Here is a 72,089-nt window from a genome sequence, read left to right as displayed (position 1 = left end):
TGCTCTTTTAGTGTGTCAAAATGTGAATTTCGTGGCACATGCTCATTCTGTATGTCGGAATGTGAATTTCGGCTCATTCTGTGTGTCGGAATGTGAATTTCGGCTCATTCTGTGTGTCGGAATGTGAATTTCGGCTCATTCTGTGTGTCGGAATGTAATTTTTATTTATTTTTGCTCATTTCGTGTCAGAGTTTTCTTCTGCCACTGCCGGTCACACCCCTTAATGGCAATAGTTACGCCCATAAGTGAAATTAGAAACACCCTCTCGGTGGCATGGCGCATTCTACTAGCAGCTAAAATCTCCCTGAAACTAGCTTTCAAAAGTAGGCAAGTATGGCCCGCAGCTGCCCGGATTTTACATTATAAATATGCTCACAGGACCCGGGAGGGCTGCGCGCATGACCGACTGCACGCAGCTCCTCCCATGGTCCTTTGTGGAGCGTGCGCCGCCACGTGACCTTGGGCGGTGCCGTCTTCCTCCTCCTCCGTCCTCCCTCCCTCCTGCATGTGCTGCTGCGGCGGGGGCTAGCGCGTACGTGTGTGTGTGTGGCGCAGCAGCCCGGCCAGCACAGGACGGGAATTGGCAAACTCCCACTGACTCCCATCGTGCAGCAGTGAGAGTGACTCACTGCTGCCTGTGATTTCTATTATGCAATGTGAAACCTCTTGCCCAGCGCCAGCCCAGCAATGGCTTTTATTAAAAAAAAAAAAGTCTGTAATCTTTCCCAGTATAGGGGGGGGGATCTTGCTGGGACTTGTAGTTCTGCAAAGAAAGACATGTTGTGCAGATGCACACTCCATATTATTAATCAAATTCAATCAATAATAGAGGTTCTTGGTATATTCATTGGCCAAGAAATATTTGCCCACCAACCAGCTTCACGGTAACCTCATTTCTGGTGGGTCCCTAATACTAAGAATCTGGGGCGCGGAACCCCAAAAAGGCCAGCATAAGCCAGTCACCCCAGGGCAGCACACAGGTGAAAAACTAAGCTATAATTGTGTGTTAATAAGAAAGAAGCAGGAGCTAGAGGTTAAAAAGTGCAGTGCTAGGAAGTATAATATTAGTGAAAATAAATAGTGCTAAATAAATGTTAGGGTGTGCCACCCCGAAAGCAACTCGGTTACACCAACCCAAGGGGAGCCGCGCCCCAAATCCATCTCCAAGACTAGCAATTAGTGTAAATTTTTAGGTCTTACCTTCATTGTGCCCTCAGTTTGCAGTCTGTGGCTACCAGGGACCAAACTGGTGAACTAATGTTCAGATCAGGTGGGCGGGGTGCTACTCTAAGTTGAAGGAGTCCCAACCTTCAGGTGTACAGGTGTACACTATGTTAGCTTGGGGGGGGGGGGGAGGGATCTTAGAATGCACACCCGATTTACATGAGGTGCTATCATGCTGGGACTTTCCCAGTGCCCAGCAATGGCTTTTATTTAAAAAAAAAATGCTGTAATCTTTCTCAGTGCCCTGCGGCAGGGCACTGGGAAAGATTACAGCGGGGTTTTTTTTTTTTTTTTTTTAAATAAAAGCCATTGCTGGGCACTGGGCATCCCAATGAATCTGTGGACATGGCACATACCCCCATAGCTAGTGCTATCTGTAGAGAGAAGCTTCTATACACACATATAACTAGTAGCAGGTGCTCAATTAGCTTAGTAATACCATTCAGGTGCATGGGAGGAGGGGTAATACTGAGTAAGTAACAATACATGGTTTCTCCCAGCTCACTGAATGGTATTAGTAACCAGTCTAGAACACTACATGATAATAGAATTCAGTGATATTGGTTACATATATTTTGCGCTAAATTATGTGTATGCCCCCAAGCCAATGCCAATCTTCTATACTACGTTAAAAGCATTTAACGATATACTGCCAACAATTGCCCCTAACTACTTGGGGGAGCAGAGTACTATTTCCTCTGAGCATGTTATACCACTGTCCCATGTGGGGAGAAATCGAACAGCTACAGTGAACTAGGAAGACACTTAGTGGACAAAACTGAATATGACCACCGGTGCTCTCATCTCTTAAAAGTTATTGTACTGCAAAGCAGGTAAATAAGTGTTCTAATAACCTTCAGTGCCTAATAAGACATATATGTATGGCTGTGGGTATACGGTATACTGCATGGCTATGGTATGTTGAACTGGGTGGCGTTAGAATAACAACCTATCAATATGAATATATAGACAGTGACTGTCATTGATAATCCAGTACTAATCTTAGAAACAGTGGCGTAACTACAGTGGGTGCAGGGGATGCTGTTGCTATGGGGCCCGGCAGCCTGGGGGGCCCCATGGTTCAGCAAGCTATCCCCTGCACCCTTTAAAACTGTGCTATTTAAAGATAGCATTCGCTATGCAGCCGCGGGTTCAGGTGAGCGTGGGAGGAAGGAAGGGAGGCGTGTAGCACTGCCCGGAAGACGCTGGTGGTGTTAGGGGGAAAGAGGACCCCTCAGGAGCCGCTCTATTGCAGCGGCGAAGAGGTTCCGCTGCTGCTGCTGCCAGAACTGAAGTTGTTCCGGCCCGGGGGAGAGCAGAAGATGACTTGCTGCTGCTGTATGCAGCCGCACCGTGCTGGCAGGGAGGGAGCGAACGAGGACCCGATCTGTGGCAGGAGGTCCCATAGCTGCCCATAGCCGCTCTGTGGAGGAGGATTAGCGGACCCACTGTTGATGTTGATGCCCGGAGCTGGTGGAGGGAGATCTGGGGGAGAGGACCCGCTATGTACCGTGTCCCGCCACCAGACAGATCTGCAGCACTGAGTCCCAGTCCCACTGACTCATCTGGGGACACCTGCAGGTATGGGCAGGGGGGATGTTTTGTTTATGTGTGCGCCCCTGGTACATGTAACCTATATGTGCCAGATCCATGTTCAACAAGTGTGTGTCAGCGTGCCCTGCCCTGGTCCCTGTACAGTGTATGTATATATGTGTTTGTGTATATCAATGTGTGCCTGTACAACATGTGTGTGTGTAAGTGTGCCCCCTGGTCCATGTGTAACGTGTGTGTGTTTGCCCGTGTACCCCGGTTCATGCTTAACATGTATGTGTGTGTGCCCCTGGTCACTCTACAACATTTGTGTGTGACGCAGTGTGGGAGGATGTAGCGGACCCTTCACACTGTGTCAAAGTTTGCCCCAGCTTGGCCAGCTCCCAGCGGTGACACTATTTACCTGTTTTAGGGGACGGGGCCAAATTAAGTGTACGCCACATCAGAGATCTGTGTAGGTGCTTTGTTTCTCTCACATGCAATATTCTCTCTCACTGACACTGTCTCTCTCCCCCGATAACACAATCTCTATCTGTCACTGTCTCTCTCCCTCTCCCTGGCTCTCTTTCACTGATACAGTCTTTCTCTCCCTCTTTCTCCCCTAACCCCGTTCTACCTATCTCTCTGTGTCACAATGGGTAGGGGGCCCTTTCAAGATTTTGCTATGGGGCCCACAAGGCTCTAGTTACGCCCCTGCTTAGAAACAAACACCCTCTCAGTTGTTAATCTAATAACCCTGGTTTACCACTCTTCTGTAGTATCTATTTGGGCATCAGCAGGATTATGAAGACTGAAGGAGAAATTTTACTAAAATGAGAGTTGTATTTCACATTTCCCCCGAGTGTCTTTTTTTGATCAGCTTTGTTTGACAATTACAGTTATGGGTTTTTATTACCATGTCACCCCTCCCAGAGCGGGTTTTTAAATGATGAGTCAATCCTGAAAATTCATCTTACAATAATTTATTTAAGAATACAATAAGTAGTTTTCAGAATATTTTGCCATGAAGGCAGGCTATATAAGCAAAATCACATAAACAAATTCTAATACTTGATTTTGGTGTAATTTTCTGTGGCTGAGTTCTGAAATATATATGTGTTCTATCTATCTATCTATCTATCTATCTATCTATCTATCTATCTATCTGTCTGTCTAACCAGAAATAGATATTATATATAAGGTTATATAGGGTTGTGTGTTTGTGGGGGCACCAATATATATCTTGCCTCCGGGCAACTGGAACAAACTAGTGCAGCCCACACACGCGCCGATGCCGGCGGTGCGATGCTGTACGATGGGGTGCGCACTCCCGCGGCACCTCATCGTACAGTACAAAAAGTATGTGCTGCACATACTTTTTGTACTAGCTTTTTCTAGCACAGTATCGCATCGCATGCACATCGTATGCACAAGGCATACGATGCGATGCTGTGTGTGCTAGTTAAGCCCACAACGCACGCTGGAATCGGTGCGTGTGTGGGCTGCATTACACCACTGAGAGGTAGTCAAGGATATTATAAATGTGCTGGGATTCTAAAAGAAAGAATCCTGTGTGGCATCTGTAGTCTTGCTTAGATTGCTGCTAGGAATGGCTAGGTTTGTTTTAGCTGCTAGCAGCGGTATTTTAGTGACCGATCCCACTCCTTTATCCGCTTGTTAGCGTTATCATCCTTTGTTAATAGTGGTGGGGTTTTGCCGTTAGTCAGGTGGTAGCATCAGGCTGTAACCTCCCGCTGTCCCAGCGCTATGTGCTGGGTGTGCAGTATGTATTTGTTACCCTTCTCGGCTGGGCTGCCGGATGACTGATTTAGGTAACAGGGGTTGCTATCCAGTTCCACAAACTATCTAAATTTTAGATTTATCTATCTCTCTGGAAATCACTTCCCACTTTTTTCTGCCTAGCAAGAGCCATTTTTAGGATACATAAGGCATACCTCCCAACTTCTGTCCGTATGAAATAGGGACACTCGCGCGGCGAAGCCGAGCGAGCGTCCGAAAAGGGGGTGGGGCTTATGCAAATGAGGGCGCGGCTTATGCTAATTAGCCGCAACCTCATTTTCATGCGAGAATAGACACTGTGCGCATGCGCACAGCGTCTATTCTACTAGATTGGGGGTCTCCCAACTGCCACCCCCCGCAGCGGGACAATGCCTGCCGCGGGTGGGACAGCGGGACAGGACCCGAAAATCGGGACTGTCCCTCTAAAATCGTGACAGTTGGGAGGTATGCATAAGGGTATATATTGGACACCTTTATTGTATGCTGATTCTATTGATACGATTAAATAAATAAAAATTCTTAAACAAGAGTTCCCCAGACTTCGCAGGAAGTTTTGACCAAACACTTAGACAAATATATGAAGATCCTGCAGTCAGTTATGCTGCAGGAGGTACATTTAAAAACTCTACATAGAGCCTATATGTCCCAGGCACAGCGCAAGCACTTTGTTCTGAACTGGGCCTATGTTTGAAGTGTAGGGGCTCACAATCTAACTTATTCCACAGTATGTGGGAGTGCAGTAAGATACGTAGATTCTGGGACAAAGTCATGGGTCTAATTAACAGGGTGAGTGGCCTGAACCTAATGAAGGACCCATTAGCCATGTTGATTGCGAATTTTTGTAACTGGAACCTAGAGGGTAGAAAGACAGTATTGTATCCTTTTTTGACTGTGGTGGTGACAGTGGCAAAAAAGGTGGTGTTACGCTCATGGACGTCACCTAGGGCACCAATGTTATCATCAGTCAAGTCTGAATTAACCAATTTGATGTATTATGACAGACGCAATACACTGCCAGATATCGAGAATGGAGTGCAACGCTTCCATAGAAAGTGGGGGGTATATATAGACTCTCTAGACCAGGCTACGAAAACGCATGTTTTCAAGCTATTTGAGGGTACCACATGGTATTTATTGAGAACACTATAAAGGTGCCCATACACTAGTAAGATGTATCTTCAGATCTGGCTGGTTGGAACAAAAACATGGTTATGGATGACAGTTTGTCAGTTTTCCAGCATTTCCAAGCAAATGGTCAACTGTCATTTGCTCTCATCCATAACCAGGTTTTAGTTCCAACCAGACAGATCGGCAGATAAATCTGCGTGTGTATGGCCACCTTAACTTGCTTCACTGGAATTCTTTCTGCAGGGTGGGAGGGAGGGAGGGAATTAAATTAGAGATTAAGTTCACAAATTGTAGTGAGTCAAGAACATAAAGGTTGCAAATAAGAAACTCACACAACTGAATAACTTAAATTGGAATGCCTTTATTGTGTTTATAGTATGTTTTATTGAAATACTCATTACAATTATATTGACTGTGTTTAAAATTAAAATATAAAAATGGACAGATTGTGAAACATGTTAAAATGCCATCTATATATGACAGCTGGACTGTTAATGTTATTGTCATTTCACATCTGCTCAACAAAAAAGAGTACTTTTCTTTCTACCAAATACATCAATACAACTTTCATCTGAAAGACTAAAATCGGTACTTGTGAGTTATCCGGGCGCCCGATTTCAAAATCGGGTCGGATCGGGCACATCGCATCGCATCGCATGCGACCATCGGATGCGATGCGATGCGATGACCCGATTTTTCCATAGGAATCAATGTTAAAATGGACTGAGTCCATTTTAACATGGAATTCAATGGGAAAAAGGGGTCCTTTTCATACCCCTACTATCCAAGTGGGCATGGAGTTGGATATAAACCTGTGGCGAGCGTAGCGAGGCGAGCGGACACGGAATACCGTCCCCTCGCGGGGCTCGCTTCGCTCGCCACGCTTCGGGCTCGGTGGCTCGCTACGCTCGCCACAGGTTTATATCCAACTCCATGCCCACTTGGATAGTAGGGGTATGAAAAGGACCCCTTTTTCCATAGGAATCATTTTAACATTGATTCCTATGGAAAAATCGGGTCATCGCATCCGATGGTCGCATGCGATGCGATGCGATGCGATATCGCATCGCATCGCATCTGATTGTATGCCTTAACTTAAGGCATACAATCAAAAAATCGGGCGTCCAGATAACTCACAAGTACCCTAAAATCATCTACAGACTCCTCTTCTATAAAAGCAAGAATTGCACACATTTTATTTGCTTTTCTTCTGCCCATAATTCAGCTGGATACATTATATTGCCCACACTGCAGGCTGTGGTAATGATAGAATTTAGCTACAGTGCTTGATAATGATACTTTCAGCTTTAATAGGGATGCAGTCAAAATCCCGACGGTCAAAATCCCGACGGTCATAATACCGACAGCAATTGACAGAAAGTCAAAATCCCGACATGGTCAAAATCCCGACATTTAAAATCCCGACATGGTCAAAATACCGACAAGGTCAAAATACCGACATTTAAAATCCCGACAAGTTCAAAATACCGACACATAGAATGTAGACAGGTGAAAAAGTCAACATGACTTTCGGGCGACAGGTCGCGAGGTCGACATGGGTTTTTCACTGTTTCTTGACCCGACATGTGCCGACAGGCGGTATTTCATGCCCTACCATCCACTAGGGCGTGGTGGGAGAATAAAATAGTGTGCCGAGCGTAGCGAGGCACCGTGCCCGAAGCATTGCGAGCGCAGCGAGCTATGCGAGGGGCTGCGGTTGACTTCCAACTGTGTCCATGTCGACTGTGTCGACATTCAGGTAAAAAAACTGTGAAAAGCCCATATCGACCTCGCGAGCTGTCGCCCGAAAGTCATGTTGACTTTTTCACCTGTCTACATTCTATGTGTCGGTATTTTGAACTTGTCGGGATTTTAAATGTCGGTATTTTGACCTTGTCGGTATTTTGACCATGTCGGGATTTTAAATGTCGGGATTTTGACCATGTCGGGATTTTGACTTTCTGTCAATTGCTGTCGGTATTATGACCGTCGGGATTTTGACCGTCGGGATTTCATACCGAATCCCTTTAATAATGGTGCACACTGAGCAATACTGTTGAAAGCCACAAGATGGGATAATAAGCTCATTTATGAGGTTTCCTGCAAAAAGCTCAGTCAGGAGATCAGTGCAAAACACAGCAGGGAGAACTTCCGGGTTTACTGAGGTCAGCATATCTGCTCAGGCTGGAAATTTAATGTGAGTACTACTGAAGTGGTTAAGAGCTGATTTGCTGGTGTGTTATGACCGTCCTCTTTATCATCACTTTATCACTTTACCAGGCGTAATACATCTGACTAACTGTCTCAAGCATTACCACAACACAAACATCCTGGGGGAAATTTAATAGGATGAGTGATTCAGAAAGTGAGAGATTTGGTAAGAAATCTCCAGGTTTTTTTAAAGCGGCAATCATTTACACTGCAAAACCAGTTTGATTTTGCAGTGTAAATGATTTCTTACCAGATCTCTCACTTACTGAATTTCTCATCCTTGTCTCTGAAATTAGAAACTTTTAGTTTTATCATACATGGATAGTAGGGTGCTTGAAAATAAATCATTGTTTGAAAATGACAACCACCAACCCACCAAAATGTGCCATTATATGAAAAAAATATGACAGTCATTTTTAATTTGAAATTAAATTATATATATATATATATATATATATATATATATATATATATATATATATATATATATATATATATATATATATTTAGAACTTGCACAACTCGGTCTTCTGGTGAGCGGTGCATCACAATGGTCACATTTTAATTCACTCTCCATCTTCCTCATCTAAAATCCTCCTCCATCATCATTTCCTCCCCTTCTAAAATAAACAATAGTACCCTCCTTGGATAGAGATTAACCGGTACTTATGAGTTATCCGGGCGCCCGATTTCTAAATCGGGTCGGATCGGGCACATCGCATCGCATCGCATGCGACCATCGGATGCGATGCGATGCGATGCGATGACCCGATTTTTCCATAGGAATCAATGTTAAAATGGACAGAGTCCATTTTAACATGGAATTCAATGGGGAAAAGGGGTCCTTTTCATACCCCTACTATCCAAGTGGGCATGGAGTTGGATATAAACCTGTGGCGAGCGTAGCGAGCCACCGAGCCCGAAGCGTGGCGAGCCCCGCGAGGGGACATAGAATACCGTCCCCTCGCGGGGCTCGCTTCGCTCGCCACGCTTCGGGCTCGGTGGCTCGCTACGCTCGCCACAGGTTTATATCCAACTCCATGCCCACTTGGATAGTAGGGGTATGAAGAGGACCCCTTTTTCCCATTGAATTCCATGTTAAAATGGACTCTGTCCATTTTAACATTGATTTCTATGGAAAAATCGGGTCATCGCATCCGATGGTCGCATGCGATGCGATGCGATATCGCATCGCATCGCATCTGATTGTATGCCTTAACTTAAGGCATACAATCAAAAAATCGGGCGCCCGGATAACTCATAAGTACCGATTAACCTGCTCTTTTTAACGGGGTGCCTGAAGAGAAGATTGGAGTTATATATCCACTGGAGTCCAGCCTATTCCACGGGGGACGAAGGAGATGCCATCACCGATTGAATTCTTTCACGTCCTCCTTCACCCGCGACCAGAGCCAGATTAAGGTCTAAATGGGCCTTGAGCTGAAAACGATCAAGGGCCTATTATGCGCAATAATAGGGGTTGTGGCCAGCACCTAATAATGTGGGGGGCGTGACCAGTGTTCTGGTTGGGTGGTCTGCTCATGGGTGTGTCTCTATTTTTGTAAATACTTTCAAATAATTATATATGCCTGGAAAAAGCAGGGGGCTGACATAGGAAAAATGCAGGGAGATATCCAAAGGTGCACCCGCAGGATGCCGATGTCCTAAGATACTTGCGGGGTGAGGCGGCACTCCAGTCAGAATAAAATAGTGTGCCGAGCGTAGCAAGGCACCGTGCCCTCTGCTTGGCGAGTACAGCGAACCCGAAAGGGGGAGCGATCCACAGCCCCCCCCTTGTCGGCATTGCGGCGGTCGGGAGTCCGGCGTCGGTATTTCGACCGCCAGCATATCATACCGGACCCCATATATCCCTTAGACAAATCATGCAACACAATAATAACCCCTTTATACTGCACACACCCCTTTATACTCTTACACATTATGGCCCTTATTTTGATCTGAGCGGTACGGACCGCGTGCGGCCGTACCGCCGATGTTTACACTCTGCACATGCGCAGAGGTCACTCTGCGCATGTGCAGGGGAATTCGCCGAGTAAAAAATTTAGACGCCGCAAAGGGGGCGTATAGGGGTGTGAGGGCCTTAATAGCCTCATTACCCTATGTATACGCCCAGCGTTTCATGGGCGTTCCCATGCAAACGCGGGGCGTATGCATGGTAATGAGGCTATGACGCCAGTGATGGGGGCGGAAAGCTGACATCGCCGGATGTCAGCTGCCCGCCCCAATACAAGCTTTCACACGGACGATTGTCCGTGTGCTCTAAGCTTGCGTGAGCGGGGGGAGCGTGCGGCCCTGCCTTCGATGGTCATCGACCATCGAATGCAGGGGGCAGCTCCCAACATGGTGGAGGCGTACGCCCCGCCATTTTCATGCGGATCGGCAGCCGTCCGTGTACGGACGGCCGTGCCGATCCGTCTTGTAGGCGGGGATTCGTCTGGTGCGGTCGGAGCCGCATATGCGGCTCGACCGCACCAACCAGAATAAGGGCCAAAGCCACATGGAATGAGAAAAAAATTCACACTGACTGAGCCAAAATTCACACTATGGTTCACGGATTGAGTCAAAATTCACATTATGCCACACAGATTAAGGCAAAAATTCACATTCTGCCACATGGATTGAGCCAAAATACACACTATACCAAACAGATTGAGCAACAATGCACAATATGATTCATAAACGGGCATTGCGCGCCAAAGGTGTGCATTAAAAATTACACCATAATATCCATTACATGTTAAGCCACACACCATAATGTCCATTACGTATTAAGCCAAACACCATAATGCCTATTAAAAATTATGCTACATAAGTGCTGCTTACCTATATGCTCATTGCCAGGGGTTCCATGCTCATTGCCAGAGTTTCCATGCTCATTGCCATGTGAGATTACATGCTCATTGCCAAGGGAGAATACATGCTTGTGGTAACTGAGGGACAGCCACCGCCAGGCAGAAATGACAGCCATTGACAGCCGGACAGAGAGCAGGGGGCTGCCCGGCTGTATTCAGAACAATGTAGGTCCCAGCTATTTGATATAATACCCCTTTCACACCAGTAAATGCAGAGATTTACCCAGGAATATTGACCCAGGATCATGCAGGGACATTCCCGGATTGGCCCCTTTTACACCAGCCTAGTTCCTGCATTTTCTGGCTTGAGGAGGAGAGAAAACTACCCTCCCCCCTTTAAACAAGCAGCTATATCTTCGGAACCAATTGACCCATTTACACGAGGGATTCGAATTATTTTCAAATTAATTTGGTCCTGTGAAACTGGGCCATTTGGTTCCAGAGAAATCTGTCCTCAAACAACATGAACAACCATGAAATTACATTTCAAAAATGGAAAAAAAAAAAATCGGTTTACACGAAATATCTCTAGAACCAATGAACCCATATGGACCAGCCTGGTATCAGATTGAAGGCCAAGCAATTTGGGTTAGACTGAGATCAACCTTGAGCTTCTATGATGCCGTTGGAACCAGATGGGAGTCGGAATTTGTGGGTCTCATGTTATCCTATGGGGGAAACGTTCCAGCTTTGCCTGGCAGTATCTCCGGTTCCCGGGGGGCTAGATACGCGGGGCTGGGCTCGTTGGAAAGCCCTGACCCTCAGCTACAAAATGGGCCTATTTAGAGAGTGGGCCTGGAGCTGTAGCTCCATCAGGCCCATTGTTAATCTGGCTCTGCCCGCGACACATCTTCCCCACCGCCCTCTTTGCTTCTACACATTTTGATAGATATAAGACCCAGAATTTGCCCTCACTGTGCCCGCTGGACTCGCACAGAGGCACACGAATTGAAAGCCGAGACCTGCTGCTCCCTGGGGACATGCCTTTGAAGGTCTCCCTGCTGGATGCCTGCTCTGCCAGAAATCACTCTTCCCACAGGCTGCACTGCTGGAGGTCAATTTGCCCACTGACCGCCTGACATCAGTTGATTAGAACTGCGGCTCTAAATATATAACTGCGAGGGAAACACTGGATCACAATGTTCACCAGGGTGTGGGGGGGGGGGTCTTGCCCCTTGACCACAGTGGAGGCACGGATTAGCTTGGAAAGCTTCCAGTAAGGACCACCTAACCTGCTGTCTGCTGGTCAATTGTCATCTATTGGGAAAAGTGGAGTTGTTTTCAGGAACAACTTGGGGAAAAGCCGGCTCCCTCTGACATCCCATTGTGGCTGAGGTGGGTTTGCCCTCTGTTTGCTGCAGGTATATTGGCAAATAGAGTATGCCAAGTACACCTGCTGTCTGGACCACTTTCCCCTCACTACTCCTTCTGCACCAGGCATGATTCCATGCTTGCCACTGAGGATAAGGATCACTGGTGGCTGACAACAGTCCTACAGTTTGGTGCTCCATTCCCCCGCTGCAATATTACTTCAAGTAGGTCTTAAGAGCATTGTGGGACCTAGACAAAACAATGCACTGGGGCCCCTAAAGTAAAAAAGAAAACAAATCATAATATCTCACGGTGTCTTTCCACCTGATATTAGCCATCCAGCAATTGGCATGTTCAGACCCAGAACTGTTTTGCTGCAGGCCAGTAGAGAATGTTTCCCGGCAGCTCTGACATTGTGTATTTCACAATCAAAGCAGCCGGGCCACCATCTCTACCAGCCTCACAAGAAACTCTGGAGGCACCAGCAAACCCCTGCTCGAAGGCCCCTAGAATTGTGAGGCCCTAGGGCAGCTGCCCAGTAAGCCCATACGTTAAGATGGCCCTGATTTTATTTCCCCACTCCTGACTGTGTTGGATGTTCAGTGTCCTGCCTCATCATAGAAACCCTATCACTAAGTGATGTAAGGACTTATCAGCTTGCTGTGTAACACCCATAAGTTTTGGTCTGCTTATTTATTACACTTTCTCAAACATCATCACTCCTATTCTGCTCTCCACAAAAAAAAATACTGAAATAAGACCTTAATAACTCTGAAGGACAATTGGATCTGCTTTCCCTCATCATGGACTGTTGTTATATATGGACATTATTACAATAGTTTTTACTTCTACCAGTATTTCTCACTGTTGAGTTCTCTAGCATTTTTATGATTCTCTTAACAGTTCTACAACATAATGTTTAGGTATTCTGTTGTATTGTGCAATATAGCCATCTAGTGGTGTCCTCTGGTATTGCACTAACATTGGATTTACAGGTTGGTTCATTATTTATTTATTTATTTATTTATTTATTAACCATTTCTTATATAGCGCACACATATTCCGCTGCGCTTTACAGAGACTATAGGAACATTCACATCAGTTCCTGCCCCAGAGGAGCTTACAATCTATATTCACTACCACATTTACACACACACAGACATTCTAGGGTTAATTTTGTTAGAAGCCATTTAACCTAACAGTATATTTTTAAATTGTGGGAGGAAATCCACGCAAACATGGGGAGAATATACAAGCTCTGCACAGTTAGGGCCATGGTGGGAATCAAACCCATGACCTCAGCGCTGTGAGGCAGTGATGCTATCCATTACACTGTCCATGCTGTTAGTTATTCTTTCTACATTATCTATGTAGGTTGGTATTGCTTTATATTTGTGTTTATTCCTCATTCACATCATTTACTTGTATATCTTGCTGTGGGCGATGCTGGCATTTTTAGCGGCAATTTACGGGATCTCTCACAGCATTTATGGCATGGGTTAAAAATGCCACTACTACAAAATATATCATTGCTACTGTTTAACCCTTTCCCGACGGGGCGTTTTTTGTTAACTTTTTTTTTTTTTTTCTCGCGTTCAAATAAGCGTAACTTTTTTAATTTTCCGGCTATATAGACACATGAGGGCTTTTTTTTTGCAGGACAAGTTGTACTTTTTAATGGTACCATTTACTATACCGTATAATATTCTGGGGAATCAGGAAATAATTCAATGTGGGGTAAAAAGGAAAAAAAACGCAATTCCACAATTTTGCGCTGGTTACGTTTTTTTTGGAGTTCATAGTTCGTTTAAAATGATGGGTTATCTTTATTCTATGGGTCGTTACGATTCCGGTGATACTAAACTTATATAGTTTTCGTTACGTTTTACCACAAAAAAAAAAATAGAAAATTTTACGGTTTTTCTAATTTGCGTCGCGTCGCCATGTTCTGCGGCTTATAACTTTTTTATTTTTCCACCTACGGACCTGAGTGAGGGCTCATTTTTTGCGGGCTGAAGTGTACTTTTTAATTAATACCATTATGGGATATGTGCGACTTTCTGATCTCTTTTATTTAAATTTTTTGTGGTAGGCGATGCGACCAAAAAACGTAGTTTTGGCGTTGGGAATTTTTTCCGTTTACGCCTTTAACCGTGCGGGATAACTAATGTTATATTTTAATAGATCGGACTTTTAGGAACGCGGCGATACCAAATATGTTTATTTTTTAATTTTTAATTTATTTTTATTTGTGAAATGGGGAAAGGGGGGTGATTTGAACTTTTAATATTTTTTTATTTTTTTTTTATTTTTAAACTTTATTTTTTTATTTTTTTTACTTTTACTACAAGGCCCCCTAGTGTACTTGACCACTAGGGGGCGCGATCGCCTGTACTAGGTTCAGCCATAGAGCTCTATGGCTGAACATAGTGATTTTCAGCACTTCCTATTACATCCTGCCTCAGGCAGGATGTAATAGGAATGCTGACATGGCCAGCACAGGGGTCTACATTAGACCCCTGGCTGCCATGGCAACCGATCGGCACCCTCCGATCTCGCCGCGGGGGGCCCCGATCGGCGCCGGAGGGGGCCCCCCCCTCCGATCAGCTATTTAAGCACTGCGGGCGCTTTGCCCGCGGTGCTTAAAGGGTTAAACGGCCACGATCGGCGAACTCGCCGCTCGTGGCCGTGAGAGCAGGTACCTGGCTGTAATATACAGCCATTACCTGCTTGATTCCCCCGCAACCGACATATGACGTACATGTACGTCATATGTCGGGAAGGGGTTAAAATATGCAAACTTATGTGTATAGATAATGATGCTTAGAAGCTATACCCTCCTTCCCTTTAATCTATTATAGTCGGTATATCTCCACTAAAACAGCAACAATCGATTTTCTTAAATACACCCCTGACTGCATTCATACATACAGTATAAATCCAAGTTAAACAATTAATAGCAATATACACATTTATGGTAGGTAAAATATATATTGTGCTGCATTACCCTTTCTATACAGTAGCTAAAAAGTTCCCCTTTATGCTGTACATAGTTCTTATTGCAATGTTGTGGGTAGCAGTGGCGTAAGTTCTTCCCAGTTGCCCGGAGGCAAGATAAATATTGCTGCTCGCCCCAACACACACACCATCTTATATAAATATATGCATGCATATATGTGTGTTTTGATTTATTATGTTTAGAATAAAGAGAGTGTGACATCGATGGTCCTGCTAGGAGGAGAAGACAGCCACAGAAGCGATATCAACATCTTTCAATAAACTGATTCAAATTCACAGGGGAGAAGAGGTGCCCCCTTGGGAGCAGGGGCCCGGCGGCAGATGACTCCATTGCCTCCCAGAGTTCTGCCACTGGTGGGTGGTTTGATGGTGCACTAAGGTTAACAGATCAAATTCTTTAGTCTGACAAGGTGATATTTGTACTTCAAATTGCAATATATAAATCTATTTCTCACTTTGGCAAATTGTTGGTTTAGGTGTTGTAGTAAGGATAGCCTTTAGCCATAAACTGGTGATATTGCTCTTGAATTAGCCTATGAATCAACTTATAATACTAGAGTCACTGTAAAGCATAATTACTACCTTCTTCCTGAGTATAGTGCAGTCTGGCCTTAGCTGTTATCTGTTCTGTAAAGGCCCATACACTCTGGCCAATTTTTACCATTTTGGCGGCTTTTAGCTCAAAAGCCGCCCATTGTGTATGTCACGTCTAGGAGCACTGATGCACTATCCTGCATCATTGCCGGCGGCCGCCACTCATCTGTAGATGCATTGGTTTCCTCTGGGTACTCCGATTTCCTCCCACAATCCAAAAGTATACTGGTAGGCTAATTGGCTCCCAACAAATTAACCCTAATATAATTCACGGTACTTGTGAGTTATCCGGACGCCCGATTTCTAAATCGGGTCGGATCGGGCACATCGCATCGCATCGCATGCGACCATCGGATGCGATGCGATGCGATGCGATGACCCGATTTTTCCATAGGAAACAATGTTAAAATGGACTGAGTCCATTTTAACATGGAATTCAATGGGAAAAAGGGGTCCTTTTCATACCCCTACTATCCAAGTGGGCATGGAGTTGGATATAAACCTGTGGCGAGCGTAGCGAGCCACCGAGCCCCGCGAGGGGACACGGAATACCGTCCCCTCGCGGGGCTCGCTTCGCTCGCCACGCTTCGGGCTCGGTGGCTCGCTACGCTCGCCACAGGTTTATATCCAACTCCATGCCCACTTGGATAGTAGGGGTATGAAAAGGACCCCTTTTTCCATAGGAATCATTTTAACATTGATTCCTATGGAAAAATCGGGTCATCGCATCCGATGGTCGCATGCGATGCGATGCGATATCGCATCGCATCGCATCTGATTGTATGCCTTAACTTAAGGCATACAATCAAAAAATCGGGCGTCCAGATAACTCACAAGTACCTAATTCACCTACAGCCGTGTCATTCTCAGTAATGGTTGGCTTGGTCTTGGATTTCTTCTTTTGTGTTTCTGTGAAAAACCATAAATAACAATTAATATAAAGTAAAACATGTTCACAAAATCCATGTCTGCTAGACGAGATTGGTACTAAATCCTGGCGGTCGAAATCCCGGCGTCCAAAATCCCGACTGCCGAAATCCCGACAAGGGGGGGACGTGGATCGCCCCCCCTTGCGGGCTCGCTGTGCTCGCCACGCAGCGGGTTCGGTGCCTCGCTACGCTCGGCACACTAGTTTATTCTCCCTCCTATGGGTGTCGTGGACACCCATAGAGGGAGAAAGTTTTGGGATTCCGGCGGTCGGGATTTTGAACGCCGGGATTCTGACCACCGGGATTCTAACTGCATCCCTGCTAGACAACTGCATTACTTCCATAAGTGCAGGTATTGCGGCTACTATGGGCCCACCATGGAGATATTTAGCAGTTAGTTATAATTGAACACAATTAAGTGTACCCCATGGATCTGACCCTTGGTACGGGTCACACAGTGCACCCCTGTGCATCATGCAGTCCGACTAATTTATTTCATATATGGGGTAGCTATATTTTATTACCAGTTCTATATATATAGTGCAGCATATTTCATTGCTCTTTACAACTGAAACAACAGTAATATAACAGACAGATTCTGAGGTAGGAAGGCCTTGCGCCAAAGTCTATAAATAATCTATAGGGAACTAGGCGTTGATACACAATGATAGGTGATAACTATTGCATAATGTTGCATAAGGGTCCAGCCAGTTTGTAAAGGTTCTTAATGGGCTGTATGATATAGCTATAATGGTTTCTACTCAGAATTGTCATCACATGAGGCTGATAGATGTTGCATTTTTTTGTTAGACTTAAGGGACATACACATGGGGGGATTTCAGCCCTATTTCTAAGCAAACTGACCAGATCACTTAGAAATTAAGTACTTGTGTGTCCAGACACCACCTAATGACCAGAACCCCTAATGACTGGCTCCCTGCTCACTCACTCTGACAGGCAGTGGTGGAGCTGGCAACACAGTCTGTTGGTGGTGGCCACTCTAAAAATTGCTGCTGCCTTGGAGGAGACACACACTAGAGGTTGGCAAGACCTCTAGTGTCTATCAGAGGAGAGCAGAATGCCCAGCACATTGCTACCTTTGAAGAGCAGATTCAGGTAGCACGAGGGCTCTGTAAAAGGACTCCCCTGGGCAACTAGCAGTCCCTTTGGCAATGAGCATGTAAGTTCCCCCTAGCAATGAGCATATAAGTCCCCTGGACAAGGAGAAGTCTCCATGGCAACAAACAAGTAAGTCCACTCTAGCAATGAGCATGTAAGTCCCCTTGGCAACGAGCATGTAACTCCCCCTGGGCAATGAGCAGTCCTCTTGGCAATGAGCATGTAGTTCCCCTTGACAACAAGCATGTAAGTTCTCCTAGCAATGAACATGTAAGTCCCCTTGGCAACGAGCGTGGAAATCCCCTTGGCAGCGAGAATTAAACCCTTGACAAGAAGCATGAAACCCCTGGCATTAAGCAAGAAACCTCTAGCGATGAGCATGTAATCCCTGACAACTACCATGTACTGTAGGTAAGCAGCACGTATGTGACATAATATGTAATAGGCATTACGTTATGTGATCTAAACTGTAATGGGCATTACGGTGTGGGATAATGTGTAATGGACATTACAGTATGTGGCATAAAATCTATTGAGCATTATGGTGTATTGCATAATCCCTGTAGATTGTAAATTTGTGAGCAGGCCCTCCTATCTCTGTGTCGGTTTGTTACTACCCAGTTTGTTTTATCACTGTTTCCTTTTTTAACAGAATTTGCTGCGCTATATAACAAACTGTAAATAAATAAATAACAACATGTAATGGGTATTACGGTGTTTGGTATAATGTGTAATAGGCATTACGGAGTGTGGCATAATGTTTAATGGGCATTGCGGAATGTGACCTAGTGTGTAATGGGCATTACGGAGTGTCGAATAATGTGTAATTGGCATTATGGTGTAAATTTTTTACGCTTGGCTATGGCGCGCACTGTCCCTGTCAAGGGAGAATGATTCATTCTGAAGCACATATACATAAATAAGTCACCATCTTTTTAGTTTGTATTGATGCCCATTAGGTAGTGATAGACACACCCAGAAGGCGGTGATAGACAGGACCCTCCAATGGTGCACCCCTTAATTAAATGGGCTGTGAATGCCTATGGGGGCCGCTCAGGGGCGGATCCAGGATAAAATGACAGGGGGGGCACCATGATAAAAGAGGGTTTAGGTGGGGAAGGGGCGGTGTTAGTAATGCCAGTGTATATGCTAAGAGAGCGGCTGAGAGAGGGTGGGAATGGGATTAAAAATAGGCCCTGACATTTAAAGTACGCAGGCTCACCATGACGACAAAAGCGAAAGATGCTCCGGAAAAAGGGGTGTGGCCACTCAACAAGGGGCATGTCCTTGAGTGTAGTGTACAACACTATATACAACTTCTACGCATTATGCAACAAAATACTAGACCCCACTATACTTGCCCCTACACATGATGACAAATGGAATGAGCCAAAATTCACATAATGCCACACGGATTGAGACAAAATTCACATAATAACACCTGGATTAAGCCAAAATTCACATAATGCCAAATGGATTGAGCCAAAATTCACATAATGCCACATGGATTGTGTCAAAATTCACATAATGCCACACAGATTGAGCCAAATTCAAAAAATGACACACGGATTGAGCCAAAATTCACATAACGCCACTAGGATTGAGCCAAAATTCACACAATGCCACACGCATTGAGCCAGACTTCACATAATGCCACACAGATTAAGCCAAAATTCCCAATACGCTTCATAAACAGGGACATTGTCCACCAAAGGCACGCATTAAACATTTACCCCATAATGTCCATTACACGTTAAGTTACATGCCATTATGTCCATTATGTATTATACCAAACACCATAATGCCTATTAAAAATTATGCTACATAAGTGCTGCTTATCTACATGCTCATTGCCAAGGGTTCCATGCTCATTGCCAAAGGTTCCATGCTCATTGCCATGTGGGATTACATGCTCATTGCCAAGGGAGAATACATGCTCGCGGTAAATGGGGGACAGCCGCCGCCAGGCAGAAGTGATAGCCACTGATAGTGACAGAGCCTGGCTGTATTCAGAGCACTGCAGGTCCCGGCTATTTGAAATAATACCCCTTTCACACCAGAAAATGCATTCCCAGGTTGGCCCCCTTTACACCAGCCTAGTCCCTGCATTTTCTGGTGTGAGGGGGAGAGAAAACCACCCCTCCCCCTCTTTAACCAGTTATCTCATTTAACCGGCTATATCTTCGGAACCAACTGACCCATTTACATGAGACAAGTATCATATTGATTTGAGTGGGCTTTGAATGATTTTGGTCCAGTGAAACTGAAACGTTTGGTTCCAGAGTAATATGCCATCAAAGAATATGAACAGCCATGAAATTACATTTCAAAAATAAAAAAATCGGTTTACATGCAATATCTCTGGAACCGATTGACCGATATGGACCAGCCTGGTATCATATTGAAGGCCCAGCGATTTGGAATTGAATGAGATCAAGCTTCTGTGATGCCAGGGAGGGAACTGGCAGCCGTCGGAACTAGGTGGGGATCGGAATTGCCGGGTCCCATATTATCCTATGGGGAAAAAAACGTTACAGCTTTGCCAGGCGATATCTTTGGTTCCCGGGGGGCTAGAGACACGGGGCTGGGCTCGTTGGAAAGCCCTGGTCCTCAGCTACAAAATAAATTGACCAGGTGCCACCCTCCCTGAATCCGCCACTGGGGCCGCTGGTTGGCTGGGAGAGCTCACATCAATTGCAAATCATATGTGAGCCTTCCCAGGGAGAGCTGCTGGGGGAAAACGGGTCTGACTTGTCCATAGGATAAACTCATCTGGACCTTTTCATGTGTCTACCTTTTTAATGTCAAAATTTTGCCCCTGACAATCTTTTGACCTTGTTGCATGTACCTTTTGCATGTCGACCTTTAGGGGTAGACCTTTTGACTATCTAGACCAGGGGTAGCCAACTCCAGTCCTCGAGAGCTACCAACAGTTCAGGTTTTCCAGATCTCTTCACAGAATCACAAGTGAAGTAATTAGCTCCACCTGTGGGTCTGTTAAAATGTCAGTGAGTATTAGTATACCTCTGCAGCAGCTAGGTCGAATGGAAAATGTGAACTGTTGGTAGCTCTCGAGGACTGGAGTTGGCTACCCCTGACCTAGACACTGTCTATCTAGTAATCCACCCCCGTACAGGGTCCATTGATACAGAATGACACTTATCCTGCATACTGTAAAAATGTGCTGATTTTGCCTTAAACTATTCTAGAATGCTGCCAATTATGTCAATGGTGTGTATTAAAACCATGATCTGTTAATATGTGAAGTTGTCTGTGCAGCGGCAGCCATGTCGCTCACAATTACTAGAAATGCTAACAGCCTGAGCCACGCCTGAAGCCTGGAAGTCATTACACCAATGGGAGCTCCAAAAATGAAAGTAAACATTAACTTTCGCCAGCTGCTGCTGATTTATCACCCAATGAGATCCTTGGGAAGTGAAATTCAGGAAGAGGCTGAGCGAAGAACCGAGAAGCTGTGCAAGTCTACAAGGTACATACAGTGTCCTATATAGCTCAAATATCCATAGCAGTAACAGCATCCTGTGTCCTTTATTAGCATGGCAGCTGTATTAAGGCTATATTTCTCTATAGATTCATTATCTCTAGATTCAGCATCCAGTTACTTACTGTGTATTTGTCCCACACGTTTAAAATTACACTTGAAAACTAAAGTAACTGTAGCAAGAAATGCCTGTTTTGCTTTTTTAAGCATGTAAAACACTAAAGTCTGCACGTCCCATTACATAACTGAAATAAGCACATAGAAAAACATTTACAGTACATGCCTGAGGGGAGTTGCAACAACCGGTTATACAAATTTGATCCTGAAAATTGTTCTTGGTCGATTCGATACTGGCTAGACAGAATATTAGGGTCCTATCTTTTCTTAATACTAAAAAAAAATTAGAATGTGTTCTGCTGGACACAAAGCCCCTCCTTGTTTTCTCAGCAGCTGCAGAATACTTTCTCCTTTTTTTCCCATTTTATACTTTGGTAGAATACTTTCTCATAACTTTTTGTTTTCTCTCTTCAACACAATGAATAAAATGTCCACCCCCATACCTTCTCCAACATGATTGCATCTAATGCAGGGTTGCCTACCTGACCCTCTCCATGAGGGAGAAAATGCTCTGTTCCTGGTCTTCCCTGGTCATGTATGATTGCCATCACCTGTGGGGAGCTAGGTAATTGATAAGAAGGGTGTTTTACCACAGGCAATGGCAATCATACACTACCATGAAAGTCCAGGAACAGAGCATTTTCTCCCTGAAGGAGAGGGTCAGGTAGGCAACCATGATCTAATGTAGTGTACACACGGTGTGATTAGGACTAAGGACCTTATTCTGGTTCACTCTCAGATGCAAATTCCTTCTCAAATGGACAAAATCATGACCCTTATTCAGATCTGATCGCAGTACAAATTTGTTCTCAAAATGGGCAAAACAATGTGCACTGCATCTGAATAAGGGCCCATGTGCACTGCAGGTGGGGCAGATGTAACATGTGCAGAGAGAATTACATTTGACTGACTTATTTTGTTACTGTGCAGGGAAAATACTGGCTGCTTTATTTTTACACAGCAATATAGATCTCACTTTGAAGTAACCCCACCAAAATCTAATTCTCTCTGCACACATTACATCTGCCCCACCTGCACTGCACATGGTTTTGTCCATTTGAGAAGGAATTTGCCTCTGAGAGGTGCCAATCCTGGGGCATTGTTTCAATCCTGGATTTTGGGATGGAAAAATGCCTAATCACGGGATTCCCTAATTTAAAAAAAAAGAACAGACACACACACACACACCCCAACCATAATCACATGGTGGAGCCGGGGGTCGGACTGTGGGAACGGCATCCGATCAGAGTGGCGGACATAGGGTGTTCTTCTGTGCGGGCCCGGAGTTGCTTCCTAAGGCGGGTGGCAGGGCCGGAGGTGCGGGCCCGGGGTTGCTGCCAGAAGCAGGCGGGTGCAGGGGTTATGCCACAAGTGGGTCGGGCGGAAGTGGTGCAGCTGCACAGTGTAACCTCTGACCGTGACGCTGCACAGCCATAGATTGCGAACAGCCGGGAAGCATTTGAGTTGGTGCTCAGACGCTGCCCAGCATTGGAAACGCATATCCCGGGATTGAAATCCAAGCTATTTGGGGGCTAAATTCGGCCGATCCTAATCTCAGGATTGGCCACCCTAGTTTCAAGGAATCATCTGTCTAATATATTATATAAGACAGGGCCGGTGCTAGGGTGTCCGGCGCCCACCCTCCCCCATTTTGCACCCTTTCACATTGCCATTGCAACAAGCTGCAGCCCGATTGTGGGAGTGTATGCAACATCCTATGGAGGATCTCGGGTGCATGTACATGTATGTATACACCATCTCAGTGCTGTGTCCGCAAAATGTTGCAGGCACTAGAGGTGCCCATACACGCTGCCAGAACCGCATACGTTATGGGCTAGATCACATCGCACGGCATGCATGCAATGTGTGTGCGATGCGATCCGAAAGCAGTACAAAAAGTATGTGCAGCACTCGTGACTGAGGGGGAAAGGAGGGGAGAGAAGGAGGAGATGGAAGAAGAGGAGAGGAAATAGAGGGGGCAGAGTGTTGAGGACTGGCAATGGCACTGGCACAGCACACTGAGAAAAGGGAAGGAAGGGGAGGCGGCGCTGCTGCCTGAACGCCATTTGAGTGACAGCTGACAGGCGCAGGGAGCAGTGGGTAGGGGGCGGATCTGGACATGACATGTTATCCAGGCATTCACAGACAGCGCTACATGCATCAGTGCAAGTGTCCGTGAGGAAAAGGGGGCCAGTCGCAGGAGGAGGACAGTGTGTGCGCGGTGCAGGGAGATGCTCAGCCTCCCCGTCTGCCGCCCGCTGTCAGACAGGCACGGCGGCGTGCAGACTGTGTGCACTCGCGGTGCAGGGAGCAGCTCTTTATACTGCCGCCTGCCAGCTGACAGACAAGCACTGCGGCCGGCGTGCAGGCTGTTTGCAGTGCAGGGAGCAGCTCTTTATACTGCCGCCCGCCCGCTGCCAGACAGGTGCTGTGGGCGGCATGCAGGAGGCAATGACAGTGAGGGCTGAGGCAGCTTTAGCAGAGCAGGGAGGGAGACAGCGCCTTTTCAGCATGGCGCCTCCCTGTTTTGCAGGAGCCCTGATATAAGAAGATGAGTGGGTGCTGCTATGGGCTATATTCTCTGAAGTTCTTTTTTATGTTGGCGCAGTCAATTAGCCTGGATTACATCAGCGCCTATATGTTGCATGCATGTATGCTAAAGATGAGATCCAACACAAAAAAAGACAAATACAGTATTTGCCTGGCAGCATACCTCTCAACATTACCCTCTCCAGGAGGGACACAATGCTCTGTTCCTGGACTTCTCTCTTAATTCATGATTGCCATCACCTGTGGTGAACAGGTAAAGTAATAAGAAAGGTGTTTCCATACAGGTGATGGCAATCATAAATGAAGAGAAAAGTCCAGAAACAGAGCATGGTGTCCCTCCTGGAGAGGGTCATGTTGTGAGGTATGGTCTGGTTTTAAGACGAATTGGGTAAAAAAAAAAAAAAAAAATCAAACTTTATAATTGTTTAGTATTTTTCTAAATCATAGTGCACATAATCTACTTGTATTTCAGAATAAAGAATGAGACTAACTACAAAGCTGGGGTAAGTACATTTCACATAGAGAACTACTAAGTAAATGCATACAGTATATTATTTTTTTAAGATACTGGGGGAGATTCTCTAAGCTAAAAATGCGGTAAAAACCCCGTTATCGGGTTTTTACAGCATTTTGGGATGCTGTAAGAATCCCCCGCCGGGTTACAGCGGCGGGGGGCATCGCCAGAAAAATCTGGCGATGCCCCATAGAAGCCTGTGGGCTTCTACCGCAACCCTCTGCCGCCCCGCACCAACCCACCGCAGCCCCGCACCGACCCCCGCCGCCCCGCATCCCCCCCCCCCCTCTCACCTGTGTCCGGGCAGCACAGAGCTGTGCTGCCCGGACCTGTGTCCTCTTCCTCCCTGCACTGATCCTCTTCCGGGTGCAGGGAGGAGGAGAGCCCGGTGCAGCAGCTGCAGCGCCAGGTAAGGGAGGGGAGAGGCGCCGGGTCCCCATGGACGGGACCCGCTGACTCTATCGCAAAGTAAAGCTCTTAACGCAAGAGCTGTCCTTTGCCATAATTATAGCATATGTTACTGCATATGCGATAATTATGAATGTGAAGTGCGCAGGAGCTTGGGAACGGATGTTAGAGCATCCCCCCCCCTCTGTCTGAACCTATAAGTACAGTAAGAGATACATCTAAACTGTGTCCGGATGATAGAACGACCCTAAAGGTCACACACAGGGGAGATATATTTCTCAGCAATATATGGCTAGCAATACATTGCTGAGCAATATATTGCTCAGTGTCTCCTTTTCATCAGCGACCAGAGATGGTCGCTGATGAAGGGGAACCTCTGCCGGCGGTCCCACAGAGATAATCAGCTGGTCGCAGGAGCAGGCTCCTGTGACCAGCGATTAGAATGGGGCTGAAAATGGGAGCGCACACCCGGCGATTTATCGCCGGGACACACTCCCATTACTGGCAATGTGGTCGCCAGCGACCATATTCCCAGCGATTTCAGCCCCTATTGCCCCCATGTGTACACAGCTTAAGTAGGATGACAGGCAAAAAATCAAACTCATATGGTTGATATGCATTAGGCTGTTATGGTCGTCGTTAGGTCGACATGTCAAAGGTGTACAATGCTTAATGGTCGACGTGACAATAGTTGACACACATATGGTCAATGAGTTTTTCAACTGTTTATTCTTTGCCATATACATGGACTATGATTGGGACCTTTTGACTGTGTTGACTGTTTATACCTGTCGGTAATTTCACCTGTCTATATTTTCCAGGTTACTCTAATAAACTTGTCGACTTTTTGACCCATCTGACTTAGTGAATGTTAACCCAGTGATCCATACCCCATGTAAACATAGAAATAAAGAAAAATCTGCTCTTCTTTGCAGTCATGCTTTTATGTTGTCACTTATACCTGCACACATTTATTCACTGTTTATACATATACTGTAGGCAGGGCCGGCTCTACCACTAGGCAGCTTTAGGCAGCTAAGAGAAAGAAGGGGTGTGGTTGCACTAATAATTAAATAATAAATTTATATAAAATAAAAGGTGTGCATTTATTAATACATATAATAAAAACAATTTCATACCTATAAAATTGGTACCATTAAGATACCTTGAAAAAGCTGCTGCCTGCAGCGAAACGCGTCGGCCAGAGGCTCTTTAATCCCAGGCTGCTATCCTGATTTTATTTCACCATTACTACTCAAACCCTTCTGCAAAATTATTTGGTCTAGAAAGGAACGTGGACTCTGCCAGGCACCGTTTAAACTACATTGTGGAGGAACGCCACCTCTCTAAAGGTAGCCAACCGTGGGAGACGCAAACCCTTCAGCTTCAGATATTCCAGCGACTGGAGGTACGCCTCCCCTGTATAAATTGGAGGAAGCAAAAAGTAAGGGACAACACAAGAACTGAGGTGATATTAAAACCTTAACCATCATAATTATTCTTCGGGTGCAGCCTGTTCTTTTTCAAAAATCAGGTTCCCATTTGTTTTGGAACCCCCCCACCCCCATTTCTTAATGGTACCCATTTTATATGTATGAAATTGTTTTTATTATATGTATTAATAAATGCACACCTTTTATGTTCTATAAATTTATTATTTAATTATTAGCGCAACCACACCCCTTCTTTCTCTTTGTTGCAAAATTAGGGGCCGACATCCCCTTCTTCTGGTTGCAGCTTGACAGGGCAACTTAGTTTTGGCACCCCTAGAGATACAATTGTATCTTTTTTCCAACCCAGCTTTAGGCAGCTGCCTAGGGCGCCGGGATCTAGGGCGGCGCCACCAAGTCTACCTATCAAAAAAATCAAGGATGTCTATAGATCCTTGTTGTACTTAATGCAGGTGGTTGCTGTGGAACCTCTACGACCTCACCTCCATACTTTGTCTTGAGGCATACTTCCCTATGTTGCTGCCCTCTCTTCCTGTACTCTGTTGTGGGTGGCAAAGGGGAGGGTGCTGGGGGCCTCCAGAGAAAGCAGGGGTCTTGCCCACCTACCTGAGGGGCTGGGAGGACAACTCAATTTTGGGAGGCTCCCTGCCATTCCAGAATGTTAGGCAAGTATGCATTAAGGGATTGGAAAATGGTTATTGGTAGCAGTATGGGGGGGGGGCGGCGGCAGTAGGTTGAAGTTTTGCCTAGGGTGCTGAGAAGCATTACACCGGCCTTGACTGTAGGTGGCGAGATGAAATGAGCACATATTGACCTGTTTGGTACCCAAATTAACATTACTTTGGTCAGTTCAGCAGCTTTTTGCTGCTAAATCTGACCTCGCTGGTTGTGATATGCGAGATAAAAAAAGCACAATTAAATATCGCCCCTCCCCCCCCCCCCATCTCTGTCACTTTAGGTAGGATGTGATTTGAACAATTGAATTCCACCCTTTAAGTCCATGTTGAAAGTGATTTGAATAACAAATATTTTAGAGATATTTTCACATTTGCACGTGTGTAAGAGCCACACTGTGCATTTGCAGTTCTGGTCCTGCGACATTGGTTGAAGCGCCCCAAAAGCTGCAGCATGATTGGCATGATGTTGGCATTTGGGGTGCTGCGACTGAGAGCATTCCAGAAAATGGGATAAAGTCATCAGCCTCATTTTCTAGGTGCAATGAAGCCAGTGGCTGTGTCATTTGAAACTGCTTTACTGGTCCAGGCAGCATGATTTCACCTGAGGGTTACTCAGATGGTCGATGTTCACACAGTGAACATAGTAGGCTGCAGACCGGTTGGGGGTACATTAAAGTAATATTGGTAATGGCTTAAGAAGAGGAAGAAGTCTTCCAATGGTGGTGGAAGAAGACTTAAATTGCCGTGGAGATGAACCGTGTTCCAATTACTTCTACAGTGCCATCAGCGTCTCCTCATGCTTTTGCCCAATCAGCAATCCACTGGGAGCTGCCAGCCTTGCCCTCAGATATCAGCATCCATCTGCCCTGCAGTGACATGGGTGGAGGAAGCAGCATCATTAATCCTACTGCCATTAGCAGGAACCCCAGAGACTATGCTCAGCCAGACACAGAGACCTGATTACCGACAGAACACTACTCTTCAGCTATTTCTTCAGAGCCGGCCTAAGGCATAGGCAAACTAGGCAATTGCCTAGGGCATTTGGAATGTCTAGGGGCATCAGCAGCTTCTGCTGATTAAAATGATATGTAGCATGCCTATATTCTGTGTGTGAGTGAGGCTGTTTCTGCATATGAAATAGTGTATTCATGGAAATCACTGTAACGTAGCATTCTGTATGCAGGTACAGCCATAGTCGCACACAGAATATATTTATGCCACATATCATTTTAATCATCAGAAGCTCCTTGTGTGTGCTGGTCATAACAATACAAATAAGATGAAGTTTCAGCGAAAAAGGCACCCAACGTTAGCAGAACTGGGCAGGCGCTGCATGGCCTAATGAGGCAAGATGTATGAGGAAACAACTGTATCCAAGCAGAGGTCACAGTGTTAGCGGCTGTGTGAGTGCTGTCTGCGGGTGGGTTGGTTGTGCAATAGTGTGCGACATATGAGTAACAGGCATTATGTGTGTCATGTGTATACGGCTATTAATAATGTGCAACATATGTGTAAGGGGTATTATGTGTATGAAGGACATTAATAATGTGTGTCATGTGTAAGGGCATTACTGTGTGGTATTATAAGGGGTGCCGAGAGAAAGGGGTAGGGGGTACAAATTACCCAGGCCAAAGTCTGATGGAAGGGCCCAGTGGGGGCCCCGGGCCCCCTCCCCTTAAGTGACAGCAGAAGCTGCAGCTCTTCTCCTCTGCCCAGCGCACACTGCTTTGTGCTGGGTTGCATGGCCATGGAGGTGCTTAAAATACAATATTTTCTCAGGATTTTTTTCTAAGGGTATAATGTGAATAATGTGAGGAGTAATGTACATAAGGTAAAGTGGTACTACTGTGAGATGTAACGTGAATAAGGGACACCATCACATGATATAATGTGAATAAAGTTGCACTACTGTGTGGCATAATTTGAATTGGGGGTACTATTGTGTGGCCATGCCCCTTTCCAGCAAGAACACACCCCTGTTTGGGCTGCGCACCGAATGTGTGCACTGTTTCTATTTAAATATTACGGGTAGGAGCACCAAAATGATGACTGCTATAATGAGGGTTGATGGTTCTGGGAAAGGGGAGCCGGGTCAGAGGCGGAACTAGTGGCGGTGCTAGGGGGCACCAGCCAAAATCTTGCCTAGGGCGTCATTTAGGCTAGGTCTGGCTCTGTATTTCTTAATATAAGAACACTCATAAGGATATGCATAGAGCTCACTTACACTTCACTATTAAGTACTGTAGATGTTTAAAATTGAAAGCATGGGGAACTCCTAAATGAAAAGCGTAAACAAGGCGTACGGGAGAGAAAAAAGGTTGGGAACTGCTGCCTTAGCTTATAACCAGTGATATAACTCACGGACACAGTCACTTTCTCTACCTGACACTTCTCTGACACGGTCTCCCTCTATTTTCCCTCTCCCTGACATCCTCCCTCTCTTTTGTGCTATCTTTCTCCCTGACTCTCCCCCTTTCTCTCCCTGACACACTCTTGCTCGCCTCTTTCTCTCTCCCTACCTTTCTTACTCCTCACCCTCTTTCTGACACTCTCTCTCCTGTTTCTCTCATTCCCTCTTTTTCCTTGTGTTTCTCTTTACCCTGACACCCTCTTTGTGCATCTCTCTCTTTCCCCTGACACCCTTACTCCACTTTCTCTCCCGCCCTCCAAAGGGCCCACAATGTTCTAGTTACTGTACATCCCTGCTTATAATCTTAAAAAAATGTTTTACTAATACATATTTAAACAAACTTGTAGTGGCAGAATAGGTGTTTACAAATTTGTGCATGCGCAATGCTTCTGTGTGGGCGCCTTCGGCAACTTGCATAGGTGTGGTGCTCACACAGGGGGTGGGGTGGAAGTCGGCCAGGGGGAGTTTGCATATTAACACCCTATGTTTCCTGGGCGTACCCAATAAGACTGTAAATAGGTTCCACTTCCATTCATCAGCAAATTTAATGCAACCATTCCAAGCACACACAAAGTGACCATTTGGCATGCTTAAAGTATTGGATATTAAAATTGAAATTCCCAGGGTAATATGGACATTTGATTTCCTAAAGGTGTAATCCACAGAATCCCGGCTTCTTTAGGGTCAGGTATATAAAGCTTCAAAAAGTGATAAACTAAAGGAGCTGATTGGCTGGCTGCTTCTCACTCTAACTGCCATGTTACTGGCTGGGTTTGAAAATTGACAGGTAGGAGCTGAATGGCTGGCTGTTGATCACTCTCCACTTTATCACTTTTTGAATCTTGAAACATCTGGCCCTTAATGAGATGTAGAATCTGCTAAAGAATTAATTCTACCAGGGATAAATATATTTTTTCAATGGCTTTGGGCTAAAGAAACTCAAGGAACACATATAAAGTTTCAAGAATCAATCCATTCTTTCTGTTTGTCTGCATTATCAAGCAGCCATTGATTCATTGTGTTTATCCCTACTGGCATTACAATCTCTAAAAGGTTGTCTAATGACTGTCCAAAACATGTAGTCTACAAAAACATTAAATATATGGATTATTTTATTTGTGCAAAACAGTTACAACAGTCAAAAAATTCAAAGTCCCCCAAAAGACGGGTGTGGTATAGGGGTCCGACAGTCATTATCCCAATGTCGGGATCCCGACTGGCCACTCCGAGGCAGCATGGGGAGCGCAACAAAGCACCTTGAAATAATACCACAGTGAAAATACATATACTGTATGATCAACAAAATTGTATTAATGTGAATTTTTTTCCCCAGGATTTGTCTGATTATCTTAAATGTAATCAATGCCTTATTATCTGCAAATTCTAAGCCTAACTTCGTGTTGATGTTGGCTGATGATCTTGGTATTGGAGATATTGGTTGCTATGGTAACGACACAATAAGGTAAGCCACTAATTCCAGCAGAAACAATAACACAATAAAAACCTGTATGAAACTTTGGACACCAATCTAAAGATTTAGTGAATCATAAATCATGAATACTCAATAAACATTTCAAATCAATTGATTTCTAGACTGTAATGGAAGTGAAGTTAAAGAGGAAAATTTTACGCATCTACATCGGCGTTTAATGCAACATATTTTAAAAATAATATTTTTATTATCACTTGTTACTAATCTTAAATGGTGGTCCAATCAATATGCCCCTAGCTGTCAAGTTTTTTTAAATGGCAGTTAGGTCCTGATGTTTGGGGCACTATTTAAGATTAGTAATGAGTTACAAGAATATCACCTGTTATTACACATGTCCCTATATTTGATTTTACATACAGAATTTCTGATTGGTTATGAGCTACATTTTTCTTAACCTTACAAAGGGCGGGATGCTATATAGCAGAAATGCGGTAAAAACCCCGTTTTCGGGGTTTCTACCGCATTTCTATATGCTATATGGCGCCTCCGCAGTGTCAGCGCTGCGGAGGGAATCGCCAGCTAAAGCTGGCGAATCCCTGCAGAAGCCTATGGGCTTCTTACCGCAGCGCTGTTTGAGGGATCCGTCACGGATCCCTCCCAGCGTGCCCTGCGGCCGGCGCCGGGGTCTGCGCATGCGCAGATGGACTCCCGGGTCACAGACCCGGAAGTCCAGCGCCGGCACCGCATCGCAAGGGACAGCTCTTACCGCAAGAGCTGTCCCTTGCATGAATAACGGCATATGTTATAGCATATGCCGTTACTAATAATGCGGTAGCCGGCGATAATGGGCGCGGATGTTACAACATCCCGCCCAAAATCTGTAATAGTCTAAGTGCATGGACATACCTATCCTGCATTACTAGGAGATGCATATACTATGGTATACCAATCTTCAAGCTGCTGCTTAGCATTTTCTTTGTAGACCCTCTAGTGTTAAGTCTACATAACTACATCCACAATTTCCTGTACTTGCCCCCACTTATGATGATACTATATACAGTATGTATAGCATACAGTATTTGCAAATCTATACACTACTGTATGTCCCAGAATTTAAAATAATATTGCTATGCATTGAATGCCATTTTTGTTCATTGTATTGTTGTACAGTATGTACATATCAGCCACACAAAATGCACCTGGCTTGCTTAATAGTGAAATACTGAAGTTATAACCCTCAGCCTAATATGCCTAACTAGTAAGCCCGCTCAAAGCAAATGCATCGAAAGCTAGTCTGCTACCTTGTGATTGCCTCTGTACAGTGGCGTAACTACATTTTGGGCGCCCCCCCGCCGTTAAAGGGAGGGCGCCCAGCCACTCACCCGCCGCTCCCCCAGGTAGCCGTCAATGCAGGTGGGGGGGACGGACGCTGCGGGGGACACAGAGGCGGCAATTACTTACAGCTGAGCCGGGCAGGGGGAGCTGGGAGCTGTCACTGTCAGCACGGAAGGAAAAAAAAAAAGCCCATACAATGAATGGGCAGCCTGTGATTGGCTGAGCGCTCTCTCAGCCAGTCAGCAATTGGCTGAGAGAGTGCTCAGCAGCCAATCACAGGCTGCCCATTCATTGTATGGGCTTTTTTTTTTCTTCTTCAGTACAGACAGCTCCCGGCTCCCCCTGCCCGGCTCAGCTGTAAGTAATTGCCGCAGCTGTGTCCCCCGCAGCGTCCGTCCCCCCAGCCGCCTCGCAGCGTCCCCCCCACCTGCACAGGTAAAGACTGGGGATGGTGCGGCGGGGTGTAACGTAACTATAGCACTGCAGCCCCCGGCGCCCGCACATGCATAGCGCCCCCCCCCCGCGGTCGCGGGGGCTGCGGTGCTATAGTTACGCCCCTGCCTCTGTATTTGTGCATGTGTGAGAGAGAAAGAGATGTAGTTTCACTCGCTGCCAACAGATGGCAGTGTTTCGGAGACACACAATCGGACACTAGACTATATAGAGGATCTTAAAGATCACGACTCTGCCGTGCTCCTAAAGGTGCCCATATACGTTACAATTATTGTATACAATATTGTATACAATATCGCATCTCATCCGATCTCGGTTTTGCGATGACATCAGATGAGATGAGATCTAGTACAAAAAGTATGTGCTGCACATACTTTTTGTACTAGATCTCATCTCATCTGATGTCATCGCAAAACCGAGATCGGATGAGATGCGATATTGTATACAATATTGTATACAATAATTGTAACGTGTATGGATCAGAGACCTGCACACCTATTTAGGGTTACAGGACAAACTGAGTCAGTGAATACAGTTTCCTATTGCAGCCTTGGCTGATGCTCATCTGATGCTCTCTGATCCAAGGCTGCAATAGGAAACTGTATTCACTGACTCAGTTTGTCCTGTAACCCTAAATAGGTGCGCAGGTGTTCCTGTTATTTCAGCCCAAAGTACATATTTTCCGGTGCATATTCAGCTGTTTGGAAAAGCAAGCATTATAACAGGCCTATTGGTGATCACCTTGCTTGTGAGGGGTTGAAGGGGTGTGGTATGGGACTCCGACAGTCGGGATCCCAACAGTCATTATCCCGACGTCAAGATCCCGACTGGCCGGAGTCAGACAGCATGGTGAGCACAAAAAAAGCCCCTTGCGGGCACAGTGGCTTGCTACGCGGGAACCCGTCCGGCACCCGTGTTGAAGGACCAGTTTGGCTTATATTAGACATTAGTAGGGCAGTACACATTTGTGTGCTTACTTTCTTCAGTCAACTGACATCATATTGAGGGACAGGGATGCAGTCAAAATCCCGACAGGGTCAAAATCCCGACAGGATCAAAATCCCGAATGGGTCAAAATACCGACAAGGACAAAATCCCGACATTTAAAATCCCGACATGGTCAAAATCCCGACATTTAAAATCCCGACAGGGTCAAAATCCCGACATATAGAATGTACAGGTGAAACAGTCTACATGACTTTCGGTCGACAGGTGCGAGGTCGACATGGGTTTTTTCACTGTTTTTTGAACCGACATGTGCCGACAGGCGGTATTTCATGCCCTACCATCCACTACAGCGTGGTGGGAGAATAAAATAGTGTGCCGAGCGCAGCGAGGCACCGTGCCCGAAGCATTGTGAGCGAATATGGGGGTTTCATAATGCTGTTGAGCTTCAATATGTTTTGTGTGTGTTACATGCTGCCATTTTTTTGTTGTTGCCCAATCAGCATAATTCATCCCATAGATGCTGTCTTTCTTGGCACACATTTATTTATTTATTAACAGTTTCTTATATAGCGCATACATATTCCGCAGCGCTTTACAGACTATAGTTGAACATTCACATCAGTCCCTGCCCCAGTGGAGCTTACAATCTATGTTCCCTACCACATGTACACGCACACACAGACAATATAGGGTTAATTTTGTTGGAAGCCAATTGACCTACCAGTATATTTATTGGATTGTGGGAGGAAACCAGAGTACCCAGAGGAAACCCACGCAAGTACAGGGAGAATATACAAAGGCCACACAGTTAGGGCCACAGTCGAACCCATGACCTCAGTGCTGTGAGGCAGTAATGCTAACCATTACACCATCCGTGATGCCACATAATTATAGTTGTTATTATTATCACCTCAGTGTTAGTTAAGCAGAACTTGGTTATGGTTTATATTCAGAGAGAATGTAAACAATAAAAATAAATTATTATTCTGTATATTTTTTTAAAGGACACCAAACATTGACCAACTTGCAAAAGAAGGTGTTAAATTAACCCAACACATAGCAGCTGCAGCAATATGTACACCAAGCAGAGCTGCATTTATGACAGGAAGATATGCTTTGAGGTCTGGTAAGTACTATTTGAAATGTACATTATCATAGGTTTTTTTTTTTTTTAATCGGTTCAGTAGATGATTTAACAGACCTGTCCCACACATCCAGTAATGATATATTAACTCATCTAACAATATATTTAACTGTTTTTCTTCTCAAACCAAAATATACAATATTGCAGGCTTCCATTTGCTAATATGCATATTGGTCCATTTCAGGGTTGTCTACTCTCCCTTCCCTCTTCCATAGTTTAAGAAAGGCATCTCATTCCCAAAATTTCCACTGGCAAATGGCACCCATCTAGGCTGTCCATTATCTCGCTACTCATCGTCATATGTATTGAGTCTCTCGCAGCTCGTATTAAAATAGAATAGAATCAAATTTATTGGCCATGTTTGCTTGTGCACACTAGGATTTTTTTGCGGATTACAGTGCAGCATCAACCAGGGAGGGGGGGGGGACATTACATACATTGCATTAAGACATTACATATGGGGAACACATACCCGCTGTGCTTCACAGTGCCTAGGCAGCCATCAGTGGCGCCACTGGTCACTGCAAGAGCCAGGTAGGTAACAATACAAATAGAGACAGTAGTTTTCACACAGGGGGCACATACCCACCGAGCTGCACAGTGCCTAGGCAGCCATCAGCGGCGCCAGTGGTCATTGCAGCAGCCAGGTAGGTAACAGTTATAGCAGAGACGCTACAGTTATCACACGGGAGACACAGGGTTACATATGGCTGAGTGCACAGTTCCTAGGCAGCCATTTGCGGCGCCATCTTCCTGTACGGAGGGCCAGCGTGGGGTCAGGGCGGGTTGCAGGGGGGGAGAGAGTCAATGAGGCTGCAGAAGAGTCAATGAGGCCAGGAGAGTGTCTCTGCCGCTGAGCTGGTGCGGCCCGCTGGGGCCTGCAGGGGGGAAATCCTGACCACGGTCGGGAGGGGGGGGGAGTGATCCTGCCGGCCTCTGGATGTCATGCCGGGGCCCCCATGGTCAATGTGCCCCCTGACCTGGCCGGATGATAGCTGGTGTGATGCAGGTCCTGCCCTTCCCCCACCTGCATTTCCCCAAATGCAGTGTGCAGGATGATCGTCTGATGGTGGGAGGCCACAGTGCTGCCCGATGGTGCTGCCAGGGGGGGGGGCCGCAGTGCTGCCCGATGGTGCTGCCGGGGGGCCCCGAAGTGCTGCCCGATGGTTCTGCGGGGGGGAGCACAGCGACGCCCTCCTCTGGCTGGGTGTCGCAGCATCCTGCGCTAAGGACACAGCGCTCGCTTCCTCACCGACATCTCCCTCAGATTGCCTCCTCCGTTCTGCTCCCTCCGACCGCCTCCTCTACCCACCGCCGCTGCTTCCTCCACCACGCTGCTCCGGAGGCCGGGGATGATGGAGCTCCGTGGATGGGAGATCGGAGCTCCACGTGATGCGACCATCCCCGGCCCCACCGGGGATAGGCAGGGCATCAGAATGGGCATCAAACAATATAAATCATAGCTTTATGTGGACAATTTCCTGACACTTTCCAACCCCTTGATATCTTTTGCTAAATCTATATAGCTCCCTCTTGGGATATAAAATAAATTACTCAAAATTGGAAGCTCTTTCCCTGCATGATTCTTCTCTATTGCAGTAAACATGAACCTCCATGTTCCCATTCCTTTGGAGGCCCTCTGCTGTTAAATACTGTATCTTGGGAATACAGAGACCTACTCCTCCATTTATCATGCCAATTTTGATCCTCGGTTTAAGGCGCTAACACAAAATCTTTTGTGTGGATACAATATAAAAATCTCCTGGATTGGAAGGGTAAATACTCTCAACTCCATTTCCTCCCCCCTTTCATTATACTTCTTTCAAACTCTACCAGGGCCAGATGTACTAAGCCAATCAGCTTCTAACTGCCATGTTACAGGCTGAGTTTGAAAAATGGTACTTAGGAACTAATTGGCTGGTTTGTCACTCTGGATTATATCATTTTTCAAGGTTTAGTACATTTCACCCTCAAACCCAGTTTCTCTTTGGCTTCTATAAAAAAAAAAATTAAATCACTTTATATGGATAGGGTACAAACCTCACATTAGATGTTCAATTCTCAGTTAAGGAACATTCTCAGGGGGTCTTATTTTGCACTCCAACTATACCACATGTAATCCTTATCAAATGTTATCTTGGCATTCTTTTCCAGTATTAAAAAAAATGGAATGACATTGAGGATTTTTTGTTTCAAGATGATGCAATTAGCTCATGGGTATGGCTTACTCAGGACTGCAGACCAGCCCATAACAATTCACCCAAATCTAACTCTCCTCTGCATGGTACATTAGGCCCACCTGCAGGGCAGCTGGATTTTGACCCTTAGGGAAAGATTTTGTTTTGCGATCAATCCTGAATTACTAGGTTCTATTTTTCCTACAACATCTGTTACAGGTTGGATGCTGTATGGAGAGGAGGGCTCGTTTTACCATACTTGGTGGTCCTGTTTCTAATGTGAGCTCATTCTGGAACATTTTTCACCAAGAGATTTATCAGGCCCTTGTCCAGGGGCATAACTAGAACTTTGCGGGCCCCATAGCAAAATCTCCAAACCCTCCCCCATCCTTATTATCACAGAGAGGTTAATAAAAATGGTCACCACATGAAAAAAAATCATAACCAGAACTGTAGATTGCAGACACCATGGTGCGGTGACCAGTATAGTAATACTCGGGCCCCATAGCACCGCACCCATGCTAGTCACTCCACTGCCATTGGCATTGAAATAACATTGGAGTCAACCATGGCATTACCAAATGCACCTCACTCGTGTCTCTAAACCCCAGGATAACCTGATCACTTATATTGCAATGCCACTGAGATTCTTTTGGTTAAGCATTGGAAATATCACTGCCCATCCACATGGGCAGCCCTAGTGGCTAACATCAACTTTGATGCCTCCATGGAATATAACCAGATTACAAAAAAAACAACTGCTAAATACAGTACCACACAATCTGAGGTCTGATTCAGATCTGAAAATCCGATAGTCACCAAATAGACACCCTGTGCAAGTCTGCAAATGGCTTGCAAAAATATCACAGATGACAGCCAACTGCAAATCCATACGCAATTCACTCACTTGATTTTCCCAATCTGAGCAAGTGAGCGTAACTCTGACCCTTCCACAACTCTGTGACAGAGACAGGCTGGTCGAGGCCAGCACTGACAACACACACCCTGCCTGAAAACACCTCGGCACCCCTGCATTTTTCCTAACACTCCGAAAAAATGTCAGCGCATCTGTAGAAATACGCCCCGGTGCTATTGCACCGGGACGAAAGGGGCAGTGCCGCCGCCGGGTGGTGCCGCCCCCTGCAGCCAGGGCCAGTGTACTAGTGCGGTCACTGGCCCTGCTGCTGGCTGGCGCCTGCTTCCTGGCCTGGGGTGGCCTGGCGCCACCCCGGGGAGCCGGAAGCAGACCCTCCAGTGACGCCAGGCGTGGGGGCAGCGGCGAGCCTTCGCCGCTGATCCCCACGAACAAAGGGGATTTGAATACGGCGCCAAAGGAGAGCCAATCATGGCTCTCGCTCTGGCGCCCAATGGGAAGTGGCGGCGGCGAGCCAATCCTGGCTCGCCACGTCACGAGCCCCGCCCCCGGGTGCTGGTTTGAACTAACCAGCGCCGGGGGCGGGAACGGGAGTGCGGCGACGGAGGAAGACGAGAGCGGAGAGCGCTGGACGGAGCAGAAGCAGCCGCCGGAAGCCCCGGGAGGCGGCAGCTGTGTGCGCAGGACTGCTACACGCTGCCGCCCGCCGGGCGAAGGACACAGTGCCGGGGACAGCCGGCGAAGACGGAGGAAGCCCGGGTGCGGCGGGGTGCAACGCAAAAGAGCTTGCCCCGGCCCCCGCTGCCCCGGTGAAGACTGCAGGAAGCCCGGAGGTGGTGGGAAGCATCCCACCTCCGGTGAAGACGGACCACCCTCGTGGCTGGACCAGGCTTGGTCCAGCGGAAGGCCCTAGGACGGGTAAGTCCACAGTGTGGGTCCCCTCCCTAGACCACCAGGCGTGCGGGCATTAGGTCCGTGGGCCAATTCAGGCACCAGGCCTGTGTGCATTGTAGTCGGGCTCTAGGCCCGTGGGGACCCAAGGTTTGGTATTGTTGGGCCTTAGGCCCCTTGTGTACTGTTGGGCATTAGGCCCCTTGTGTACTGTTGGGCATTAGGCCCCTTTCATGTCGTTGGGCATTAGGCCCCTTTTGGGTTATTGGGCATCAGCCCTTTGTGTGTGGGTGGGCATTAGGCCCAGTGGTGTTCTGGGCTTTAGGCCCCTACATAGTAGGCCCCATTGAGTTATTGGGTCACTGGACACCAGGTCCAGCTGTTTGTGGGGCGCAAGGCCCGTTCGTGTACGAGGCTCAGACCCCGCCAGGGCTGAGGCCTCTCAGTAGGAGGAACAGGCCTGTATCGACAGGCCTCGGGTGCAGTTATCGCCGCAAGGGGTATCGCGGCAAGGCTAGGAACAGCCAGAGGGAGGTAGGCCCTCGCTAGGTGTTGGTGCAGTGTGGTCTCTTAACATTGTACTGTTTTACTTGACACCGTGTACTGTATGCTGTACTGGGGTTCACCAATCGTGGCCCTGTGCAGATTGTGTTCCTTTTCAGGTTGCGTGACGCTAGGCCGTGGCATCGGAAGATCCGGCGCTAGGTCACAGGTTGCGCGGGCGTTAGGCGCCAGGTTGCGTGACGCTAGGCCGTGGCATCGGAAGATCCGGCGCTAGGTCACAGGTTGCGCGGGCGTTAGGCGCCAGGTTGCAGGACGCTAGGCCGTGGCATCGGAAGATCCGGCGTTAGGTCCTAGGTTGCGCGACGCTAGGCTGTGGCATCTAAGGATCCAGCGCTAGGTCGCGAGTTACGTAAGCCGGCTTCAGGCCGCAGGGTGCGCAGGAGGTAAGTCGCAGGCGCGTTGGTGTTTTGCCCTGCCTTAGGGAGCAGGAGGTTACGTGAGTTCCTTTTCAGGTGGCGGTGTCCGCACTGGAAGTGTAACGGTGGACCAGTGAACGACTGGTGAGTAGAAATTGTATTGAATCTGTTGTCTTGTTGTTTGTGCTCCTCCCCCTCCCCGGAGCGTTCCCCCACCTCAGTTACGCCTGCCGTGTTCCACAAGCGGGCGTAACCACTCTGAGGCCAATAGTGCCTGTGATGAGCATCCCCTCCCCCCCTTAGGGGTTTTCCCCCTGGTTTCCCCTACAGGTGCAGTCGCTTCTGGAGATCAGTGCAGCAAGAGGAAGGTACCGGGACCGTCACAGGCCCGAAGGTAGGAGGCGGAGCGCAGCGAGGTGAGTACGCGCAGCGAGTGGTGCGCGCCAGGCCCCGCCCCGGGGCCTCCTACATTTTGGCGTAGTCGGCAGGATCTGAATCCACAGTTGCGATGTGGGCCACCCCCAGGGAGACCCGCCGGAGGGACCTTCCGGAAGCACCTTACCCCTGTGTGGATGAAGACGGTTGGGTGACGGTGACAGGAGCGGACCTGATGAGGATTGTAGAGAGGTCCATCCAGCGCGACAAGGACCAGCGACGGGAGGAGAGGCTCGCGAAGGCTCTGGTGACCCCTTGCCGGACGTGTCAGCAGATGGGACACTTTACCAGCGACTGTCCCCAACGCCATGCTGCAATGGGAACAATCAGATCGACGGAGTGGAAGGGGCCAAGCCATCCAGACCCCTTGATGACGGAGGAGGCCGTGATATCCCCCTTCTGGATCGCGGAAATGTCCCCATGTTGGACAGGGCAGAAAGGCACAACAGGGAACCCTCGCCACTCCCCATGCCGGACCAGTCTCCAACTCGAACGGTTGGGACCAGAAGCTTCGGAAGACAGGGACGTGCCGATAGGAGGAAGGAACTCCGCGGAGGCAGAGGACGTCCTGGAGCGAGACGTCTCGCCGATGGCACAGTGGCTAGCAGAAACCAGCGAGAGAGACGAAGGCTACACAGCAAGAGAGGATACCGAATGGGACGAACCCTGGTGCGAACTCTGTGACGAGGTGGACCACGAACCGCCGGATTGCCCCTACGTCTCCGCCCAGACGATTAAGAATTGGTGCCAAGGGTATGTCGACCACCCTGCCCCCACCAACTGGTCCTCAGAGGACGACTGGAGCGAAGAGGAATCTGAGAGGTGCACGGGCTGCGGCGACCTCGACCACATGCGCCCTGAATGCCCCTGGCCTATGGACTACGATTCGCGGGAAGAAACTGACCCTGGAGGATCTGAGGACGACGGTTGGGAGACTATGGAAGAGGAGGACGACCCTCCTCCCTCAAGGGCGGCTGCCCGAGAGGTAGGAAGTGCCCCAGGGGGAACAACCGGTGGCCAGAGGGCAACCCCTCAACAGGAAAACCAGATGGAGGCCCCCTGCCGGATGGGAGAAGAATGGGTAGAGGTGATGCCCTTGGAAGGGGAATCTCCCTGTTGGCCTATGGCGGGTGACCCCGGCAACCGACCCCTCCCTCGGAGGAGTCGGCGAAGGAGGGCGGAAGCCAAACGCAGGAGTCCACTGCCCACAGAGGACCAGGACCAGTCCCTGGGGGCAAACACCCGCGACACAGGTGACCTACACCTGGAAGCCACACCCCCAGACGAGAAGGTGGAGGTGAGTTTTCCTTCCGCAGATGCTGGCCCAGGCACCCCATATGGGACACCCAGACCAGGACCGACCTCCCGAGAGGACCAGGGTGACACTGACGCCGGAACGCAGGTAATGGCTCACTTTGTGGGGACCACAAAGGAAAAGGGGGGGGCAAGTGTAGAAATACGCCCCGGTGCTATTGCACCGGGACGAAAGGGGCAGTGCCGCCGCCGGGTGGTGCCGCCCCCTGCAGCCAGGGCCAGTGTACTAGTGCGGTCACTGGCCCTGCTGCTGGCTGGCGCCTGCTTCCTGGCCTGGGGTGGCCTGGCGCCACCCCGGGGAGCCGGAAGCAGACCCTCCAGTGACGCCAGGCGTGGGGGCAGCGGCGAGCCTTCGCCGCTGATCCCCACGAACAAAGGGGATTTGAATACGGCGCCAAAGGAGAGCCAATCATGGCTCTCGCTCTGGCGCCCAATGGGAAGTGGCGGCGGCGAGCCAATCCTGGCTCGCCACGTCACGAGCCCCGCCCCCGGGTGCTGGTTTGAACTAACCAGCGCCGGGGGCGGGAACGGGAGTGCGGCGACGGAGGAAGACGAGAGCGGAGAGCGCTGGACGGAGCAGAAGCAGCCGCCGGAAGCCCCGGGAGGCGGCAGCTGTGTGCGCAGGACTGCTACACGCTGCCGCCCGCCGGGCGAAGGACACAGTGCCGGGGACAGCCGGCGAAGACGGAGGAAGCCCGGGTGCGGCGGGGTGCAACGCAAAAGAGCTTGCCCCGGCCCCCGCTGCCCCGGTGAAGACTGCAGGAAGCCCGGAGGTGGTGGGAAGCATCCCACCTCCGGTGAAGACGGACCACCCTCGTGGCTGGACCAGGCTTGGTCCAGCGGAAGGCCCTAGGACGGGTAAGTCCACAGTGTGGGTCCCCTCCCTAGACCACCAGGCGTGCGGGCATTAGGTCCGTGGGCCAATTCAGGCACCAGGCCTGTGTGCATTGTAGTCGGGCTCTAGGCCCGTGGGGACCCAAGGTTTGGTATTGTTGGGCCTTAGGCCCCTTGTGTACTGTTGGGCATTAGGCCCCTTGTGTACTGTTGGGCATTAGGCCCCTTTCATGTCGTTGGGCATTAGGCCCCTTTTGGGTTATTGGGCATCAGCCCTTTGTGTGTGGGTGGGCATTAGGCCCAGTGGTGTTCTGGGCTTTAGGCCCCTACATAGTAGGCCCCATTGAGTTATTGGGTCACTGGACACCAGGTCCAGCTGTTTGTGGGGCGCAAGGCCCGTTCGTGTACGAGGCTCAGACCCCGCCAGGGCTGAGGCCTCTCAGTAGGAGGAACAGGCCTGTATCGACAGGCCTCGGGTGCAGTTATCGCCGCAAGGGGTATCGCGGCAAGGCTAGGAACAGCCAGAGGGAGGTAGGCCCTCGCTAGGTGTTGGTGCAGTGTGGTCTCTTAACATTGTACTGTTTTACTTGACACCGTGTACTGTATGCTGTACTGGGGTTCACCAATCGTGGCCCTGTGCAGATTGTGTTCCTTTTCAGGTTGCGTGACGCTAGGCCGTGGCATCGGAAGATCCGGCGCTAGGTCACAGGTTGCGCGGGCGTTAGGCGCCAGGTTGCGTGACGCTAGGCCGTGGCATCGGAAGATCCGGCGCTAGGTCACAGGTTGCGCGGGCGTTAGGCGCCAGGTTGCAGGACGCTAGGCCGTGGCATCGGAAGATCCGGCGTTAGGTCCTAGGTTGCGCGACGCTAGGCTGTGGCATCTAAGGATCCAGCGCTAGGTCGCGAGTTACGTAAGCCGGCTTCAGGCCGCAGGGTGCGCAGGAGGTAAGTCGCAGGCGCGTTGGTGTTTTGCCCTGCCTTAGGGAGCAGGAGGTTACGTGAGTTCCTTTTCAGGTGGCGGTGTCCGCACTGGAAGTGTAACGGTGGACCAGTGAACGACTGGTGAGTAGAAATTGTATTGAATCTGTTGTCTTGTTGTTTGTGCTCCTCCCCCTCCCCGGAGCGTTCCCCCACCTCAGTTACGCCTGCCGTGTTCCACAAGCGGGCGTAACCACTCTGAGGCCAATAGTGCCTGTGATGAGCATCCCCTCCCCCCCTTAGGGGTTTTCCCCCTGGTTTCCCCTACAGGTGCAGTCGCTTCTGGAGATCAGTGCAGCAAGAGGAAGGTACCGGGACCGTCACAGGCCCGAAGGTAGGAGGCGGAGCGCAGCGAGGTGAGTACGCGCAGCGAGTGGTGCGCGCCAGGCCCCGCCCCGGGGCCTCCTACACATCAACCACAAACGGTGGCTTCCTGTCAGAAAATAAGCAAAGAGATTGTGAGAAAACATAATGGCTGATTTTTGTCGCTGTTTGGCCTAGCACATGCGTGCAATGATCCGTACACATGCGCAGAATTTCAGTAATCAATTGCCATGTGGAATCGACAACAATGCTTCCATGCTCATGCTTCCAATCACTCTTCCTATTCCTGGACTCTCTTGATTTTCGTATTCCCACCAAAGCACCCCTCCTCCCTTTTTCTGTATTAGTTTACTCTTCCATTATAAATTGAATGTTGATCTTTCTTTCTCCTTTCTTCTTTCTACTTAATTCTGGAAAACCCTGGGGTGAACACTGAAGTAGAAAGTTCCAGAATATTCTATATATTGTTTAGTGTAGATGCATTAAGCAAGCAGGTTGACAACATAACAATTATATTTTAGCTTTGCTTATAATAGATCTGGGGTCCTCAAACTATTTACCTCTGTGACCCCATCAGACAACAGAAATACTTACAGGACCCCAGTAAGTTACTGCAGAAGATAGTCACATCACATGTGTAGTCAGCAACAACACATGCATGGCAGCATTGTGAAGGCACAAAATTATGGGAGGAGTCTGGAAAATCAGTTGAATTGTCTGTTATATCAGACTCCTTGATTCACTGACTGAGATAAGAAAAGTCATCAGCCTGAGGGTTAGAAACATGGAATTGCGACCCCATGCTGAGAAGGTCAGGACCCACAGTTTGAGAACCGCTGTAATAGATTGTACTACATGATTATATTTTGAAACGATTTGTACTTGTTTTTATACTGTATTTGTACTACAGTATTTGATTTGGTTTTCAGCAATAAAAGTCTCTGGTTTTCAAAATAAAGAGACATATTTTACTGAGCGTTATTATGAACAGTACATCTGTATCTAAAACATTCTGTACTTTTTTCTTTGTGTATTTTTCACTCACTGAATCAAAATGTAAATGGTAAATTTCTGCCAGTGAAGCCACATTTCATCATTTGGATTATTTTACTAGGAATGGATACATGTGGTGGACGTCGGGCTTTAATGTGGACCAGTGTGTCTGGCGGACTTCCCCCCAATGAGACTACATTTGCCTCAATACTCCAAAAGAATGGATATTCTACAGGGATTATAGGTACAGTTTATCATAGATGGTGTTATTGTTTAAAATTGATATTCTCTAAAAAGAGTTTCATAAAAAATTAAATTACTATCTGGTCCCTATCCATAAAGTAACAGTACTGTGGTCTCTTCAGCAGCCAATTGTAAATGTTACTGCTGTTATACAGTACTCTGCACAGTTATCAGGGGAAGATGTATGAAGCAGTGATAATGGAAAAGTGAGCCAGACGTTTTATTTCATTATTTTTATTTACCTCATATTCTACTTTTTTATGATGATTTATTAAAGTATTTTTTACTCCGACGTGGACTTCTGAAAAAAAAAAGGAACCTTGATGTTTTTTTTAGTCACTTTTATAAATTGTGAGTTGGGTATGCATTATTCAATATAAAACAGAAAGTTACAGTACATGCTTTATCTCCTCCCACTTGAACTGAGAGAGAAGTACATCAGCTAATTATTTCACTGGGTGAACCTGGTGAAGGTCACAATTAAAAAGGTACCTTTATGGACTAGACTTCTTATACACTCCATGTGAGTATGGTACATACATACTGGCCAATTTTAACCAGCATGTATGGAAAGCGATGATGGGGAAAATGGCTGGGTTGAAATAGCTCCATGCTTACACACTGAGCAATTATCGCCTATCCAAGCGATTTTCCATGAGGTGGACAACTTTTCATTGCAGGACGCTATGGAAAGCCGTCCACGCCGTCGCTCATCTGCTGGTAATACCAGCAGATGGACGGCGGTAGCCAGTGATGACATGGGAGCACGAATTAGTGGTCATCGCAGGCCCGTACACTCTGGGTGGCTTTGGAGCTGACAGCAGCTAAAAATACAAAATTGAGCTGCTTTCAGCTCAAAATCACCCAGTGAGGATGGGTCTTTAGTATGATTACTTAAAATAGACTGTTTATTCATCAAAAAATATTTAATGTATTGAAACAATCCTACAAATGTTTGTTTTTTTCCTTTTTTGCATAAAAATTGTGTGAGGAGAAATTGGGTGGATATGGGGGATGAACTTGATGGATATGGGGGATGAACAATTTAGAGGAGAGCAAGAAACTAGGGTACTCTTTACCTAGAAGGGCGCCCGTCGCGGGCATCGCGGGTACATTTATGTGTGGCCGCGACGCGACCGACGCGATGCCCGCGATTTCCCATTGAAACCCATGTTAAACATGGAAATCGTGTCGGTCGCGTCGCGGCCGGCCATAAATGTACCCGCGATGCCCGCGACGCGATGCTCACGATTTCCCATAGGAATCAATGTTAAAAGGCGCGATGGACCCGATTTTACTGTTAAATAGCTCAATTGACCCGATTTGGCCATAGAAATCAATGTTAAATGGGCCACAGAGCCCATTAACCCTTAAATGTCACCCCCAATTTTTAACGCCACCCCACGATCCACGCGAACCCGAAGCGTGGCGAGCGCAGCGAGCCCGCGAGGGGCGGCGGTACGCGTCCTCCGACCTTTTCATGCCCTACTATCCACTAGGGCGTGGAGTGAGAATATAATAGTGTGGCGAGCGCAGCGAGCCACCGAGCCCGAAGCGTGGCGAGCGCAGCGAGCCCCGCGAGGGGACGCGGATACCTTCACAGTTATACGCGTCCCCTCGCAGGCTTCACAGGTGTCCGTGGCGACGCCGACACCTGTGAAGCCCGCGAGGGGACGCGTCTACCTGTGAAGGTATCCGCGTCCCCTCGCGGGGCTCGCCACGCTTCGGGCTCGGTGGCTCGCTGCGCTCGCCACACTATTATATTCTCACTCCACGCCCTAGTGGATAGTAGGGCATGAAAAGGTCGGAGGACGCGTACCGCCGCCCCTCGCGGGCTCGCTGCGCTCGCCACGCTTCGGGTTCGCGTGGATCGTGGGGTGGCGTTAAAAATTGGGGGGACATTTAAGGGTTAATTGTGGTTATTTGGGCTCTGTGGCCCATTTAACATTGATTCCTAGGGCCAAATCGGGTCCATTGAGGCATTTAACAGTGAAATCGCGGTCAATCAGCCTTTTTAACATTGTTCCCTATGGGAAAATCGCGGTCATCGCGGGCATCGCGGCCATCCCGATTTACCCGCGATGCCCGCGATGACCGCGATTTTTACCCCCGATGACCGCGATTTCAATCGCTGGCGCCCTTCTAGGTAAAGAGTACCGAAACTAGTACTGCAGCTGCTGCCACCAGTCATGATCCATGATACAAGTCCATCAGCGTCCTCTACCAAGGCAGTTGCCCAAGAGCATAGAGGGCTTAAATCTGGGCATGTAAAATCGAAAAAGCTTAATATTTCAGTGGTAAAGAAAAAAAAACCAAAAGTATATCTAGCTACTTAGAAACATAAAATGGGTATGGATCATTGGATAGACAGACATTAGGTCTACAAGCATGAAGGTCGACATGACTGAAGGTCAACATGACTGAAGGTCGACATGGGTAAGGTCAACAGGGTCATAAGGTCGACAGCCAAAATGTTGTCTTGGGGTTTTTCACTTTTTTGTCCCAAATGTTGACATGGACCCTTGCATGGCTCACTGCGCTATTTTATTCTGACACCACGCCCTAGTGATGGTAGGGCATGAAATACCGCCTTTTGGCACATGTTGGCTCAAAAAAGTGAAAAACCACATGTCGTCCTAATGTCCCTGTCGAACTAACCCATGTCCACCTTCAGTGGTCGACCTAATGCTTTTCGACCTAGTGACCCTATCCCCATAAAATTGGAAGTAAGCCATTCACCACTCAAAGTGTCAAAAAAAGTCTAAGGCATTGGCCTTTATTTAAGACTGTTGGTTGTGCCTCTTATTATGAAGTAAGCCATCCCTATATTGTCAGACCAGGGATACATTGAATTGTAGTTGCTCAAATCAACTTATTGGTCAATTACAGGGGCATGCAAGTGTGCTGACTGGTTTGCCGGTCCAAGGTAAAATTGCAGCAAAAAAAACCTGCAAATTTTTGCTGGAATGAAGTAACAGAACACACGCCACGCATGGGGTGTCAGTGTCTAATCCGGCAGGTTGCAGGGAGGGAAAGGACAGGCTCTGCTGCAGCTGCCTCTCTCCCCAGTTCAGCACATGACACTGAGCAGTGTGTTCTGGGCAGGTGGGAGAGGCTTCTGCAGCAGCAGTTAGTTCTTTCTTCCTCTCCTTGATTGGCTCTCAGGAACGAGGTTAGGGTAGTGGCAGCTGAGACCCCATTGGTCCTCTCCATAAGGCCCCCAACCTATCGGCGCCACTGGGTTCATGTAAGGGTGGGGTTACTGTAGACTAGAACACAAATCAATTGGCAGCAACATAATGACTCAGCAAAAGAGACCTACATGATAATAGTAATGTGCGAATCTCAGTTATAGACGTTTGCAGTCTTTTCATAAAATGTAACACTATTTAGGCCAGGCATGTCCAAACTATGGCCCTCCAGCTGTTGTGAAACTACAAGTCCCATCATGTCTTGCCACAGTTTTGCTAGTAGTGAATGCTAAAACTATGGCAAGGCATGATAGGAAAAGTAAATTCTCAGGATTAGAGTGCATGATGTATTTTTGTTTAATGGGCCATCAAACAATTTTATTTAAGGTCTGCCATTGTATATAATGTCAAAGTGTATTATTTATTTGAATTTACTTTGTTGGTAAATATAATAGCACCTAAGCATGTCCGCTTTTATGCACTAAAGTGCACATTGGCTTAAAACATTGTTTTATAATAGTAGGAAATAGCACACTCCCAAAACGTGTGACAATTGTGTTTCATTCAGTTTTAACTGAAAAAAAAAAATGTTTTTCTTTCAGGAAAATGGCACCTGGGTATGAATTGTGAATCACTCGGTGATTATTGTCATCATCCCCTAAGCCATGGTTTTGATTATTTCTATGGTATGCCCCTTTCCCTTATCCATGAGTGCATACCTGGAGGACCGCAAGATCTTGATGTGCCATTTCGAGCCCAATTGAAAGTTATTACTCAGCTCATCGCTTTTGCTGTGATCACATTAGTAATTGTTAGATATACCAACATGTTTTCCATCAGTGGCAAAGTAATCCTCTTCTGCGCATTGTTTGGCCTCTTATTTTTCATTTCATGGTACCTAATATATGGTTTCATGCACTACTGGAGTTGTATAGTCATGAGGAACCATGAAATTGTGGAGCAACCAATGAATGTAGAAAGGAGTGCATCGCTGATTGTGAGAGAGGTGCAGCAGTTCATTGAAAGGTAAGTGAACGCTGTTGGAAAAAGGTCTTTAGATCTACATACATTAAATATATGTGCTGATGGCCACCTACTGTATGTGACAATATGAGTAGAACATTCGATCATTAGTGGCTCCTTTCTTTTTTGTATGAATTCAACTTGCACAAATAGATTTTATGTTGACTTGTGAATATCATATCCATCTCCATTCAGTGGAATCTGTTCTCTTGTGGAATCTGTATTTGTTGTCAATATTTAACACCTTATGGATAAGATTCTGGCCATCAAATAAGGTGTCTCCTCCCCAAGGCTAGTGGCGGCTGATCAGAAGTAGCATTTTCTGGGTGCACCCACCGTTTTTGTGTCCCCATGCGCCAGCCCTCTGTCCGCCCTGATTTCTGCGAACGCCTCGACGACTGTGATAGTCGCAAAAGGTGTTTGCACAGTAGCCCTGCACATGCGTATAATCACCCATACACATACGCAGAGCCGCACCTCCTTTGTACAATATCTTCTATCTCGGTATTGCCTATTCCACCCAGACACACCTACATAGTATGCCCAAAATTTCCTGGTCTGGTACCTTACGCTGGTGAGTTTTGTAACCTGTGGAACTTCTATACCAAAATGCGTGCAATAATCCTGCATCAATCTCATTGTGAACATTTATAGTATATTCATTGGTTTTGGTTTGTTTTCTTGCTGTAATACTCAACCTCTGGCCAAGCACATCCACCATGGGCAGTGAACCAACCCCATTATAAACAATGATTTAATCGGGTGCAAACCAATTGAATTCCTAATACAAAGAGCAATGCATTTAAAAATATAGCGCTGTATAGTGTGTATATATAGGACACTATTATTTCCAAAACGTATGGGTAAGCATAAAGCTTGTATGTATTTCAGCTCCCAAGAGGTAATCTGAATACTTTATGAAAATAGCAGCTACAGAGAGCACTGCATACAAGTATTACTTAATTTATTGATATAAAAATACATATAAAACACAATATGTATATAAATTTAAATATAAACACATACACCACAAAAGATATGCTTCCATTCAAATTTTGAACAAACGGGAAATGTATATAATTGGCACTTCCTTGTGCTTATGTATATAGCATATTGTTGTTTTAAATGCAAAAAGTCTCTTGGGGCAATCCTGTATAGATGGTCACCACTATGCTCTACCTCCTTCTAAATAAAGCTGTGTACACATGGTACACTTATCGCTGGCAATATGGTCGCTGAGCGACCATATTGCCAGTGATTGGAATGTGCACCGGCTATAAATCGCCAGGTGCGCGCTCCCATTTTCAGCCCCTAATGGTCGCTGGTCAAAGTAGCATGCTCCTCCGACCAGCGACTTCCCCTGCCTCTTCTCCTGGCAGTGTCATTTTCATCAGTGACCCATAGACACATTGAATACCCTCCATAATTTTGTTTCCTTACTTATTGAACCAAATATTTACATGTGCTTACAATCCTGTTTTTGTTCAGTATATCCCAAATACTATTGGTTTGCATATCTTGTGGTACGACAAAAGTATTAAATAATTGATGCACGGTTGTATTTTAATTAATGCTCAAAATTAATTCAGAACAAATTTTGGACTATGTTGATACTAGATGGTTCTGAGAACGACCAAATGGTATTTATGGATTGAGTCAGGGACTGTAAGGATTTACATAATTTTTTAAAAACATAATCCTAATTAGGAAGATGTTGTTTGAAAAGGCTGGGGCAGTAAAGGTAAACTTAACACTGACCAGGTACACATGTGCCAGCTAAAATATAAGATGGCATAAAATATAGATACACATGCCATACATGAGCAGGGAAAATAATAATGGTATGTGAATCAAGGATAGACCATTCTCATATTAAGGGGGGTATTCAATGTCAGGGGAACGGCTGTCGAGCAAGCTCGACAGCCGTGCCCCTGTCCCGTTCTCGCTTTGCTCGACTGGAGCTCGGCGGTCAGGATTCAATGTCACGGCCGCCGAGCGGGGAGAAGAGGGCGTGGCCGCGAGTTGAGGACGGAAATAGACGAGCTCCGGCCGGGAGCTCGCCTATTTCCGGCTTTTCTCGGCAGAACGAGCCCGACAGCTTGTGATGTCGGGCTCATTCTGCGGAGAACCCCTGTTCAATGCTGTCAGGGAAGACAGCATTGAATAGGGCCCCGCAGCCATCTCCCCCGTCGGTCGGGAGATGGCTGCAGGAGCACGACAAGGAATGAATACCCCCCTATATATTGTACATGATCACAAGTAACTGCAGTGGTGTGGCTTATTTGTGTTCTTAATCATTTACAATTATTTTGTTTTCATAAATTTTCCAAAAATTTCCAATCACATTCACTGTAATTCTTGTGTCTCAACCTGTTGTGCCAAATGACACTTACTGTATCACATATTTCCTTTCCATATATAAAATAAGAAAAAATGGATAATGTTTTTATATTTAGGGAACACAATCTTTACTTTATGTTCTTCTTGATCTTCTTTGGTTTTTTTTTCAGAAATAAAAATGTCCCTTTTCTGTTGGTCGTGTCTTTTCTCCACGTTCACACACCATTGGTTTCAACTAAAGCATTCTCTGGGAAGAGCAAACATGGAATTTATGGGGATAATGTTGAAGAAATGGACTTTATGGTTGGTAAGTAATAATGGGGCAGATGTATTAAGCCTTAACAAGAGATTAATGCAAGAGTGATAAGGAGAGATAAAGTCCAGCCAATCACCTGCCAACTGCCATGCTACAGGCTGTGTTTGAAAAAAGTCAGTAAGGAGCTGATTGGCTGGCCATTTATCTCTCCTTATCACACTTGAATTTATCTATTGTTAAGGCTTAATACATCTGCCCCAATGCTATTATGCATGCAGTATTTAACTGCATGTATAAAGGTATATGCATATTATAATGATTGTTTCTCAGACAACTACAGTAACTAATTGATTTTAAATTTTGTAAGTTTTCTAGCTCCTATAATTCTCGGTTCTGGAGATGTAACCCAGAGTTGAAATGCAGCAAAGTGGTCTCCATGCAGTTCATGGTACTGGTGATACATCCTGCACACCTAAATCTGGGACAAAGGCAGGAAGGCTATCTGATATAAAGGAAGCTGGTCTAGGAAGCAGCATAGAATCATTGTGTCATTTGAAAATTGTACTCAATGTTGATAGGGATGAGCCGAGATCTTACTCCTAGGGCCAGCAATGGAAATTGTTGATGCCAAGTACATGTTTTTTGGGTCCCCTCATCCCTCCCCAGTAGGTACATGATGCATTGACAATGGGCACAGTCGTTACTAGTGGTCTTTTCTGATTATTTATTTTAGTACTCAAACATACATGCAAAACAATATTAGGGAAATGTAAGAGCAAGCCAAAGCATTAATAAAACAGGGCTAAATACACCCAGTTGTGGATAGGACATTTTGATCACAAATGTCTGTAAGCATCCCCTGGGAGTATTTTTATACCTATACTCTGTGGAGCAGGAAACCTCTGAAGAAATTAAATGTCCTCAGGCAAACAGTGACTTGAGTCTGTATGTATTTATGTAGGATATTACATAATCTGGAAAATACCAATTTGTGCAGGAATATAATAGTGTCATCACCATACAGATGAAACAAAATAGCAGAGCAAATTCTTGACTTTCCTGATCAAAGAATTGCAAATAATGACATTGTATTTGCTACAGTAATTTGGTATAATTTCTGACAGAAATATAACTTCTAAATTGGTGCCTTAATAAAGATTAAGGTCTGACAGGCTTTAACTTCTAATCCTGACAGTTTTGATTGCAACTGTATCTCTCCAGGCTCACTTCTACCATCAATTTCTCCACAGCACTTACCCCCATTTATTTTTTACCCACATCCCCCTTTCTCCAGCACCTCGCACCCCGTGTCTCTCCAATACCTCCCCCTGTGTCTCTCAAGTACCTCCCCCTGTGTCTCTCAAGTACCTCCCCCTGTGTCTCTCCAGTACCTCCCCCTGTGTCTCTCCAGTACCTCCCCCTGTGTCTCTCCAGTACCTCCCCCTGTGACTTTTCAGCATCATTGCCTCCTCAATTTCTCTTCAGTCTTCTTTGTTTATCTCCAGCTCTACCACAGCTGTTTGATCTTGACCCTCACCTTGCCTTCCCTGTTTTCTACCTGCTCTTTGTGTTCCCATAATGTACAGGTATAGGTTATAGTTCTAACCCTGTTACCACAATATGAATGGGTGATACAACAGCATTATGCATTCAATTGTTCATTTGATTAACAGATATTTTCTCTTACAGGTTCTGTACTTAATGCTATTGAAAATGCTGAAATAAAAAACAACACATTGGTGTATTTTGCCTCAGACCATGGGGGGCACTTGGAGATAAGTGTTGGGGACGTTCAAACTGGGGGATGGAATGGAATTTACAGAGGTAAGTACATTTCCTAATCATTATCTGAGCTTGAAGTCATTTTGCATATGACTATAGATTTTTACATTGTAAAAAAAATAGGTTGGTCAGTCTTGCTTCATAAAAGTCTGACCGGGGAGCTCCACTTTTTGGTGCTCTGCTTGTTTGGCATGTGGAGAGACAGATCATGCTGCCTATGGCAAGTTTAAGGGGGGGCATGCTCAACATGTACAAATATATCAAGGGCCAATATAAAGAACTGTCAAGCACCCTTTTTACTGCAAGAAAGGAATCTAGGACACGAGGGCACGAGTTTAGATTAGAAGAAAAAAGATTTCGTTCCCTCAAAAGAAAAAATTATTTACGGTCAGAGCAGTCGAACTGTGGAACTCTCTTCCTGGAGAGTTGGTGACGGCAGACACAATAAATACTTTTAAAATTTATTGGATAAAAACATCCAAGGGTACTAATAAGAATCCATATTCTGTCTTTAAAAATGAATCATACTCTGTCATTTACAATGGATAAGCTATTAAAACCCAGGTTGAACTCGATGGACGCAAGTCTTTATTCATCCTTATCTACTATGTAACAAAGTCTGCTTTGAAAATGCCATGGCTAATTCTTGGCCCCAGTCAGCGTCTCTGAGTGCCTGCAACTCACAGGCTATTATATAAGAAACTATAAATAAATAAATATTACATTTACCCTGTGACATAGGGGACAATTATACATTGCTTTGGGCAACCAATCAGAATCTAATTCTTATTTTTTTAGAACCTTCTAGAAGATAATAGATAGTAACTAACATCCCATGGGAAATAGAACTCCGATCTTAATAAATTTCCCCCATAGAAATTGATGGCAGATTTGATGCATCTATTCATCTAGTCTTCCCTAACAAACTATCATCAGCCCTTTGGAGGCAGTAATATATGTATAAGATATATGTGTATGTATGTACTAGGTGATTCATCGCGCCCTACGGGCGCTCTTCACACCGGCGTAAGGGGCTACGCCCCTTAATTTGTGAACATTTGTATTGTGAGAAATATGGTTAGAATTGTATGAAAGATGCCCTGTATTGCAGCTTCTGGCAGTGGGTGAGGGTCCAGCGTGGCAGCACAGGAGTACCGGACGGTGGCCATGAGTCAGTGTCTCCTCCTACTGGGTGGGAGTTAGGGTGCATGAGAGCAGGAGGCTAGGATATGAGGCATGATAGGGGTATGTGGGCAACACAGCGTCAGCGATTACCCAGTGGTGGAAGTTACGGTTCAGGAGAGCAGGAAGCTGGGTAGTGATAGGGGTGTGTGAGCATACGGGGGACTAAAGAGGGTGGTGGACACTGTGCAGCTTCTGCCAGTGGGTGAGGGTCCAGCGTGGCAGCACAGAAATACAGGAGTCAGTGTCTCCTCCGACTGGGTGGGAGTTAGGGTGCATGAGAGCAGGAGGCTGGGCGGTAAAGCATGATAGGGGAATGTGGGCAACACAGGGTGAGCGGGTCTCCACTGGCGGAAGTTATGGGGCAGGAGAACAGGAGGCAGGGCAGTGTCCTCCCACATTGATGGCAAAAGTATTCAACATCGGCCATAAACCATCGATTATTTGAAAATCATTGATGGTCGATGGGCATCCCTAGAACTGGAGGAGTATGGGGGACAGTATGCAGCTCCCGGCAGTGGGTGAGCGTCTCCTCCCACTGGGAGGGAGTGAGCGTGCATGAGAGCAGGAGGCTGTATAATAGTGGTATGTGGGCAAGACATTGATAAAAGTTGTGGCGCTGGTGCAGAGGGCAGTGGGGAAACCTGCAGTGCGGCAGCCAGGGCCGGATTTCCCACCTAGGGGCGGTACCTGCTTGTGGTGGTACAGGATCCCCCATTGTCACTGGGGTTCGTGAAATGCGGGAGCGGGGGCCACGGTGGTCCGCTGGGGGGTGGAATTGCCGGAAGGGGGTCTGCAAATTGCGGGAGGGGGGGTGGTGTGTTGGGATCCACGGTTAGCGGGAGGGGGGGGGTCCGCAAATCATGGGCGGGGGCGCGGGGGGGCTTGAATCGTGGGAAGGGGGGTCCGCAAATTGCGGGAGGAGGGTTGTCGGGGTTAGTGAATTGCGGGAGGGGGGGTTGCGGAGGTCCGTGAATTGCGGGAGGGGCGCGTGGGGTGCCGTGAGTCAAGGGGGGGTGGTGCGGGGGTCCGTGAATCACGGGAGGGGTCATGAATCGCAGGAGGGGGGGGTCGTGGGGGGGCTGCGAATCGCAGGAGGGGGGGTGTGGGGGGTTGCCGTGAATGACATGAGGGGGGCGTGAATCAAGGGAGGGTGGGCGCAGGGGGGTGGTGCGGGGGTCCGTGAATCGCGGGAGGGGGCATGAATCGCGGGAGGGGGGGTCGTGGGGGGGTTCCGAATCGCAGGAAGGGGGGTATGGGGGGTGCCGTGAATTGCGTGAGGGGGGCATGAATCGCGGGAGGGGGGGTCCCCGAATGTGTAAATTACGGGGCGGTCGCAAATCGCGAGAGGTGCCGAGGGGGCCCGCAAATCGTGGGAGGGGGGCGCTACGGGGGGTTTCGTGAAACGCGGGAGGGGGGGTCGTGGGGGGTTGCGAATCGCAGGACGGGGGGTGTGGGGGGTGCCGTGAATTGCATGAGGGGGGCATGAATCGCGGGAGGTGGGGTCCCCGAATGTGTGAATTAGGGGGCGGTCGCAAATCGCGAAAAGTGCCGAGGGGGCCCGCAAATCGCGGGAGGGGGGCGCTACGGGGGGTTCCGTGAATCGCGGGAGGGGGCGGCGTGAATTGCGGGAGGGGGGTCGCAAATCACAGTAGGGGGGGGGGTGCCGTGAATCGCGGGAGGGGGGGTCGTGGGAGGCCCTTTTAATGCCGGGAGGGGGGGTCGCAGGGGTCCCGCGAATCGCGGGAGGGGAGGATGCAGGGGTCCTGCGAATCGCGGGAGGGGGCTCGCGGGAGGGAGGGGTCGCTGGGGTCCCGCGATTTTCGGGAGGGTCGCGGGGGTCCCGTGTTTCGCGAGAGGGGGTGGTCGCGGAGGTCCAGCGAATCGCGGGAGGGGGTGGTCGGGTCTGGGACGGATATTAGACAGCACTTACATCGACAGCCATTACATCGACACCATTAGTTCGACAGCTCAATAGGTCGACATGGTTTTAGGTCGACATACCATTAGGTCGACATGTCATTATGTCGACAGCTCATTAGGTCGACATGTTTTTAGGTCGACACTGCCATTAGGTCGACAGAGTCTGTCGACAGTCAAAAGGTCGACATGGGATTTTTCACTGTTTTTTGGCCGAAATGTCGACACAGTCGACATGGACACAGTTTGAAGTGTACCGCAGCTGCTCGCTATGCTTCGGGCACGGTGCCTCCCTGCGCTCGGCACACTATTTTATTCTCCCACCACGCCCTAGTGGATAGTAGGGCATGAAATACCGCCTTTCGGCACATGTCGGCTCAATAAACAGTGAAAAAACCCATGTCGACCTTTTGACTGTCGACATAGACACTGTCGACCTAATGGCAGTGTCGACCTAAAAACATGTCGACCTAATGAGCTGTCGACCTAATGAGCTGTCGACCTAATGAGCTGTCGACATAATGACATGTCGACCTAATGGTATGTCGACCTAAAACCATGTCGACCTTTTGAGCTGTCGAACTAATGGTGTCGATGTAATGGCTGTCGATGTAAGTGCTGTCTAACAATAGTCCGGATACCGGGGTGGTCGCGGGGGTCCCGCGAATCGCGGGGGTCCCGCGAATCGCGGGAGGGGGGTCGCGGGGGTCCTGCGAATCGCGGGAGGGGGGGTTCACGGGGGTCCCGCGAATCGCGGGAGGGGGGGTCGCGGGGGTCCCGAGACTCGCGGGAGGGTGGAATGCGGGGGTCCCGCGAATCGCGGGAGGGGGGGTGCGGGGTCCCGCGAATGGTGGGAGGGGGGGTCACGGGGGTTCCGCAAATCGCGGGAGGGGGGGTAGCGGGGGTCCCGCGAATCGCGGGAGGGGGGTCGCGGGGGGGGCGGGGGTCCCGCGATTCGCGGGAGGGGGGGTCGCAGGGGTTCCCACGAATCGCGGGAGGGGGGTCGCGGGGGGGTCCCGCAAATCGCGGGAGGGGGGGTCGCGGGGGGTCCCGCGAATCGCGGGAGGGGGGTCGCGGGGGTCATGGCAGAGGGTAGGGATGTGCAGGAGTAATGGTGGATGGTGGGCGTGTACTGTAGCCCTGGCTGGGCGGGGGGAGGTGATGTCAAGGGGGTGGAACGTCAGACACATGAAAGTAAAACTGTTCTACACAGGAACGTTCTCCACAGGGGTTGAGTGACAGATCTGGCTAAATATATAAGAGATGTAAGATATATTTCTGCAGCCAGAGGTCTGACATTGGTCTATCCTTTTGGACGAGTACTAGACAAAGGCTATGACTGGCCCAGAGTACTTTCATTCCTGTGAATTGCCAGTAATTTACTTCCTTTGAAGATTTAAATTTGTGGCTGTTTCATTTTACCAATTCTAGCTGGTGAAATGCGTAGGTTTTGGTGCTGTATTTTTGGGCCACCAGTGAGGTCCCAGCCATCTGAGCTTACACCAATAAGGACGCATGGCAGGAAACAGCAACATCTTCCCTCTAGTCTTGAGCGATACTATGACACCTTTTTTATTGTAAAATGGAAGCAAATGTTACACTTGTATACAATTTTATCAAAAATATATATTTTTTTTATATGTACTAATAAATTAAATGGCCATTGGGCCTTTTTCTGTCTCGGTGGATTGGTGAGAGGGTGTGTTTCCAGTATCTTATGGACATTCCAGTCACCATATTGGATAACTTTGGTAATTTCAAGTTGAAAGAACTAATCAACCACACAGAGACGACACATTCATTATTTAAAATGTATCAACATTCATGGATACATGAAATCTATAATGATCATTATACAGTATGTATGCGCTGTTAGCACCCTCTGGTTTTTATATCTTTGTATCTTCCTACTAATGGAATCTACTGTGATGTGAAGCTTTATCAATTTTTTTTAATAGTACGAGTTTAACTCTTTGAGTGCCATGTGAATTTGTCAAAATTGGCAAGCAAACATTTTTATTCATCATAATGACCTGTAATGCTTGCCTTATATAGGAAATATAATTATTATTTTTTGTTACACATCATTTTTCATTTTTTACATTTATAGAACAAATGTGAGGGACACTGGCATTTTTAGCAGATATTTTGCACATCGCTTACTGTGATGTTGACACTCAAAGGGTTAAGGCATATTTGTAACTATAAGACAATATATATATATCTGTAGATCTGCCGTAGAAGTAGGTGCGTCACTCGGAGTATTTCAAATAAAGGCCCTTATTCTAATCTGTGCGGTACGGCCCGCGTGCGGCCGTACCGCCGATGTTTTCACTCTGCACATGCGCAGAGGTCACTCTGCGCATGTGCAGGCGAAATCGCCGCACACAAAAATTATACGCCGCAAAGGGGGCGTATAGGGGCGTGAGGGGCTTGATAGCCTCATTTACCTATGTATACGCCCAGCGTTTCATGGGCGTTCCCATGCAAACGCGGGGCGTATGCATGGTAATGAGGCTATGACGCCAGTGATGGGGGCGGAAAGCTGACATCGCCGGATGTCAGCTCTCCGCCCCCAAACAAGCTTTCACACGGACAAGTGTCCGTGTGGTCTCAGCTTGCGTGAGCTGGTGGAGCGTGCGGCCCTGCCTTCGATGGTCGTCGACCATCGAATGCAGGGGGCAGCTCCCACCATGGTGGAGGCGTACGCCCCACCATTTTTCATGCGGATTGCCAGCCGTCCGCGTACGGACGGCCGTGGCGATCCGTCTTGTAGGCGGGGATTGGTTTGTGCGGCCGGAGCAACGTATGCGGCTCCGGCCGCACAGATCAGAATAAGGGCCAAAGTGCTTTATTTAAGAAGAGGGTACAATCCAACAATTGTTTCGAGCCGTGTGCTCGTCCTCAGGGCTCATACCCCTAGGAAGGCACCGGAATGAGTAACGCAGTACTTGTGTGGAATGACGGATTTTGAGTAATGAGTAAGTAATACTCGGTACAGAGTCTGGGATTTTTCAGAGTACAATTCTCGCCTTCTGGAGATCTGCACACTGGGAAGGCTCTGTAGTCAATACTACAGAGCCTTCCCAGTGTGCAGATCTCCAGAAGGCGAGAATTGTACTCTGAAAAATCCCAGACTCTGTACCGAGTATTACTTACTCATTTTTCTAGCAGTGTTTTTATCAGACATAGCGGTCAATATAGAACACCGTCAGATCTTTGAAAAACGGTCCAATGGGTTAGTCGAAATATTATGGAGCTATTACAAAATTCCCTAACTCTATAGAGGAGCAACTGTTTGTGATAATTGAGAGACATCTACGCTAAACTTCATAGCCGAACTATACTATCAAGTAATTAAGCAGCCCTGAATGTTCAAAAGGACCCAATAATTCATTCCAATGTAGGCATTGTCCTCCTACAAAAACCGTTGGAATTTATTATAGTGATTTCCGCGAACCCCTGGTGAAGTCCTGTGTTGGGATGAAACGCGTTGGGAACGTTTGTTTGCTATCCTGAAATACAACAAAGATACTATTGAACCTTTTAATAGTCTGGAAAAGATACCAATATAGCGTGGAAAAAGACTTTTTAATAAACATTTATAAATTTTGGACTTTACTTTGCTTGTATATGGCCAGATGTACTAAACTTGAAAAGTGATAAAATGGAGAGTGATAAACCACCAACCAATCAGCTCCTACCTGCCATGTTACAGGCTGGGTTTGAAAAAAGACAGGTAGGAGCTGATTGGCTGGCTGTTTATCACTCTCCATTTTATCACTTTTCAAGGCTTAGTACATCTCACCCTTTGAGATTGTTTATAAGGCTGTACTGATCTAATTACTAAGATCATCAAGGGGGCACCATCTTACAACTGCTACCCATACTTTTCCTTCCTTCCCCATCCAACAGGGGAGCTTGTAAGTCAGGAAGCCCAGACATAGTAATTATAAAATCCGTGGCGCGAAGCAGGAGTCTGATATAGAGATTCACCTGTTTGTATAGGGAGGCTCACTAATCAGGGAACTTGGCAATAGAATTTGAGCAAGGCCAGATGTTCATCCAGGACAGGAAGTTGAATGGTATTGTGTAATAACAAACTACGCTGATCATGTCCTGTTTTCTGTGCGGAAGAGGAAACCTAGCTTTAAGCTTATAAATACATGAAGTGATGCATTGATTGAATTCTCCTAGTTTATCCTGTCCAGTTCTAGCTCTGCAAGGATTTAATTTGTTGCTTTTGGGTATATAACTTTTTTGCACCATTCGTTTTCCACCGAGGGTCTGTGAAACTGATACAACATGTAGTTAAATAAATTCAGCAAATACTTGAATCTCAACTAGGCACAATAGATAATAAAATTTTAAATTGTAATGTAACATGACTTTAAATTGAAAGACAAGAGCAATAATTCCTACTTTAGTTACAGTGCTTCCGTATTAACACAGGTGGTTATTTTATCAAATAAGATCAGCAGGTGCATTGCGCTGTATAGATAATTTAAACTGTACTGGTGCATTGTGCTCCAGGTTGGTTTTGCTAAACAATAATTGCCGCTTTAAATCTATAGGCATAACTGCCCAAATTAGACCAGTTCCCGCAAATTACCCTTTATTCTATTTGATTTTAATTATGGGGAGCAGTACAGATGGTAATGGTTAGCATTACTGCCTCACAGCACTGAGGTCATGGGTTCAATTCCCACCACGACCATAACTGTGCGGAGTTTATATATTCTCCCCGTACCTGCGTGGGTTTCCTCCAGGTATTCCGGTTTCCTCCCACATTACAAAAATATACTGGTAGGTTAATTGGCTCTCAACAAATTAACCCTATCATGTCTTTGTGTGTACTTGTGGTAGGGAATATAGATTGTAAGCTCCACTTGGGCAGGGACTGATGTGAATGTTCAAATATTCTCTGTAAAGTGCTGCGGAATATGTGTGCGCTATATAAGAAACTGGTAATAAATAATAATAAATACATACAGTATGTGTCCAGCTTTTTCCCATAATGCCACTGACAAAAGCAAGTTGAACTTGCTGTATGTATCCATAATAAAACTTTGTTCAAATGTTTTCATGCAATTCATATAATGTTCATATGATGGAAACTTCATACTGTAGGTGGTAAAGCCATGACTGGCTGGGAAGGTGGTATTCGTGTCCCGGGGATATTCAGATGGCCTGGTGTGATTCCTTCTGGCACAGAAACTGATGAGCCCACGAGTCTCATGGATATCTTCCCAACTGTAGTCCATTTAGCTGGTGGTGAATTGCCAACAGACAGGTGCATCCATTATACTCTTACATCAGAAAACTACTAGAATAATCATTGTTCAGTCAAAGTTAAGTATCTACATTTCAGCATCCATATACGGTAACGTGTAGTAAATGCTCACAGTGTGATGCAATGACATGACTGGAGACCTATTAGTATAATCACTTACACAACATTTGCTACCCAAGACTGGATGCACACTGCAAAGATAAAGTGTTATGGTAAGCTACAGTATACACATTTATTATACAGCTGCTCAACAGGTCAGTCCAGGCATCACAGCAGGGCGGGCATTTAAGTTTGCCTGCAAAACAAGGGGTCTGATTCAGATGTGGTTGGAGTTGCTATCGCTGCTGCTTACATGTAATCTTGTAAATTAGTAGTTTGTTCAAACACCAATGTATTGCACTGCAAAGGCATTGTGTACCTTAAAAATAATGTAAGCTGAAGGTGTTCTATACAGTGCCTTGCAAAAGTGTTCGCCCCCTTGGCATTTTTCATGTATTGTTGCCTTGCAACCTGGAATTAAAATGGATTGTTTGAAGGTTTGCATCATTTCCTTCACAGAACATGCCTACAACTTTGAAGTAATTTTTTTATTATTATTGTGTAGCAAACAACAAATAGGACAAAATAACCAAGAACTCCAGGTTGCAAAACTATTCCCCCCTAAAGTCAGTACTTTGTAGAGCCACCTTTTGTGGCAATTACTGCTCTAAGTCACTTTGGATAAGTCTCTATGAGCTTGCCACATCTTGCCACTGGGATTTTTGCCCATTCCGCAAGGCAAAACTTCTCCAGCTCCTTTATGGTTTCCGCATGTGAACAGTAATCTTCAAGTCTCACCACAGATTCTGAAGGCCATTCCCATTAAACCACTCGAGTGTTGCTTTAGCAGTATGCATTGTGTCATTGTCCTGCTGGAAGGTGAACCTCTGTCCTAGTCAGCGGTGTAGCTAGGTGCCATGGTGCCCGGAGAAAGGGCATGTTTCGCGCCCCGCCCCCCCATCAATTTGTAGTAGGCGGGGCTCTTGCATGGCGAAAAGGTCACGCGGCCTAACATTATACCACACACCGTAATGCCCATTGCACATAAAGCCACATGCTGTAATGCCAATTACACATAAGGTCACACATGATGCCCATTACATACACATAAGTGGCATTTACCTAAATGTGCATTGCTAGGAACTTCATGCTCGATGCTAGGGGCTTCATGCTCATTGCCAAGGGGGACTAAAATTGCTCGTTGCCAAGGGGGGCTAAAGTTGCACGTTGCCAAGGGGGACTAAAATTGCTCGTTACCTAGGGGGATTAATATTGCTCGTTGCCAAAGGGGGACTAATATTGTTGCCAATGTGGACTTGTTGCTTGTTGCCAAGGGGGACTAATATTGTTGCCAAGGGGGACTTGTTGCCAAGGGGGACTGAAATTGCTAGCAGGGAGGGAAGGTGGGAGTAATAGTGCAGATCAGGGAGGGTGGGAGTGATAGTGCAGAGCAGGGACAAAGGGAGGGAGTAGTGTGGAACAGGGGTGGGGGGTGGGAGTAGTAGTGTGGAGTGATGGTGGGAGGGAGTAGTGTGGAACAGGGAGGGAGTAGTGTGGACCCCCCCCCCCCCCCAGCTGTCAGGGGAAGTGTGTGGGCCAGGCTCCTCGATGTTCCTGGGAGATGTGCACTGTGTGATGCTATTAAAAATTCACATCTCCCGCTGGACCGCGCTAGCCAATAGGTGCTCGCGGTCCAGCACCCACCAGTTGATTGGCTGCTGGAGAGATGTGAATTTTAAATAGCACCACATCTCCAGTACACAGTGTGGAGCCGGGAACTAGCAGGGGAGATGGAGTGGGCGGCGCCACGGCAGACAAGAGTGAAGGGGAGTGGGCAAGCTGGCGGTGCCGGCACAGCTCAAGCGCCATGACAGCTTCCAGCGCCCCGGAGCTGGTGATCCACCGACACCACCCTCGCTATGCCTCTGGTCCTAGTCTCAAATCAAATTTTCGCCAGACATAGCGTTTTCCTTGCTGTGGAACTCTGAAGATCATTCAGGGTTAATTCTGGTCTCTGTGCTGCCTCACTGATTAATACCCCCCTTGTCCATTCTGTAAGTTTTGGTGGGAGGCCCTTTCAGGTTCGTTGTGGTACCATGTTCTTTCCATTTGAAGATGATGGATTTGATGGTGCTCCGGGGGATCATCAAAGATTTGGATATATTTTTATAACCCAACCCTAACTTGTACTTCTCAACAACTTTGTCCCTGACTTGTTTGGAGAGCTTCTTGGTCTTCATGGTGTGATGCCTCATGCTTAGTGGTGTTACAGTCTCTGCGGCCTTTCAGAAATGGTCTGTTTATACTGACAGATCATGTGACACTTAGATTGCACACAGGTGGACTTCATTTCACTAATTATGTGACTTCTGAAGGTCATTGGTTACACCAGAACTTTTGCGGGGCCTCACATCCAAAGGGGTGAATATGTATAGGGGATTATATATATATATATATATATATATATATATATATATATATATATATATATATATATATATATATATAATTCTCATTTCACCAACTTAGATTATTTTGTGTAAATCCATCATATAAAATTCAGATAAACAATAATTAAATTTACAGGTTGTAATGTAACAAAATAGGAAAACAAGCCAAGGGAGTTAATACTTTGCAAGGCTCTGTATATAGTGGCAAGATCTATGATTGCCCGCCACTATAGTTTGAGCACCTCCCTCCATCCACTCACTGCTTACTTTCTTCGGCCACCCGGTCCAATCCCGGCCCGCCTGGACCAGCAGATCCTCCTGTCTACAATCCCGGCGCTCCTCCTGATAGAATGTCACATGCAAAATGGCCACCACCTTACAGCAGACCGTTATTTAGGATGCAAGAGGAGGTCGCCGCCTTCTCTAGCATCCTTAATAATCGTCTGCTGTGAGGGTGGCAGCCATTTTGCAAGTTACTTTCTATCAGGAGGAGAGCCAGGACTACAGCAGAAAGGAGGGTCTGCTGGTCCCGGCACTGCAGCACCAGATGAGGCGGTGGCCATAACAAAAGCTTCTGCAGACCCCGCGGCACCCAAACTTGCCCAGCACCCAAACTTGCCCAGACCACGGGGTCTGCAAAGCCATAGTTACACCAGTATCATTTCTGGGCAGCATGTGGTTACTGATGCAGTACTTCAGCGGTTTTTCTTTTACCCTGGTGTATAAGTGTGAGTCTGAGTGTGCAATGGCTGGGACCATGCTCACTATGTGCATCTTTATATGCAATAATTCCCCTTGGTGCACCCTCATTGGACACACCACGGAAACGTGAACCTGCCTCTAGCTAGGTGCAGAATGGCCTACAATGTAAACGAATTGTTATGCAACACACACGAGATACTTCCATAACTTAATCATTTAAGCCGAATTGGATTGTTTACAAAAGCTGTAACTTTTATATTTGTTTTAATTTAATTAGAATTATTGATGGCCACAACCTAATGCCTCTTCTTACAAAGAAAACCTCTTACTCCGACCATGAGTTTCTGTTTCACTACTGTGGAAATCATTTACATGCGGTGCGTTGGCACCAAAAGGAAAGTAAGTAAATTGTTTTGTTTTTGCTAAGAACATTAAATAAGTGATAGCTGTATGTTTGGGAAATCAGAATCAAAACTTCCAAAATAAGGTTTTTATTCCTCTTTTCTAAATTAGTCACAGGAGAAATCTACAGTATTTGTTACATTTCTACTACGCTTGCTATTTTATTTCTTGTTCTGTTTCTCATAGTCCTTAAGTGCTAACAGCTCAGGGTTTAATGATGTCCAGGCTTCAGCACAGATAATGAAATAAAAATCTCAGGTACTAAAGTACCTGGTAAGTCAGCTGGGCTCAAGCATGGATAGCCCTAAAATCTGGACTGTTAGAAGGAACACAACTGGGGAGGGGTTGTGGGTGGACACGTGGCCCTGGGTTCTGGAATGAAGGAGCATTACATTACCTGTGGGCCCCAGTACTCCACATTTTATGTCCGCTGCTGACAGCCTTGTTGGGTGCTGGCTCCATGCTTCTGGCTGTTGTGTAATGCATATGACATTGCTGGTGCATGTGACATCACATGCACAAGTGAGCAGAGAGGGACACAGGGAACCCACAGCATGGCCACGTGCAGAAAAAAAGGTGTGCGCTACAAGGATTGCCCTGTTTGATGCTGTATAATTACCGTGACACAACTATCATTGAGCAGAATTGTTGCACACACAGAAACACATGTACCATTGAGGCCCTGGATGTAATGATTATAAAACAGACTATATATATATGTATTGTGGTAGTTCAGTCTGGATGCCACCCCGGGGGTGTTTGCAAAAATAGGACACAGTTGTTAATCCTAAACGATCATGGTTTAGGATTAAGAGAAATGCCCTGCAATTTTAAACAGGAGATCCTGTCCATGCAGGTCCGGTCCAGGTGTTGGAGCAAGTGCTCCTCACAATCAGACGCACCTATGCCACACTTTCTTAAAGCTCAGTAGGACAAGGGCTCAGGGCTCCTGACACCAACAAGTTGCCAGGCAATAGAGTGTGGGCCGGTGGGTTAGAGACAGGGAGCCTGAGGTTGTGTATATTCTGTTTGTGGACCAGTGCCTGGCTAAAGTACCCAGTAAAAAGACCTGTTTCATATGCTGTGGAAGTAATTGGGCTGCTTTTCCCTACTACAAACTGTGTCGGCGACTTGTCTGGTGAAAGGTCGCTTGTTTAATAAAGACTTATTTACAACAATTGTCAGAAATCTCTGAAAGAGCCTGCTACAATTTTTCTCATGTATTCATTTATTGTTTTTATTGAAATTTTTGTTCTTTTAGTTGGCGCTACCTGGAAAGCTCATTATGTGACTCCAGCCTTTCACCCAGAAGGTGCAGTGGGCTGCTATGATGTAATATTATGTGCTTGTGAAGGGGATCATGTCATACACCATAAACCTCCACTATTATTCGAACTATCAGCTGATCCTTCAGAATCCAGCGCTCTTCAACCTGATGGTGAACCACATTATAAGACCGTACTAAGCAGAATAGAGATGGCAGTAGCAGAGCACCGGAAGACTATCCAAGTGGTGCCCCAACAGATGTCCTATTGGAATAATCTCTGGAAGCCATGGCTGCAGCCATGCTGTGGTACATTTCCCTTCTGCTGGTGTAATAAAGAAGACCGCAATGACACAGACATTATTTGATACATCTCACATTATATTTTGGTGATCTTTGGTTCAAGTTCTTGCCCCTCAGTCGTGGTGATATGAATAGCAGAAAATCTTGGTCATAACTTCAACATTTAACATTGCACTCTGGATGTCTCTAACCCTAGTGCTCAGTGACTACTGTAGTTCATTTTTTTGCCAGTAGATATCAATCCCTCCAGTCTACGAATGAGTAAAAGCAACCCCTTACGCTCTGATCCCACAAAAGATGGGTTTGGTACCCTTCAGTGTGTGTCCTGGCTTGCAGTCCAAGGCCCAGAAGCAATCAATTGTTGTTATTTGTCTATAAGTGAAAAATATACTTAACAAGAGTGCTTTAAATGTAGTATTGCACCTTTAAATCCAGTGCCCAAAACAGACAAAGACAAGGCAGCTTGGAAATCACCATTTAGGGTCAGATTTATTAAGCTTGGTGAAGTGATAAGGTGTCTGTTTTTTTATCACCGGCCAATCAGCTCCTAACTATGAAGTTACAGGCTTGGTTTGAAAAAATGACAAGTAGGAGCTGATTGATCAGTGATCAAAACCAGACACTTTATAACTTCACCGAGCTTAATAAGTCTACCTCTGAGTCCTTTAACTTCTACTGTAAGTGGCACTATGAATTAAAGCAGCGCACACAAATTGATTATTCCTAATTCTAATATTTTCTTTGTTGTTGGCCAAATAAATGTACTAGGTGCATTAATAAATTATCTATTGGTATTCTTAATAGACTATAGACAGTAAAAAGTGTTTTATGATTTAATAAATGATAGATGACTATGATAGCAATACGCATGTTATGGTTATGTATGTATGTATGTATGTATGTATGTATGCATACCTGTTACATACTTTCATTGTCTCCCCGGGAGAAGCCCAAAGAGGAGACCCTGCAGAATAATAGGTGGGTGGGGTTTTCCCTAAGCCCTGCCCCCCTCTCAGCAAAATGCTGTCATATGCAGGTCCACATGGAGGAGGTGGGGCTAAATGATGCAAATTTGTGTCATTTAGTTTTGTCCCCTCTATATGGGCCAGTGAATTCCAGGTATAATCTCCTTATCCTAAATGCTTCCCTTGGAAACGGGTGGGATTCAGAAGATTTGGCAACTTTTCCGTTGGTGCCGGGACTGCTAAAAAAAAATTGTGAGTCTCTTGTAATTTGCAGGTAAATATGCAATGATATATTGGGAGATGTTATATCATGCCTATTACAGAGATTGGAGAAAGGCTGTTCTAGCTACATGACAGTTAAAAGATGATTTGCTGCTTTAGGTAACTCTTCCACTTTACGTCTCTCCAAGGTTTGATACATTTTCCTTATAAACAGAAATATTTTATGTCATCTGATTTAATAGCATGGGGGTCAATGGCTACAGATAATGATTGGAGCACACAGTCTACATCTAAACAGGGCTGCAGGAATAAGAGAGATAAGATACATTGAGTTAAGGGAGCGGGCTGGTCTTTCCCCCAGTGTAAAACCTCCAAACCAGAACATCCTTAACACAAGTAAAGAAACTACTTCTACTACTACTACTACTACTACTACTACACAAGATCCTCCAAGAAAACCAAAGGTTTGTGGGGTGGTCAGCTCTGAACAGCATAGACCACCAGATGTTTTACACTTTTCGGATTAGAAAATTCAGTACTTATGTATTATCTGGGCTCCCATGTTAAATGCACCCCATTTTTTCATACCCCTACTATCCAACTACGCATGGAGTTGATTTTATATAGTGTGGCGAGCGCAGAGAGCCACCGTGCCCAAAGCGCGGTGAGCGCAGCGAGCCCCGCAAGGGGACGCGGTCTCATAAGAAAAACGGGAGCCCAGATATTACATAAGTACCGAAAATTATTTCTTATAAGCATGGTGGCATAGTAAAATTAGTCCATATTTATGGCCATACATTAATTGGTTGTCCCATGCAGGTGGTGCTTTCCTGCATTTTGTGGACCTTCACTGCCACTGGATGTGACGTCACCCCCAGATCCAGAAGAAGGGGACCCCATGCATTTCAAAAATTTTCCAACCAGAAATGATCGATACTCTGACTATATTCGCCGAGGATTTTATACAATTTAGCCTCCCAGTTTTTATATCACCACTTCCTCTATATCTTTGAGTCCATATATAATGTTCATCGCAAATAAAAACAGAAAAAAAAATATAAAATAACAATACATATAATAAATGTATAACAATTCCTAAGAGGCATTAAAGGAATCCTTTAATTTCAAATGTTCCATTAAGTTCACTAGGGACCAGAATCTTTAGTTTCAGAATTCACCTCATGTTAGCTTTTGCTAACCTAAGAAATTGATCTTTACTCCTCTAATATGGGTGGATACTTTCTAATCCCCAAAAGTATTTTAACTGACCTGGAATTGTGCCAAGTAAATGTTCCACAAGATGAATATTTTATTTATTTCTGCTCATCTTGCTGATATTCACAAGGCCACAGTTACATTTTAAACCATACACTTCATACTGTACTTTGAATTACAAGTAATTAAGTATTTTTTAACTTTCTTAATTTATTTTAAATTCCTTTATTTTAATCTTTTTGGGGGTTTTGAAGAGCTCAACAGCAATTTATCTTTAAAAAAGATTACCACCTATAGTAAATTTTCTTGTACATTTTCCCAATAAACAGATAATTTCGTAATAGTCTCCAATGTTTTTTAAAGACCGATCTAATCCTTTTATGTTGTCAAAATAGTTTTAAATGAAAGACCGTTTGAAATAGATTTGTTTTTCCTTCCCATCTTCATGGTCAACTAAAAGTTTTTTCTTTCCATTTGTCTGGCTCTTTCTCTTGCTACAGTACTTCTAGTTTATTTTTATCGTAGCCATTCCCTAAAAATCTGTTGCATATTTCCTCCATCTGTTCACCACATATTTGTTCTTCCGTACAGTTACATTTGATCCAAAGGAACTGTCTGAAAGGTATTCCATCCAGCCAATTTTTATGATGGTGGCTGGCTCGTTCTACAGAGCTATTTGAATCTTTCAAATTTCGAAAGATCTTTGTACATAAGGCATTGCCCTTTACATACATAGATATGTAAAGGGCAACTTACATAGAAAGTTTATTACAACTCTGCTGAATGAGAAATAAAAGTTCAAATTAAATTCATTTTAATTTAGAGAATCACAAAATAATTTCATATCCTCACTTGATCCATTTCATACAAAAAGGACGTTATCAATAAAACATTGAAATGACACCAGATTTGCCCCAGTTGGCCAACCTCTTGATCTTTCCAGAAAGCCATACATAACTTAGTATAGCTGGGGGCAAATCTGGTGCCCATTTCAGTCTCAACCTGTTTAATATAATAAAACTCATTAAGTGTAAAAATAATTATTATTTTATATAGATGTAATACTTTCCCAGATAAAATCCATCAACTGTACTTGATACTGTAGATCAGTTTTATCTAAAAAAAAAATATATGAGACTGCATTAAATTATAGTGTAGTAGGTTGAAAGGTAATGAATTTGCCATTTCATTGTTTCAATTTTCTTTAAAACAGCCCTGGTGTGTTTTAAATAAACCCTTATTTCTAAGGATTGTAAATAGATTTCTATTAATGCTGATAAATTAGAGGTAATGCTATTTGTCTCTGAAACTAATCAGCTGCCTGGAGAGTGGATAGCCCTTATCTATTTTAGGATATGTGTAGATTGTGAACATTGATGGATGTTTAATATTAACAAAAGTCCTATTCAGAATATCCATATTCAATGACTCTGTTAATGGCTGCTGCTCCTTCACAATTATTTTTTGTGGTACTTATATGTTAGTTGGGCGCCCACTATAGTTAGTACGCTCATACCCCCTCATATCCATGTCGGCATGGAGTTGATTTTATATAGTGTGTTTCCTATAAGTATTTCCACTCATTAAATATCTGTTTAGTTCAGTCTAAAACAAGAACCACTGCACCTCCCTTGTCAGCAAGTTTAATTATTAAATTTGCATCCTCCTTTAATGATTTTAAAGCAACCACAATTTTTTTCCCTTAAAATCTTTTCAGTAGCTTTTTTTGACCATTTAAAAAAAAACAGTTGATAAAATAATTTTCTACCCTTTGAATGGCTATAGTAAAAAGTTGAGGGACCTCCCTCCTCCTCAAATTTTACCTTCCGTCTCCTCCTTAATTTTTTACTTTTCTAAGTTCCCAAAAAAATTCAAGAGTCTAACTTAATCTATTAGCTGGTGCGAATGTCAATCACTTTTTTCAAACTTTCACACATTTTAAAACTTTAATCTTATCCTCTGGTAAGGATCTCCTTAAATTAAAGATTTTTCTCAACATCTGCATGATCAATAAGTATACTCTGTTTCCCTTAAGGTGGCTTACTTGCTTTGTTTCCCCATTTTAAGCTTCTTACTAATTGTTTTCTTCTTAGTTTTCACTAAAACCTGTTTATGTTTCTGGGATCCCAATCTAAAAGAGGGGGCCGAACCTCATTTCTCCCTTAAGGTCAGTATGGTGGATACTCAATCCCTGCCGCTATTTCTGATGGGGGAAATACTGTAGTGATGGGCACCTATTCAATGCTGTCTTTCCCGACAGCATTGAAGAGGCAGATCGACAGAACTGTTTTGCCGAGAACAGCCGTGAATTGTGGCTATTACGGCTGGATCTCAACAATCCACTTAATCCAAGACTGTTTATGCGGACATGACCCCTTTTCACTGATCGGCAGGTGGGACATTGAATCCCACCTGCCGATTATACCGTCGAGCAAAACGCAAACGAGCCAGGGTCATGGCTATTGGGATGTACCGATAGTCGTGACCCAGGATTGAATACCCTCTTATATCGATTATGGGGAAAAGGTGTAATTTCTTCCCATCTTGGTATTCTATCCGTCCAATCCACATAATTATTATTCATATGATCAGAAGATGGTCCCTATTTTGGTAGGACCTCCAGGGTTAATATTGAGCTATATTATGATGTTCCCTCCTCCCTAAACTTCTAAGTGTTTTCCTGTATTTAATGGGCTTCCTATTAGCTGTTCTCCATTGTGGTTAGTTGCTTTTTTTTTTCTTTTTTTTTTTTAAAGATTCTTTTATTACTGAGTCGTTACCTTCACTCCATTAAATAATTTAAAGTAAATTAAGAAAGTTTTAAAATAAGACTTAATTACATGTAATTTGAAGTATTCAAAATATAGCTTAGAATGTAAA

General features: G+C 46.1%; 1 protein-coding gene across 1 annotated transcript; it reads left to right on the top strand.

Moving 5' to 3' along the window:
• Nucleotides 1-21,097: 21,097 nt before the first annotated feature.
• LOC146059911 (arylsulfatase D-like) lies at nucleotides 21,098-68,517 on the top strand. Its single transcript, XM_083172565.1, has 11 exons — nucleotides 21,098-21,227; nucleotides 24,379-24,409; nucleotides 30,700-30,828; nucleotides 34,539-34,660; nucleotides 44,539-44,661; nucleotides 48,454-48,877; nucleotides 51,385-51,521; nucleotides 53,160-53,294; nucleotides 61,485-61,647; nucleotides 65,116-65,237; nucleotides 66,502-68,517. Exons 2-11 carry the CDS (start codon nucleotides 24,387-24,389, stop codon nucleotides 66,870-66,872), a joined length of 1,749 nt encoding a protein of 582 aa, XP_083028691.1. The 5' UTR covers nucleotides 21,098-21,227; nucleotides 24,379-24,386; the 3' UTR covers nucleotides 66,873-68,517.
• The last annotated feature ends 3,572 nt before the right edge of the window (nucleotides 68,518-72,089 follow it).

Source organism: Crinia signifera, chromosome 2 (assembly GCF_055691185.1).
Source record: "Crinia signifera chromosome 2, ASM5569118v1, whole genome shotgun sequence".
NCBI classification, from domain to species: domain Eukaryota; kingdom Metazoa; phylum Chordata; class Amphibia; order Anura; family Myobatrachidae; genus Crinia; species Crinia signifera.
This window is presented reverse-complemented; position numbering and strand designations above follow the sequence as displayed.

Bases quoted from the DNA above. Each gene is read 5' to 3' on its own strand.
- LOC146059911 (XM_083172565.1), top strand. From the start codon at position 24,387: ATGAGACTAACTACAAAGCTGGG. The intron at 53,295-61,484 runs GTAAGTACATTT...TTCATACTGTAG, and splicing joins ATGGAATGGAATTTACAGAG to GTGGTAAAGCCATGACTGGC. The intron at 65,238-66,501 runs GTAAGTAAATTG...TTGTTCTTTTAG, and splicing joins GCGTTGGCACCAAAAGGAAA to TTGGCGCTACCTGGAAAGCT.